The 59,122-nt window shown below is 41.2% G+C and overlaps 5 protein-coding genes across 5 annotated transcripts in view; 2 read left to right on the top strand and 3 right to left on the bottom strand.

Moving 5' to 3' along the window:
* The window catches only part of wu:fc27b11, a 29,083-nt gene extending 26,041 nt beyond the window's left edge, over positions 1-3,042 (top strand). Inside the window, exons 2-6 of the mRNA XM_034558095.1 lie at positions 501-595; positions 1,218-1,341; positions 1,614-1,731; positions 2,451-2,525; positions 2,977-3,042. Of these exons, the coding sequence (XP_034413986.1) occupies positions 501-595; positions 1,218-1,341; positions 1,614-1,731; positions 2,451-2,525; positions 2,977-2,987 (423 nt within the window). The 3' untranslated portion in view covers positions 2,988-3,042. The remainder of the gene's footprint in view (positions 1-500; positions 596-1,217; positions 1,342-1,613; positions 1,732-2,450; positions 2,526-2,976) is intronic.
* Positions 3,043-39,824: 36,782 nt separating this feature from the next.
* LOC117728598 (protein phosphatase 1 regulatory subunit 3E) lies at positions 39,825-43,717 on the bottom strand. The gene has a single exon (XM_034529301.1). It carries the CDS (start codon positions 43,372-43,374, stop codon positions 42,451-42,453), a length of 924 nt encoding a protein of 307 aa, XP_034385192.1. The 5' UTR covers positions 43,375-43,717; the 3' UTR covers positions 39,825-42,450.
* A 22-nt stretch (positions 43,718-43,739) lies between these two features.
* si:ch73-103b9.2 (uncharacterized protein LOC100150067 homolog) lies at positions 43,740-46,852 on the top strand. The gene is made up of 4 exons (XM_034529300.1): positions 43,740-43,851; positions 44,069-44,235; positions 44,344-44,563; positions 44,919-46,852. Exons 3-4 carry the CDS (start codon positions 44,369-44,371, stop codon positions 45,744-45,746), a joined length of 1,023 nt encoding a protein of 340 aa, XP_034385191.1. The 5' UTR covers positions 43,740-43,851; positions 44,069-44,235; positions 44,344-44,368; the 3' UTR covers positions 45,747-46,852.
* Positions 46,853-47,560: 708 nt separating this feature from the next.
* atmin (ATM interactor) lies at positions 47,561-54,514 on the bottom strand. The gene is made up of 4 exons (XM_034529411.1): positions 54,156-54,514; positions 51,767-51,892; positions 51,398-51,597; positions 47,561-51,292 (listed from the first exon to the last, which is right to left on the bottom strand). Exons 1-4 carry the CDS (start codon positions 54,384-54,386, stop codon positions 49,519-49,521), a joined length of 2,331 nt encoding a protein of 776 aa, XP_034385302.1. The 5' UTR covers positions 54,387-54,514; the 3' UTR covers positions 47,561-49,518.
* A 454-nt stretch (positions 54,515-54,968) lies between these two features.
* cenpn (centromere protein N) lies at positions 54,969-58,284 on the bottom strand. The gene is made up of 10 exons (XM_034563008.1): positions 57,970-58,284; positions 57,654-57,699; positions 57,487-57,546; positions 57,138-57,211; positions 56,839-57,012; positions 56,647-56,748; positions 56,141-56,195; positions 55,911-56,020; positions 55,672-55,795; positions 54,969-55,330 (listed from the first exon to the last, which is right to left on the bottom strand). The coding sequence occupies exons 1-10, from the start codon at positions 58,138-58,140 to the stop codon at positions 55,209-55,211; spliced, it is 1,038 nt and encodes a 345-aa protein (XP_034418899.1). The 5' UTR covers positions 58,141-58,284; the 3' UTR covers positions 54,969-55,208.
* Positions 58,285-59,122: the final 838 nt, after the last annotated feature.

Raw genomic sequence — 59,122 nt, forward strand, 5'->3', positions numbered from 1 at the left:
GAAAATAGAATCCATGTACTGTATTTTTGATTCACAACACAAAAATGTATCTAAATAAATAAGTTGCTGCAAATGAGCTACAGATGGGCACTTCCATCTACATACTTAATCATTTCACAGGTGTCATTCTCTTTGGCGACAGAGAGCATGTTGCCAGGCACTGTTTGTCAAAGGTATTATGAGTTCCTGGCATGTTATTGTGTGTGTGTGTGTGTGTGTGTGTGTGTGTGTGTGTGTGTGTGTGTGTGTGTGTGTGTCATGACATTTTGCAGAAATTCTTATTAATGGACAAGTGTAAATCTATAATTCATATTTATATTCATTCACAGGTGAACTTGGACAATTACCAGGCCATTGTGTCCTTTGTGAATGTAAATAACAACCACTGGAAGTTACTGGTTGGTTACATAGTTATTCCTCTATATAGACTCAATGTCAAGTAATTTTTTTAAGATATTATAAATATTTGTTTCATTAAAATACGTATTAATAATTTTCAGTACGTAAATGAAGTCAACCACACCGTCTATTTGGTGGATCCTGCAAACTGTTCCACAGAGGAGTCAGAATCAAAACTGGCAGCCACAAAAATCAGGTATTTATTCATTCAATGAATAACTGTACACCCTCTGGGGCTTTTCCCTAAAGTGAAAGGTTTGCGTCAGTGAGCAGAACTATGTTGGCACAGCAGTTATGTGGAAGGCATGAACTTGGTTGGCCAATCGTCAGTAGGAGGGTGGTAAAGAAAAGTTTTCAGTGATGCACATGCAGCCTACACCTAAATAGCAACCCAATAACTTAGGTAACAGTCATGGAACTTTGAGATGTAGTTGGTCTGTCACATTTGTAAGTTTCCCCCATGCTGTAATTACAGCTTTAAAAAATCACCCTTTCAGCATTTATTGAAATTTGACAGTTTGTATTGGATTAAAATAAATACTGCATTTGTTTACATTAACAGATGTTCAATAGATTGATACGTGTTTCTTTAAAATTGTTTGATTAGGGAAAAAAAGAATCCAAAGGTATTTCTTTGTCATAGATTTTAAAAATAACTTAATAGTGTGAGAAGATAATTTATGTGCATTTACATGTCAATCATTATTTAAAATCTAATAAGAATATGTTGTTGATGCAGTTACAATTTGGATCATATGTAGCAAGGTGTATCTGCTTTGTTCCCACTTTAAATAACTTACATCATAAATCAAATACAGAGAGTACCTGAAGATGAGGAGAAGCCGTGGGAAAACTGAGTGGATGGACAAAAAATGGACCAGAGGAGTTCTCACACATCCAACTCAGAAGGATGGCAATAACTGTGGTGTTGTGGTCATCATGGTAAGTGCTTTGTAAAGTGGACTTAATTCATAAGATATATCATGTATTTCTATCGTAGGTTAGTTCACAGTTATCACCTTTAAATTAAGTCCATGTCTTCGTTAAACTCAGTTTTACCTGTGCAATTGTATTTTGCTATATAATAATAAGATACAAGAATGGTTGTAAATGACTGAATAAGATTGGTTTTAAGTAATGCAGTTTTGGCTTAGAACAGCTGTGCTGTGAAAGAGTAAGGTACACATGATTTTTAAAATATTTTTGATTTTTAGATGGCAAGAGCATTGATGGAGGCCTTTCCAACGGTTCCAACAATCACGTTTGGGACATCCAAAAAGGACATGAAGAATGAGAGAAAAACACTGGCTCTCAAAATACTGAAAGCATCAGGTTTGTAAGGATAGTGTTTGTCTGTGGTGTGGGGGAGGGATACGAAACTAACTTCAGGTTTGTCAGGAATCAAACAAACAACACGGCAGGGAAGTACGGTCAAAAAGTGTTCACTATGCCAAAAATGCAAAAGCCAGTTTGCATTATACAATTTGTGAAATCCATAGAAAACAAACAATCATTGAAAATGTATCCAAAACAAGTAAAAATAAAAATACACAGGGCAGACAAGGAATACAAAACAGAAGTGTTAATTCATGTAAAATATATATATTTATCAACTCGATGACCTATGAGGTATTTGTGGCAGTTTAGCAGGTGAATAGAGAAGACTAATGGATATGTATCAGCACCGAGATATACAGAGCGACCTCACATAAATACTGAGAGATAGAGAGATGAAGGGGACCTGAACAATGTAGGGGATCTGAACAGACCCCGATTGATATTTAGACATAGTTTATCAATATTTTGTATTGTCACAGCACATAATGCCTTGTTTTAATGACATGTGTGCCACACAACTCAACATTCTGTCTTTACATTTTCTTTTATGCTAAATCTTTTTTCTATGAGAATAAACTGCAATAATGCAGTTTTTCCAGTAATACTAAAAATATTGGAAGATATTTGTTCAGTTAATGCCTGACCCCTGTGTATTTGAATAAAAAGATGATTTTGGTGTTAATAATAATTTTTTATTATACTTTTGTATTCAGTGTTTGAGTTTGAAAGCAACTGCCATGTGCTCCATGGCAAAGCCTCCTGGATCTGGGCCTCCACTGACAAATTGGGTGAGTACTCCTTTGTTTGTAAATATCAAAGCTGAATATTCCAATAACAGCCCACTCCTCTGTATACTGTCTTTATAGCGCTGTGAATTTCAATCTTCAGCACTCACTTGCACAGAATCGTTGTGGCTCTGTGCAACTGAACAAAAACTTTAAAGATAAGTTTTAGTTTTTCGATATTAATCATTTCATCTTAAAAAGACTTAACACCTGGTAGGGTAAACTTTTGACACGACAATAGAAAGAAAAAGGTGTAGAACTTCGAACTTGTGAAGTTGTGTATTTTGACACATCGACAGATTGACAGTGAACTAGATATCTTCTTTTTTAGTATGGTTAAAATAAATACATAATGTCTAGTTTAATAGTGGGAAACATTTGTTAAAAACAATGACAGGTCTAATTGTGCAAAAACTCACGGAAACTTTCTGATTTCTACCTTTTCATTTTCTAGATCCAATGTGACACATGACAGAAATGGTTCCATGCACAATGCTTGAACATGGACACTGAAAGCCTGAAGAGAACCAGGGCAGGCAGCTGGAGCTGCAGTTTGTGCCCTGAATTCACAATCTATCTTCACTGAATTACTTCATTGCCTGCAATAGAAGTATTTTTGCACTTTGTTATGTAAAAGTTATTATGTTGTTTTACTATTTAATTTACATATGTTCTCATTATTGAATAATTTATTTGAAACTCCAACATATATATCATAGTATTAAGATATGCAATTAATATATTTTCTCTTTTATTTATGAATCTATTTGAAACTCAAATATGTATGTGTATATATATATATATATATATATATATTTATATATATATATATATATATATATATTTGTTTTTTTCTTAGAATTTTCTTTATATATTTTTTCATTTATTTAATATTCGATTAAATAGTAATATTTATATTCAATTCAATTATTTTTATTTTGACTGCTTAAAGACATTGTATTATACCATCCAACACTGTTTTTAATTAAATTATTTTTTATTAAGAAATGGAAAGTCCCTCTATGAAACTATACATTCAAAATGTACTAAATAATTAATTTTGTGTGATTCTGTAGTGTTTTAGGAAAACACAAAGCAGAACATTGTAAGAATGCTAGAAAACATAACAATTAAATACCACTAAAACATTTCAGGTTTCCAAAAGAAATTATCACATTAAGATACTCTAATTCTTATTTGGGTCATTGTAGTACAACAGATTAATGTGAAAATTAAACAAAAAGAATGAAGCATCCTATTAAAAAACCTGAGTTAAATGTCCTGGAAAAGGTAATAGTTTGTGACTATGCTTTTTTCTTTCTAATCTAATCTGAAATTCGACATACATTGCCTTGTGAATTTATGAGGTCAGCTCAGGATGGAGATTTTGACGGGCTCTCGTCTTGAAATCAAACATCAGAATGTCCTGATTGTCTCTGAGGGACATCCTGAGATGGTCTACTATGCATCAGAAGTGGAATGATTTCATAACTATGGGTCATTAGTTTTTAACTATGCACCATTTCCTTCTAAATCTAGTCTGAAATTAGAGACATGTTTGCTCATGAATGTGATTTTCTATCTTTTATTTTGAAATTCAAAATAAAAATGTCCCAATATTGGAAGAGTTACCTTCCTATTGTATTCTATTCATCATTCATAACATTCATGATTAGTTTAATTTATTACTGTATCTGTATTTAAAGGCGTATTTCATCATATCACGTTCACCGGAAGTTTGCTCTTATTTTGAAGTCAATTTGTACAGCTCGTACCGTAATGTCTAGTATATACGTGTCGTGAAAAAAACCGTGCGGGCTGACTTGACTGTGTTTTTGACTGAACCGGACATGCGCGAATTCAGCGATTTTGATTATAAAAAGTATTGAAATCATAGAAACTTAATTTATAGCACAGATCAGTAGAGGAATATTAATATTTATTTGTATCATTATTTGTTTTTTATTTAGTCAACGCCATACCAGGATGACACACAGCCGAGTCCTCACAAATACAAAGACAAAGGGGAGAAAAGCAGAACCAATGAAAACTGTATAATGGCGAACACAATGACAAAAGACATCACAAAAAGTCACACCAACACAGTACGCCCAGTCCCGTGCTGTGGTTCTCACAAGAGGCCAGCTTACTCGTTCACACATAGTTTACTAGAGTGTGTCCCCAGCCTGGGCCATTGCATACACACGTTTAGATGCCAAATGGGCACCCATAAAAAAAACTAGTGAAAACAGTTCACAGCAGGATCCATGGTTTCAGGGGTTGAGAGGGACACTGTCCGCTCTGTTATCCTTCACTCTGTCCACTGTGGATTTAGGCATTTTTTTAATGAAGGAAATATTTTCAAACTTTCCAATTTGGTCAGTAACACAAAACTAAATGCCTCTGTATCAATTTACTCCTTCCATCAACTGGCAGACAATTGTTTTCTCTTCTTTCCTGTACCTCTTACAAGCCTGGTGGATGTGTATTACACATTGGTTATATATAGCGCTGTACAATTAAACAAAATTCTATCAAAAACTATAATGAGGTAGAGGCGCAATATTTGTTTCAGGCGAAATGTGTGTCAAAATACCAATTTAAATGAAATATTGTCATGCTGCAGATGTCCTGACCTACGCATCATATTCTACAGACTCATGGCATCTTGTTTGTTACAGATCCCCATAACAATCAATCATAAAGGACGGCATTTTTGACTTTGTGTTAAATCACTGCCAGCTATTTTATTTTCTATTACAGATTGTTTTTAACTATCTACTGGCTCTGTAGCACTCTGTGATTCTTTTGGATGTCAAAATATCTTTTCAAAAATCATTCTGCCCTATTGTTATATACAATATTCAAATCGAGAGAATTCAAGTCAGCAAAAATGATTCCATCATTTTTTTTTACAGATGACATTGTTTATTTCACCTCCCAATCTGATGCCAAAGTCAAAGTGCATCCATATGAGACAGAGGTCCCAGTGGGAGAAATGCAAAAATATGAGGGAAAGGCTCAGGCTGCCACCGTAGCTAAGTAAACCCTGTACACCCTCACAGGTGTTTTCAGTTAATTGAGCTGATTAGAGCTTTTCTCAGGTTCAAGCTGGGTGGAGGTATGCTGAGAGGTTGCTGAGGTCACTGAACTCCCTCTACTAATAGAGATCATGAAGTTGTAACTTGTCCTGCAAAAACAGGTACAACAAAACTGACAGGAGAGTGAGGGATACATCAATCAAGCACAGTCTGTTTATGTCAACACAGTCCAAAGAGGAGGTCCAATCAGCAAAACTAAGTGAAACACCAGTTTGGGTAGAGCATGTGTGTGTAGGGGTTTAAACCTCTCGGGACCAAACTGCAAATCAGTTGTCATCCAATGCCATCAGAGGTTTTAAGTGTCACTGTGAAGTGTATTTGTTGGAATATGATCTGACATAAAGATAAACTGTGGGAAAACCAGAATACAAGAATAATAATAATAATCCTTGACAATTCAGTATGCATTTTGCTAGCCTACCATTGAATATAAAAATAACACCAATCAATTGCAGTCAAGGCTGCGTTCAGACCGATTTTAGCCCTGTGTGAAAGAATGCAGCCTTGTCATTCATTTGAATGAGACCCAGGGATACCAACACAGAAGGTTCCAGCAAAAAAAGTTGAATCTGGATGAACTCTCGCAACACGCTGTCATTCTGCAAGGTGCAATGTTGGTCAATCAAATATGTGAAAGCGCACTTTCCTGGCAGATGACTTTGCAATATGAATTCTGTATTTCTACCATTCCAGAGTTGTACGGTTGCAGTGTTTTGGCATATGAGCAGCTGTCAAATTCACAGCTGTCACTTAAACTTCATTTCCTGGATTGCATTTCATTATCTCACTCATTATGAATGTTAAGATCATAAGGGCAGACTAATAAACTAATATTAGTAACAAATGAGCATAAAAAAAGATACATAATACTAAAGTGACTTCATCTAAACACAGATCCTTTCCCTCCAAAAGGACATTTGCTGACCCCGTCCCTTAGTGCTGAGCAAATATCATTATCCCCTCTCTATTTAGAGGATTAAAGGGTCAGTTTGCCTTCATCCGTCAGCTACAAACTAGCTTGGAAGTATGCACCCAGAACAAGCCCCATAACCCCAACTTTCCTCTCAACCCCTCATGCTGCATGGAGACCTCGCTCTAGATTCTCACCTCCAGCCATTTGAAAAAAGAAATTATTATCAACTTCTTCTGTCACAAATAGAAGGAATAGCTAACGTTAACAGCTAACAGCTGTTGAATGTTTCTCTGCTAACTTTTATAACAACCATGAGGGAAATAATTTGCATTTAAAATGTAGTTTACTAAAACTGTAAATAATGTAGGTCTAAATGTCCACAAAGTGTGTATCTGTTAAATTAAAAGATATGTTATGCTTATAGCAGAAAGCCCTGTTAGCTAGCTAAGCTAGCAATGTAAATGTACTGGTGTTTACACATTCAACACCATCAAACACTCCTTTCATAAAACAAATGTACACACAAAAATGATATTATTATTAATATATATATATATAAATTGCTGGGGAGGCTGGATGACTCACCGATGCTTGACATCACTTGTTAAATGTGCAGGTTAAGAGAAACTTAAAAATAGATTAAAGTGGAGTAGGCAGCACAACACAGAAGCATGTAGAGAGATAACCTTTAGGCATTATGCTCTATATGAGCAACTTTCATTCGAATGAATGGACGCCATCTTGGAGGCCCGTATATAATAATAATACAACTATAACACATATGCATATGGAATGCATGGGTACATGGCACACATGTGCTGGATGCCCTCAATGAAAGGGGATAACTGTATCAAAGATCAAAGGACTTTATGTTCCAATATGTAGAGGGCTGTTACATGGAGCTCAACCACCACCTTTGACATTACAAAGATAAGAGGGTTACACCACCCGGCTGGCCAGGTACACCAGAGAGCTACGGGATAAGTCTCACCTGTTGTGATGTCCCTCAAACTAGTACTGTGGGAGGATGGTACAAAGGTAAGTTTTTGCAGAGTTGTGACCAAAAAGGGGAGACAAATGAAAAGCTGGTACACCCCCATCTCATCTACTCCATACAGGATTTGATCTTTCCATTCAGATATGGGCAAGAATGCAGTGCTGAAGGATGCTAGCGGAAACAGGGTGATTAAAGCTTCGAGCGCCAAATCAAAACCCACCTCCAGCAGCTTTGAAATTAAGCCCCTCAAATACCAGAGGATTCCCTGTGAAACGCAAGGCGGTGTTTTCAGACTGCTCTGCTGGGAGAAGAGAGAGGCACAGCTGCAGGAACTTTACAGGAAATGTGCAATACCAATGGTTTTGACTAAACACACCACACACAGGCACGCATAACAACAATTCACACCATATTCTATAAGACCACACCACCTCGAATGCGTCAAATTAACACAGTTTTAATAGAATCCCTGTTCTGCGTAAAACAGCTCTGTGGCCCGCATGCTGTAATATTTCCTCCTATGATTAATGAGAAAGTGAGTTATTTTTCGTCTGTCTCCTCTGGCTGTAATTTAAATCCCATTAACCTCCTCACCTTTTCTCAGCCTCCCACTCTCCTCTTCTTCTTCTTCTTCCAATAATTCACTCAGGATAATCTTTCTCCCTCTTTTCAACTTCACATCCAGATTTGATGTGTACATTTTGACCTCACTCCTTCTTTCACTACACTATAAATCTTCCTTGGCGACACTGTCAAGATGCCGGCATGTTTTTCCCGTGACAGCAAATACCTCCACTACAGGATATGGGCCGTGCAGTGAGAACACAGTCGATCTTTTACACCAAACACACCTCAACACACAATTTGCACACACGCACACACACACACACACACACACACACACACAAGCAACATTTTAACATAGAACATATGAGACATCGCACACACACATACTGAATGAATGATGAACTCAGTCACAGAAACCTGTCTCCACTCTTCAAACGCGTCAAGAATAATCATCCACTCGAAACAGTCACTCAGCAGACCACCATACAAAAATAAACATCCATGCGTGGATACAGACACACACATGAATTAATCTGAGTGTGTATAAGTAAGAGAGGCGTAATATGTTTGTGTGCTTTATATCTACGTACAATCATGTAGTATTTATCTTTGCCAGGCTTGACTAATGATTGATGTATTTGCTGTTTTAGTCCCTGATGTTCTTGTACAAGCAGAAGACACACTGTTGACTAAAGGGAGACTGTGGATTTAGCTATACACTTCAATTATATGCATCTATAGCAAAGCCATGCAATCAATTCCAATCCTTACAACAACAAATGTATGCAGCGCTGGTATCAGTTTACTTAAGGCATAAGCATTGGACCATTCCATAATTTCTTCACTATGTTTTTGTTCATGTTTTCTCATTTATATCATGTACTTTTGTTTGCATTAAAGCTTTGCAAAAGTCACAAAAGTGATATCCGGAGTAAATTTCTCCTGGAAATATTTGAATGCAAGCCCACTCCTGGCATCAACTTTGTGCTCTGCCATCTACGCATTTTGCACTTCCAACTTAAGCAATTTGTGTTCGATGAAAGAAAAGTAAAAGATATCGGCTTCTGAGAATGCCTTCCTGGCACATTTTATCAGCGAAGGCGAGCTCACGATGCACAGTTGAAAGATGGAATTGTGTTACACCAGCAGGCAGGAAAAAAAACAGCATCGGCAATAACATTTTAAGGAAATCGTTTCGATAGACAGGTTTGAAAAAGTGCCACTTCATTAACCTAAAAGCTGCGTTTCTTGCTACTAATACAGTGCCGAGCAAGATAGAGATTAATTGAATATTTCGTCCTCCACACAACCATCCCTTACTGTACCTGCACACATTTATCTTCAGATGCAGTTTTCTGACAGTAATATTTCCCTTTGAAATTGTGTGAACTATTCAATAGGAACCAACTAATTATATTATATTTGCACTAATTAATGGATAAATGGCAAAAAGGTATTCCACAATTCACCTGAAGCTAAAATGAAGCTCAGGCAGTCCGAGTTTAATCAAGAAAGTATTTTTTAAATTGGTGTGTTTTTTAATAAAAAATGTCCCTCTTTTTCCACATAGTGTTTCAGCATTGCTCTACAGCAGGGCGATGGCAAAACAAAGAGAGAAGCTGTGTTGAAAAGACAGTAACTTTGGACGTGCACATCTCTGTTGAGACACAGGGTTAGGGTTACGCACTTTGAGTGAGGGTAAAACTACTTCTACATCATTGCAGATGTTTGATATATAACACACCTATTTAAGTGCAGAATACATCAGAAATAATGCACAAAGTGCTTAGTAAATACATATTTCCCTCATTGTGTCAGGACGAGAAAATACATGATGGCACTTTCTTTGTCTCTTTCCATGTCTCTTTTCTAAGTATGCCATCCTGCTGCCATCTCATGAAGCACAAATATCATTAAAACCATCTTTTAAACAACACATAAACATGCTAACAGCTGTTTTTAACAACCACAAAACGGTAGACATCTGAAAGTGCAAGTGAAAGATCTGCTGACCAGCAGCCCCTCGCCAGATGCCGGCTGGTGGTCTATAATTACACACCTGTCAAAGGTCATGTCCAACATACTAATTAAACATTAGTGTGCATGTGAGTGTGTGTTACAGTTAACAGCTAGTACCCTGTAGCAGATCTCATTTCATGCGCTAATTCATATCTTATCAAGCCAGAGAGACAGACAGCACCATCCACCCTTTCACACTTCACAGGATACATATTCATACCTTCACAATAATGTTTACATCATAGCGAGCAGTATGATGACAAAAAAAGCTGTCTGTAAGTGTCTGTCTGTCTTTGTGCAGCCCCCTCCACCAGGCAGATACAGTGCTAGGGGGAACCAGATGGACACTCCCTCCTGACAGCGTTGACAGACCCTCTCAAGTGAATAGCATGACACTAGAGGACAAAGCACCTGTTCCCTCGCAGATATTTCACACCTCCCCTTACCCACAGAAACACACACGGGCACTTATTCAGCCATGAGGTCATTTTCTCACTCAGGCCAAAACCGTCAGTCCCACCTGCAATCCTCCCAAGCCCCAAATGATCACCCTAACCAGCCTGCCCCGACAGCCCTCTCATCCCACCCTCTTTATGACACTCCAACTTTGGCTGGCAGAAAAGCTGGTCCCAAAATATATACTCTATATCACGAGTAGATACTCGTGATAATGAGCTGATAGTAATCATTTGTGAGGAGATCCTCACAAATGATTACTATCAGCTCATTGGTGACTTGCTCACATGTGAGAGCTGAGTCAAATATAAAAGACACACATTTGGAGACCATAAGAGTAACCGCCAGTCAAACACTTCTTTGAAGGACAGAGAGAAAATAAGGTGGACAACCCCAGACAGCTGGTGTGTTGTGTGTGACATACTGAGGTTGCTGAGTGTGAATGGCATTCACAGATGTTCTTCACGTGTCCTGCATGGCTGGACAGTTAGTGTCTGTTTGCATGAGAGAGCTGTTCACAGAGCCAACTGGCTGTCTAAATGCTCCTCGGCTCTTCATCAACACATTATCATCCTCCTCCTTTGCCCTGCACTGCTCCCTGATACCACCCCACACCCTCCAACCTCTATTCTATGCAATTGGAAAAGCAAGGTTCTGCTATCAACTTCTTAAGAGCATGTCAAGGGTTTTATAGTTGTTGTGGTTGTTGTTGTTGTTGTTGTTGTTGTTGTTGTTGTTGTTGCGCGAGAGGAGTGGAAAGAAACCAAACTAGACAGAAAAAGGCAGGAAAGCAAACAATGACAGAATGATCTCTCTTCAGAGGAAGTGTATACATCTGGACCACTTATGAGTGCATCGTCACTCATCAGAAACCCTTGTTACAATGTTAACATGCAGTATTTTGTCTGAATAAAAAATGGAGGCCATTACAATAATAAAACACATCCCAGAAAATGTAATATACAAAGTCTTTAAAACACATTATACTGCCAAATTAGCCAAATTACAGGCAGATCTGGAGCCAAATTGAGTATGGAGATGGGTCACATTGTGTTCTTGCTACTCACTTTAGGGGAGATCAGTGTATCATGCCAACAACAGGGTTATCAGTTATACTGTTTAACAAAATATATATCAATATATCAATAATAATCTGATATGTGATTTTGGCTGATAAAATACAACAGATTTCTATCGACAGGAGAATATACCCATGAATGTTGGGATTATTCTGATTATATTAGGAGGGTATTCAATGAATTGCCTGACTATACATTAGGTGTTTGTACCAAGCGCATCTGAGCATATACTGTATATGAAAAGCTTGAGCAATTCAATGCAAGTCATGTTTATTATTGTGATTGAGTCTCTATCCTTGTGCTCTATAGGTCATCAAGGTAAGTTCACAGGCGCCAACCTTCGGTTCTGAGAAGTAAAGCCAATGCAGAACTGTCTTTATAGAAAAATAGATAAACTCAAATTGACTATGTGTTGGTCTGTTTTTTCTATTTCCATTAGAAGAAACTGTCCATATATAACTTGAGAATAATATAATATTGAGATTATTATTCTACATATAGAGACTTAAACAAACGCTTACAATCAGTTCAAATTCTTGCCTCATAGGCAGAATGCTAATGTATTTGGAGGACATGAGCTCTAAACGTCAAGTAAAACAGGTCTAATTAGCAATGTAGGTACTTCTTTTTGCACTTGTGTTATTGTTATTGTGAATTGTGTTAACTTTAGACTTGCTTTAAACTAACTTCCTCGAAAAATACTCTCTAAAATCCTCAACATGCTCAAAGCAAAACAAACTGCTCAGCACCGGGTGAGACATACTTAGTCATGCTTGCTCAAATAAACACACTCACACACACACATGGACAGAGCAAACACCAGTCAGATCCCCATAGTTTTTCTCTGGTGTTTATGGAAGTAAGTTTTGATGAAAATGTTTGTCTCATCATTGTTCCTCCAGGCTGTGTCAGCGGCCCCAAGTAAGATTTTTTCTGTCTCCAGTCACACGCACAAACACACACACACACACTACTGTATGAGAACTATTCTGCATAAAAAAAGAATACAGTGCTCCACCACATGGTGAGCAGTTTCAAGGATATTAATGTATTCAACTGAAGCACAGCACAAAAACAATAATCTAAATCACCATGATTCCCCTTTTTTTAAAACAGCAGATTCCTCTATGCAAAATGTCAAAAGCATCCCTTGTCACGTGACTCAGACGTCGAATCAGGGCAAACACAGTCTGTGCTGCACTGTGAGAATGTAGGGGTGGTTAAAAGCTGTCATTTTAACCAAGTTTATGAATGCATTGAGAGAAAGTTGAAGCAAAGGGGGAGACATCTTTGGCTGTGTGTCCTATCAGGCAGTTTTCTTACCTTGTGTCTAGACTGCGGCGAGGCTGATTCTGGTTCTTTTCTCTCCCCGCCTGAGGCTACTTGTCCAAGCCTTTCCTTGTCCTGCTGCATGCTCTGTCCCACCTGTACCATGGCCTTACAATCCAAACATGAGCCAATCACCAACCTCCTCCCATCATCCACCAGGAGTGTGCGTGTGCTGCGAGGTGCATACAGGAACACAGGAAGCCTGGCCACGGTAACAGCGCACAGCCTACCTTGCCTGTGCAGCTCCTTCCTGCAGAAGAAACACACAAAAGCCTCACAGCTGTACTGGCGGGCCCAAGGGGAGCTGGGGGGCTGGGGGCTGGCAATGGATAAACTAGAGTTAGAAGGGGTGGAGGGACCCAATCCCTCATGTTGGGCCCACTGGGTGTGTAGGTCATGGTAGCAGAGATTACAAGCTGACACCAGGCCTGTGGCGTCTACTGGCTTGGCACGGGGAGCAGGAGGGTGGATGGTGAGAAAGGGGAAGAACGGCTCCCTCTCTCCACAACGTCCAGGCGGGTTGACATGCAGCTGGTACTCTCCACCTGCACACAGCTCAGCTCCACACAGGTAACACACCGACATGGAGCTGCTGGGGCGAGAGGCCACGATTGTCTGGGAATGGGCTGGTCCATACCCCTCAATGGCCATGGCAGCGTGGTACCTGACCAGAAAGGAGCTGACCGAGGTGATGAGGTCTTCACTAAGGCTGAGTCGATATGCACCCCAGATCTGCTCCAGGATAAAATGGCACTGTGGGCAGCAGTGTACACAGCCATTCCTCACCCCTTGGGCGTTAGGGGGACAAGGTAACATGTTGATGAAAGGAAAGTACATCGCACCACGGGATTTGCCAACACCAGCCTGTGCATATGCTACTCTCATATCTCCTCCACACTCCTGACCACAGAGAAAACAGGCCTCGTGGGAAGCTCTGGGTTCAGCTAAGCACTCCATGGACTCTGAGGGAGTTAGCTGGGAGGGATGGATCGTGGGCTGGTTGAGGGGGACGACATACAAGCGCTGGAGGACAGGCACATCTGCCAGCTGGAAGCTCTGCCACTGCTGCATGAGGGAGGTGTGGCAGCTGCCACACACCAGGGTTGTACCCGCTGGACTGATAGGTAGTGCCCCCCGAGGAGGGGAGTGGAGCCACAGGAATGGAAAGAAGGGTTCGCCCTGTGCCCTCTCCTGTTTCTGAACACTGACTTTAAAACGGCCATCGTGTCTGAGACCAGCGCCACATATATAGCAAACGCACTCTTCTGAACAGGTGTCCACAGCATGGTGCGACTTTCTCGCTGAAAGGTCTCCGACAGGTCTAAACTGAATTATTTGGCCTGTCTTGCTTTCATACAGGTCTGTGTCATCATCACTTGTAATGTTAATCTCATCTTCATCAGAGCTGTCAGAGTTATTCTCCCTGGGAACAGCCATGTTACATTTAGTGGTGACAGCGGCGGTGCCAACAGATGACAGCGCAGTGTTGGGGTGATCCTCGCCCCTTATTCGGTACAGCAGAGATGGATGTCTGGACGAAGCGCAGCTGCTGTCGGCAACACGCTGAATCGGACGAGGCTGCGCATGTCTGACATTCCCCTCCTCCAGCCATCGCCTGTTGCGCATAATGACCCCGTTGTCTTGCACAGGTGTGTCATCGAAAGGACTGTCATAGCACCGCTGAGGGAATCTTTCCTGGGACTTTGCCAGAGATTCTGATGATTGACAGACATTATTCATAATGTTAGCGCCGCGCCTCGCCAGCAGAACGCTCTCGGCTTTTGGCGATCCCTGCGCCCCATAAACACCCACCGGGTAGCGCATTGCCCGCTGTGAATCTGGGCTGTTTTTAACACTGATGACATTGTTCTTCCTGCTACTGTCTCTTGGCGATTTGCCAGATGCTCTCAGGCACTTGTCTTTGCTCATGCCGGCTCTGTCGACTAAATCCATCTCCTGGTCTGACATGTTCTCGTTTTCAGAAAAAGACGAGAAATCGGACTCTGCGCCTCCGTCGTAGTTCTGGCTGCTGACACTGATTCCCCTCTCCAGATCATACGAGATGTTCCACTCCTGTGGGACCCGCCGAGAGTCGCACTGGTAGGGTCGTTTCAACCAGTACATGCGCTTCTCAATGGTCGTCCTGCTCCGCTCGAAGGAGTTCCACTGCTCCGTCAAAAAGCAGTGGCACACGGCGCACACCAGCGCATGTCCATCCGGGCTCAATTCACACGCACCCGGGGCTGGCTCCTGATTTTGTAGAAACGGGAAAAAAGAAACCCTCTCTTTTTGGTATGCCACTTGTAACCTCAATTCCTTCCCTGGTGTTACTCCGCTTCCACATATGAAACAGTGAACCAGTCCCCCTAATCCGTTGCGATCTATCCTGGAAGTGTTGCCGGGCAATGGGCTGTCTTCGCCGGGCATTGCTGCAGCCATGGGTCGGTGTTTCCGAGATTAGGGTTCCAGTTCCTCGTCACAGGGGAAGTTCATTGTTTTCAAACACCCAATACACTAGGCTACATGGCATCATGTCAACAGCTAAGTTATGCTCATGATCACTGTGTAGGCTATCTGCAGGTTAATAAACCATACAACCAATTTTAGTCTATATTACTCACTGGATGGTAAGATACGAGATAGTCCATTGAAACAACGGCGGGCAGCGGACGTAGCAACCCGTTAACTTGTTATATTTCAAAGACGGGGAGAAGTGAACAAAAACACCTACGAAACAGCGCAGAAGTCCTTGCTAATTGAAGTCTGTAGTCCGCATGTCTGCGCTGGGAATCCGTGGGCAACAGCCCGTGACAGAAGAACTTCAACTCACGGCGTCCAGCGAACTTTTTCTGCCTGCGCTCTTCAAACTTTGGCTGCTAACTCGCTCGCACTGTACACAGCGCCATCCCCGATTCACGGGACCCGCTCCGACACCCCAAGGACAACCTCCACCCCCTGCCAGCTCCCAGTAATACTTTGACAGAGATTATGAGCACACACTCCTGCTGCAGCTGCCCATATGTCAACGCATCACCCTCAGGACAGCCACAGTTTGAACATGCACAGGGGCGCGCATTTGATACACAGACTCCCAGCGTGCAGCTACGGGTTAGGGCGACACTTCAGATCTTCTTTATATCAATTAATAGATCCTGTTCGGGCGATTACATGTGAGTAATTGCACAGTTATTAACTATGTAAATAGGCTACATTATCAGATGTCTCCCACATATTTCTAGCATTTTTTATTTGAATCTGTTCTCAGTACATAAGAGGACTTGTGCTTAATCAGTGCCAAACTTTACACACTGATAGCATGATTTAGCTTTCTTTTGTATTATGACAGGAAATTATATCATTATTTTTTTGTTGGACAACTAAGAAAATCACTTTGTGCTACAGTGCATAAGGTGTTTTAGCAATATGAAATCATTATATTCAAGCCTCAGACGACAACTCATTAAAGATACAGGTTAGTCAGACTCCTGCCAAAAATATTTCAAAAAAGTTAAAGTTTACTGAAAATTCCAATCAGCGAAAGGATACAAGTAGCTTCATTTACAAGGCACCGAATATCCAACTAAGTGATGTCAGATCAATCAGGGAAAAAGGGGTCTAACAATATGGCAGAGCTGCACATCTGAGCCGGCTGTACTGAACTGAGTCTTATGAAAAGGGAACAAATGAGGGAAACCACCAAGAAGCAGGAGGAGATACTTCATGATTCAGATGGGAGATACAGTGCAACAGCTTCAGGTGCTTCATAAGCTGCAGCCTATAAAGGAGAGAGACACTTTTGAAGAAAACTCACATGACATCTGGGCTAGCATGGCATGCGCATCAGCAGAATCAATTAATGCAGCAAATCCAGAGAAATCTTGTCAGAAATTTAAAAGACAGTTTGCATTACTGTGACTTGGGATATTTATTTTCCAGTGTGATAATGACCCCAAACATATAGCTAGAAGTGGGTTCAAAACAGCAATGTCAATAGTCCAGAACCTGATCTAACATAATGTGTGGCCAGACTGGTCCTTAAGAAAGATGAGAAAAAGAGGGATGTAAAGGACGCCGTACATACCATTTACAACCCCTCTGTCCCCTCCCATTGCTCCAGTATCTTAGACGAAGACAAGATAGCAAATCGAGTAATCAACCCCTAAACACTGATGTCATCTAACAATGACACACATAAACAGTTATGTCTGTCCGTTCCACTGTGGGCTGCCCCTGGCCTCGTCTACTGTCTATAGTGACTCACTGATGTTAGAGAGTCAGGGACCAACTTCTACCTTAAAACCTCTACACCTCCCCATGTTCTTTTCCCCTTCATACATTACCCTCCAAATCATCACTGTGCCCCCTGAAGACAAATTACACTTCCTCCTCAGCCTTCCAACCTGGAAGTCCAGGAAGGTTTTTAACGACACCGCTCAGCATCACCGTAACTCTTTCTCTACAGCATGGCAAAGATCGCAGAAGAAAAGTCATTGCTGAGAGTTGCTGACCTGTTTCAACTGACAATTCCCACAGAGAGCGACAGAGAAAAAGTATAGCCGAACAGTAGTGACAGTAAGAAGTAACAATAGAGTTTATAAGTGCATTTTTTTTAAACAAGTTCTATTAATTCATTCACAAATTGACATATTTGCATTCATCGCCCAATACTCTGTCCTCACCCAAAGTCATACTGAAACAATAATGGTGTGTTACAACACTGCCTTGTTGTGTCAAATCTTGGTACTGCATCATCAGGGAAATCCCCCCCATGTGCAGCCAGTCAGACTGAGGCTCATGTGGGCAAAGAGCAAGACTAACAGGGAGCAAGTAAGCAGAGCATGTTGCTTTCTTGGTGCAGTGGTTCCCAAGGGTTGAGACTAATCTGACGGGTCACAAGATGATAAAGTGTATTCTAATGAAAACAGACAACATATTTGTGTTACACAAAATGTATGAAAAACAATATTTACTTATTTTCTCTTGTTGTCAATTACTGGCTATTTGTTTTAATCTCTTTTGGCCTTTACTCATGTCCAAATGATCATAAACTGTGATTATGTCAAGAAACAGGGTCTTGACTTAATGGCTCATACATCGTAATATTTGGAAACCACTATGCCTGCTCATGTAGTGTACATTATACTTGTCAATATAACCTTTATATCTGGTTTCTTATGAGCTTATAATTCAGTATCTGTATCATTTGAGTCCAGGTCAGACAGTGTTCATTTTTGTTTGATAGAGACAAACATAACATTTATATACTCACATACACATGATGCAGCACCAACACATTCATAATCTACATATGAAAAACTCTGATAATATGAATTTGGAGACTTTGATGTCATTTCTGTAAGTGTACTTCATACTTGTCCAGATTGTTTAAGCTGTGTGCACATTGTCAGCGACTGAAATGGTGCCGTATGTAAATATCATGTTAGTTGAGATATCTTTCGTATTGCTCTTCATACTCTGTATGGAAATTGCTCTGCTCTGACTGTCCCTCCGGGCTGAGGAGAGTGGAAGGGGAGACAGGATTGAAGGGGGCGAGGAGGGATGTGTGTGTGTTGTGGTGGGGTTATCGAGGGAGAAGGGGAGTACAGTGGGAGAGTGATCTGAATAAAATCCTCTTGTTAAGTAGTGTAGGGCCTCCAGGAGGTTTGTTAGAGGGAGGTGATGACAGGGGCAGGAGGAGGGCATGGGCACTACGCTGTGGGTGTCTTGTAAAATTGAGTGACGCCCATCCCACTGTATCCCACTGTGTGACGCCCATTGGCTGTCCTGGCCAACCTCAATAGACAATTGGTTAACAGTGGAGGGTCATCAGTTGATTATGCTTCACCTGGGCGGTGGGATTATACCAACTGGCCCGTATGCTTCCTCCTGTCTCTCCTCTCCCAAAGCTGGCGTCCACCCTGCATCAACATCTCCACCGCAGTACACATGCCGCACATCTATGCATTGCTGACACTGCTGACTTTCTCACCCTCATTGTTCAACTTGTGTTAACTTTAGCAACTTTGTCACTTTCCCTGAGCCCGTTTGTGACAATAGCACCTATAGAGACGTGTTCAACTTAAAAAAATACAAAGCCTGCCATGCTTTGAGCGCACATAAAACTCACACACAGACACAATGAATGTATGTGCATATAAAAGTGCTCAAAGGTTTGGCCATGTGGTCCTTGTTTGTTCTTGATATGTTAGGATTGTGACAGATACAGCAGGTCATAAATACAGCTGATTCCTCCACAAGTTATATACTACCACTGGACTCTCTGTAGTCAAAAATCACTCGCTGCATGTGCAGTACAAGCATACAGTATGTCATCCTGTATGTGTCTGGGCTTTCGGGCCATCTGGGAGGCATTATTTTACACCACAGGACTCCAACTTCACCAGAGATCTCCTGGGAATTGAACATGTCAGTGAAGTGAGAGAGAGTATAACTAGAAGAAAAAAAAAATGTTTTTTTCAAGAAGTGTGACAGTAGTTCCAAAGTTTTAACCAAAGTAAACACATTATATGAACAGACATGGTATCATATAAAAAAATGAAGAAATTGTGCTCAAACTGGAAAATTATTTACAAAACATAATCATTTGAGCAATGCTCAACAGCTGAGATGGTTTCCTTCAATGTAAGTGTCTTGGTTAGGTGTGCCAGTGATGTAGTGTATTAATCAGACGCGTCAATGCTAAAACCGTCACTGCACTAACTAAGATACTAAGACTAATCGTGTGTGCTTAACGCGGGAAACCAACGTAAAGATTTAAGATTCTAAACGATTCCATAAAGATGGAGCTTTATCCAAAAGCAGTCAGTATTTACAGAAGTTAAAGCTTAATCCAGTCTGCAGATCATGTTTGATAAGGTCTAGTGTTTCAAGAGCTGACATTCTTCGATCAATTGATTGTTATGACTGATTTCTTCATAGAGACAGGTGCAGTAGTGCCTCACAACACTGTGTCCATCCAATGGCCCTCTGACCTATAATTCATTAAAGTCCTTCCATTGAGGTCCATCCTCTGTTAAATGTGCTGTTCTCTCAGCTTCATCTCCATAAGAAGTTCAAGTACACCTAACACAGAGGTTTTCTCTCATTTTACCTGATAAGCCCTCGCCTCCGAACTGTGTGACCTCATACAAACAGTAGAGATGTGAGAGCAGGAACACTGACAAGTCCTCTTTGTATCAGTTAATGTTTTAATGTCTATTGTTTTTTTAGAGGTTTAAAAACGGCTGATATCTTTTGATGCCAGAAATAACACCCTTGCATAGCTGCCAGCCACAGCTCTACATCCTGCAAGGCAGGAAGTACATGGCCATTTCAGGGAGGTGACACAGGAAGTAAACCAAGCCAAAGTGTCAGAAGTTCAGGGAGTCATTACTGTGGATGAGAAACACATTTGCAAACAATAAACAATGTTGAAATAAAAAATAACCAAGCTTTTCCAGGTTGGGAGGTACATCAAGGATGATTCATCTAAAATGTGACACTAGTTACCTGTAACAAGATGCACCTCAAAATCTTTGTCTAAAAAATAAATGGGATTATCCAGCAGTGGACGCATGTCACATGCACAGAAGAGAAGAGAAAGAGAGAAAGCACAATCTCTGGAGAGAAGCCTAGACTTTCTCTGTGTTGTTTATTTATTCATTTTATTTCTGCAGGATCCCTTCCCTCTCTCCAAGGTCAGAGGTGCACCTAAGGAATGTGTTTCCTCCGAACAAGGAAAAACTAACATGTCCAGTTCAAATAGTGTCGACTGGGCCACAGTTCATCCGGTTTACTGGACCTTATTCCCCCGCTTAACGAGAAATTACAGGTGACTCCAAGCTGTGAGCTCAATTGGATACATTTTAAGGCAGAAACATGAATGCTTTCAGAATGGCAATCATTTATGTTCTTTATCTGACTCTATCTTCAGTAAACATTGAATCCGTTTTTTAAAAAAAACACTCTCCAAGTCACAGAAAATGCAAAATAGAAAATACTGTAGGCCCCATTTTAGGTTGAATATAGTCATGTGACGTGTGGGTCAGGGAGCTTCTACTTTCTCTTTCTCATCATCACAGCTTTAGTTGACCTCTAAACTCTTTCCCAGAGATGCATAGCCTGGCTGGAGCCTGTGAGTGTGTGTGTCCTCACTGACACTAGGCTGACCTGAACCTTCACCTGTACTTGTCAGTCAGTCACAAGGCCCCTCCCAGTTGTGAGGGTCCAGGCCCCTTCCATCAGAGACCTTGAAAAGTCTTGACATATTTCTGATGAACATTCCTCCCTTCTCAGGTCACAGAGACCCAACGGAAGAAGCCGCCAGTGGGAAAGAGAACAACATAGAGGAGGCGACGAGGAGACCATGAAGAGAGAGACATAAAGAGTGAATGTGTGGAGAAGGAAGCGATAAGAGGCCCCGATGATGTGTTTCCCTGCTGAGTCATCAGTGATCCACAAGGAACCGGAGTGACACCTGTTCTCTGGAGCAGATGTTAACTAGCTGTCTCTCACTTTGTCATCCATAGGTTACAGTATCCTGCTTGAAATTAATGGAGCAACTTTAGCAAAAACAATTTGGATAACTGTTTGAATTTGTCCAGATGTAGTTTTAAGACGAGATGGACATTAAAAATCACACACACACGCACACGCACACACACACACTCCTGCCCCTCCCTCCCCTTGTTCTCCGACACACCACCATCTTTCACTACAGCAGCGGCAGCTAATAACCAAAAAGTAATGACGAGGATGAAAACACAGGACATCAGGGGCGAGAGGAAAGGCCAACCGAATCCGGGGATGGTGCTGCTCGTAAAAAGACGCCTGGAATAATGGGAAAGGAATGCGGTGTAACGACTCCCCTGGGACTGGCACAGTCAAAGGCCCACTGGCTCAAGAACAACAAACGGGAACGCTTGAGGAGAGCAGTGTGCACACATAAGGGCTTTAACAGCACCCCCCCATCCCTTCCTCCTCACCCCCCTCCCCCATCCACACGCACTCATACACACACAGATCCACACAAACACACACAAACACACACTCCCCCCCCCCCCTTCCTGTGCCGACCTACTGGAGTCGGCTGTTGTTGTTGGCTGCTTGCCACCTTCGGAAGAAGCGCGCCCTCAGCTTCTCCCCCCTTCCCCTCTCTTCACTCCCTCTCGTGCTACGAACGAGCTGCCAGGGAAATGCTGATGACATGACATCTTCAGAGAGGTCCCTGGAAAAAGTGATTACCGCCCACCCTCGTCCCTATCAAATAATCCAATTCCTTGTCCACCAACCCTCCTTCTAGTCTATGCAGCACACAATCTCCACTCCATCTCCCTCAATCACCTTTCTGTCTTTGTATATGTGTGTGTGTGTGTGTGTGTGTGTGTGTGTGTGTGTGTGTGGCTGTGCACGTGTTCATACGTGGGTGTGTGGTTGTGTATTTCTCTTGGTATAGCAGCAAATGCATTTATGCTGAACCCCTGGCAGACACATTTACGCACATGCAGTTGCAGCTGTCAAGAGCCGTTTTCTTCTCAGGTTCTGACCTTTAACCCGTGTAATCCCATGTGTGTGTGTTGTGTGTGTCTGTGAGTGAAGTATTCAAGCCAGGTAGAAAAGCCCCTTGTCTCCTGTTAATTTTGCTCCAGTGAACAAAGGTGTTGTCTGATACATTAGGTGCCTGACATACACACAACTTGCATAAGAATTCTTTAATTCCATGCACACACACACACACACACACAGAATCTCCTGGATTCCTGGGTTCTGTTGCTCACGCGATGAGCAGTGTGAGAGCTGAGTGTGAGCCAGTAGTCAGATGAAGGGAAAAAGTTCAGAAGGGAGGAAGGATGGAGACATGCTGGGCCGCTGCGTTTGGGTGGGAGCCATCTTTACATTCAGTCCTTTGACTCACTTCTTGGTCCCTGTTGCCTGAGCAATAAACCACTATGAACTCTGAAATTCCAGATGACAGCGTGCACACATTCATTTTTGAATATACATGTGATAAATTATGTGCTGACTCTTCCATATGTAGTATGGAATAGTGTTTCTCTTTAATGTGGTAAATGTCAAAATAATTTTTGTGTCTGCAATGTGCAATTCCCAGAGATTACTTCATAGTTCTGGTGTTGTACTTTGTATTTCCAGTGGCGTGCTCTAGGAGTGTCAGCCGAACAGTCCACAGACCTGAAATATCTCACCAACTATGGATGAATTGCCATGACATTTAGTAAAGACATTCATTATGCCCTGACGAAGAATCCCAACAACCATGGTGATCCCCTGACTTTTTATCTTGCACCGTCAGCAGGTTCAAAGCTTTTCATTTATTCAGGGAAATATATCAATATATACTAGCGGAATTAACGCAAAATTGTGTACAGATATTTATGGTTTCTGAAGACAACAATCTTCATTTCTTTGTGATTTTCTGACTTTTCCATCAATGCCAGCTTGAGGTTTACATTAGTGGTTTTAAGAGAAAGGTCCTTACATCTATTGGATGAATATCCGTGAGATTGGGTTTATACTGCAAAACTAATGACATTCCTCTCAGACCCCGATGTCCTTGTGTGAACAAATGTCAACATCCTAACACAGTATATATATATAACTAACATGGGGAACTTGGTAAACATTATAACTGCAAAACAACTGTATGTTACAATTGTCATTGTGAGCATGTTACAATGCTGATTGTGAGCATTTAGCTTAAAGAGGCACACTGCCTGTTTGCAGCTCATATATGCAACTTGGCTATAAACGTGTACTCTTGCGACCAGTTATCATGGTTTCTGTTGCTCATCTGAATTATCTGTATCTGAAAATGCCACACAACCCTTTGCTGCTGCTGCTGCAAAGTGCATCACCTAAAAACAGGGGTGCAAAACATAATATTTATTTGTTTGAGAATGACATGTTACAGCTTTCTAATTTGGAAGAAGTCACTTCTCCCCTTTCCTTCAAGTTCTTACAAAAAATGCTAAGTCTATAAAATAGAACATCAAGTGACCAGTACTATGCCTGCTTAGAGAGCAAGTATTTTCCTCTCTTATACTTTTGTCCTATTCTCCTGCTCTCCTCCATGACAACCGCTTTCACAATCCCCCTTCCCGAGCCATACTGGGCGAATGGCCAGAGTTGTGCTTGAGAGCCTGTCTTCTTCTTTCTTACTCTCAGACAACACTATTCCATCACATTGAGACGACAGCTTTCACTAGGTCTTCTTTCTCCTTCCGGCACTCTTTGCAGGCAAGATCATACAATATACATTAGACAGTGTATCAAAGGTTATCTCTGGAAGTAGAGTAACATAAGGATAAAAGCTTGTTGATCAAAATCATTTTCAGAAAGATAAGAGCCAACCAGAACATAATTTTACAGATTTGATGTTGAATTTCCATGAGACCGTTCTACAGTGCGTTTAGGGATTTTCGATTTTTTCTAATTTGATTTATTTTTTTTTGCTGCTGGAGTATGGGGTGCCAGACTCGTTGCAACAGGCTATCCGGTCATCTGCAGTAAAAGCAGTGTTAAGTCAGACATGTTCCCTGTGGGTGTTGGCCTCTACCAGGACTGCCCTATATCACCGGTCCTGTTCGTGATTTACATGGACAGGATATCTAGGGGTGGAGGCCGTCAGGTTCTAGGGTCTCGGGATGACCTCTCTGCTGTTTGCAGATGATGTGGTCCTGCTGGCCTCCTCGGACCGTGACCTCTAGCATTCCCTGGGGCGTTTTGCAGCAGAGTGTGAAGCGGCGGGGATGAGAGTCATCACCTCCAAATCTGAGGCCATGGTGCTCTGCCGGAAACCAGTGGATTGCTCCCTCAAGGCGGGGACGGAGTGCCTGCCCCAAGCAAAGGAGTATCTCGGGGTCTTGTTCATGAGTGAGGGTAAGATGGAGCGGGAGGTGGTCTCAACAGTCTTGGTGAAAGAATGAGGTTGCGGATACAAGCGGACAAAATGCGTTTCTTCCGTAGGGTGGCCGGACTCCTTATAGATAGGGTAAGGAGCTCGGACATCAGGAGGGAGCTTGGGGTTGAGCCGCTACTCCTTTGTGTCAAAAGGAGTCAGCTGAGGCGGTTCGGGCATCAAATTTGGATGCCTCCCATTAGAGGTTTTCCTGGCAAGTCCAACTCAGAGGAGACCCTGGATGGAGGGATTGATGAATTGAATTGAGAAAGAGAGATGATAGATGAATATTCTATTGCAACATTTCAGCTTTGTTATCGTTAAAAGAGCTGAGATTCTCAATAGGACACAGAATATGTGTTGGGAGGTCAACCAGATCATATCCCCAAACTGGTAATAATGTGTGTGTGTGTGTGTGTGTGTGTGTGTGTGTGTGTGCGCGCATTGCTCATCTGCAGATGTGCCGAGCAGGTGGCCATATTGCTCTCATGTGAGCTGAACGGCAGGCCAGGGAGGCCACTCACCGCAGAGCATGTACTAATTCTCATGTATCACCATTTACCTGATGACAGAATGAGCACAGAATCAAAAAGCACCCTCTGCGCATTTAATCAAGTTTTGCCTTGTTTGTACGTACAAGTCTGTGAGTTCTGGTGTGCGCATGATTGAGCACATGTGTGTTTATCATGATGCCTCACCTCAGCTCTCCCACAGGTTCCCAGCAGTTTCCCGAGGATGAAAGCGAGTGAAACCCCAGACTAGTGGGGCTCCACAGCCAATTAGGATTGTTTATTTAGCCAGCCACGGCCGCCTAGCAGAACAGGAGCACACAGCCAGCCACACAGCCCTGCATTGGAAACCTCTCCCTCTCTCATTCTCTCTCCCTCTTTTTCCACTCCTTTAAACTCCTTTGGCTCCAATCGGCCCTCTTGCTTCTCTCCCCCCTTTGCCCTTTTTCTCCAACTTGTATTACCCTCCAGTCAGATGCAACCTTTCCAGGATGTTCCAGAGGTTCTAAGATGATAATAGGTATCAGTAACTTTGAGATTATTTGGTTTGTTTTCTTTATTTGTTTAAATATGCAATTGTTGATGCTAGGATTTGCCCTCATAATCAAGTCCTCACACAGTACTTAAAACACACACATACATGAACACACTGGATAAGTTATTTTATCTCTCCGACTCTCTGATATTCCTCCTCTGGTAACATAACAGGCTAGTTGTGGTTAGACCTGTCATACATTGTTGCATTTCCAACAGTCCAGCATCTGCATTTGTCCAATCTTCCATTGTTGGGCTCAGATCATGACAGTACTGTGGTTTCTCAGTGTCTGAGTTTTACTGATTTCTGAGCAGCATAAATCCTCCAGCCTTTTGTCTGATGTTGTCACGATACCAGACATCCCTCATGATCACGCACAAACACATATACACTTATCACAACCTCACCCCTCACCCTCTACATCTCCCTCCAGGTTTCCTATGTCCCTTCACACCAGCCATCAGCCAGCATCCTCTCCCTCATCCAACACCATAATCAAGGCTCTACATCTTCTCCCCTTCCACTCTCCTCCCTCTTTCACCCCACGTCTGTTACTCTCTTTCTCCTCCTGCTGCTCTTTTTTTCCCTTTTCTTCTCATCAGCGCAAACTTCCCATGATGGATTGGTTCACTGACTGATGCCTGAGGGTTTTTTTAATGTTGTGTGTGCATTCGGGTGCGCATTTAGGGGTATTGGACAGAGGCGAGAGGAGAGAGACGGGGTGAGCAGGCAACATGATATCCCACTAAGATACATTAAGCTTGCATTGGATACCTTCACACTGGAAAGTAAAGTATTGAATGAATGAACTACTCCAATCAAACATCTAACGCACACATACACTCAAACTGAGTTTGAGGTGTTTTTCATGAAAAATATCAGCTGTTTGCCCTTAGTCCTCTTCAACTTCCCCTCTACTGAAAACACCCAGAGAGTTCCAAGTGTTTTTGTACACACAAACATACACACAGTGACACCTACATGTATGCTTGCATACATTTGCGTAGACACAGGCCGCCTGGGTGCTTGTGCTTCCGGGAAAGTGGAAAATGTAAAAGGATCTTTGTGTGCCTGTGCAGATGCCTGCTGTGCCAGGGCTCCAGGGTAGGTGGGGAAGTACCTGTTTTCTACGACACACAGTCAGTAGCCTATTCAGAGTGTTGGACAGGTAGTGCTAAGGGGCCAAATTGGCTGCACATCCTTCACTGGGTAGCAGGCCAATTTGAAAGAGTTCACTCCAAGGTCACAGAGCAGAATAACAACACCCTCCAGGTAAAAGGGTCAGCATGCAAACTGAACATAAGCGTGAGCCACTTTCAGTGCATTGACTAACTTTTGGTAGTAATAGAGTTGTTAACGCACATGTAACTAAAGTAAAGAGAATGGACACACAGTTTGACAGTTTGACATAGTTAGTTTACTCAAAGAGTCGGTCAGTGCAGGCATAAAGGTCTGTTCACTGACTCGCTCTACATGGGTGCCTGAGGTTTGGGCCCGTCGTGACCACAGTGCATGTTTGTGTGTGTGTCGTCTATCCCTTCCTCCACCATCATTCAACAATGTGGGTATGACTGTGGAGAGCCAAAGATCATGGGAACCACATCATTTGACAAGACCTGACAGCTCTTTGATGACTAAACCTGGGCGGCATGATAATTAGTAAGGGGGGGGGGGGGGTTTGCTGTCCTGGCTCCTCAATGGTGAGCTCCCCGCTGACATCAGGACAGCAGGAAGTCTCTACAGCTTCCATCGGAAACTAAAAACACATCTTTTCAGACTATACCTTGAATAAAAAATTATTAGCACTTCAGTGGCACTTGAATGGAACTTGCTTACGGTATTTCTGTAGTTTGGCTTTCTTGAAGAAATGTTACTTTCTTGATTCTTATTGTTCTGAGTTTGTACTCATGGTTTAATGCACTTATTGTAAGTCGCTTTGGATAAAAGCGTCAGCTAAATGACATGTAATGTAATGTATTTGAACTGCTATATTTCAGTGGCAAATACTTGTCTAGATTTAATTTGCAAACTACTCCCTCCCAAGACCCTAAATAAACCTAGGAACGTTTGAGTATGTAAGTCTGTAAAATAATAGATTAAAAGAAAAAAGCTTCCGTATTTAATTTGTAAATCAAATTCAGTCATATTACTGTAATACCACTTCCCCTTGTTTTGTTGTGAGTGAAATCACAGCAGCATTTCCAAAATCTTTGTCTTTTTGTCAGGGTGGTCAGAGGTCAGAGAATCCAGAAAGAAATATCTGTTTCTCTATTGGGAAAACTATACCAAAATAGACTAAAGGAAATGTAATAAGTGTGACCTCTGTTACCCTTCTAGAAATAAAAAAGTTGCTTTCCATCCAACATGTTGACAAACAGAGGGCCTGCTCGCTCTGTTCTCTGGGTTGGCTGGATACATAATATAGATGGTCATGCACAATCAATCTGCTCAATTCACTGCCGATGTGAAACACCTTTAAAGAAAAGCTCGTCTGGGCCCTGTTTTGGTACTCTCACAGTATCTGTCTCACTGACTTACTGTCAGGTTGGCAGAGCTGGTGCTGGCCTGCAGACTGGCAGGGCTATTGTTTTCATTTCCCTTGCATTAAATGCCGCCTTGGGATAAATGAGAGGGAAAGCAGGGGAGGAGAGAGGAGAGGAGGGGTGGTTAACCATCTTGGGAGGATCTGTTGCTACTAGACAGTGTGTTTATCATAACAGCTGCTGTCCACAGGGGAAACTTGGCAGGCTACATCAAAGGCTCATTCACAGCCCACCTCTACCATCTGACACACATACACAATCATGCATACAGGCATACACAAAGTCTTCCTCTTCATTGTGCACAATATATATATATTTTAAAAAGGACCCTATAAAAGGCTCATTTTCAGGTTAAAGGAAGTTGTGTTCCAGCCTTTATTACCTAAACTGTTAGCTCTCCGCAGTGAGGGCTTTTTACGATTGTTCTGGTTTTTGTGTAAATGAATTAAAGTTCCATTTGAGTGGCGCCCCTTGTATATGCCAACACATTCTTCGGATTGAGAGCTGAGCTGGCCTCGCTTCAACACATCTCTCTCACAGACTCTTGTTAATAGGGAGCAGTCCTTACAATCCCTCCCCACAAGAGAGGGAGAGAGAGAGAGAGAGAGAGAGAGAGAGAGAGAGGGAGAAGGAGAGGGAGAGGGAGAGGGAGAAGGAGAGAGAGAGAGAGAGAGAGAGAGAGGGAGAGGGAGAGGGAGAGGGGTAGCCAATGAGAGTATTTTTATGCAGACTTTTTTACCAGAACCCTCAAAGGCTTAGAGGATGAGGTTACAATTTATTTCCTTGTTAAGTCTCCCCCTGCTCTGTGAGATGAACACACGCATGCCACTCTGCTGCCATCATGGGGCTGAAAAAATCCACTTCAGTCAATTCTTAAATAGATATCAGTTATATTTCTTGAAGGACATTTTTGATTTTGGGAAGGTTTGGCATTTTTTCCCATTTTAGTCGGAGTCAGATACACATGGATGCCTTTTTTATATATCTGAATCCAGTTTGATGATGAGATTAGTGTGTAGCTTAATTAATTAATGGTGAAGTACATGAGCTCTGCACGCCAACCTTTCTACCTAGGACTATTTACCTCTTTGATTAAGAGTATATTGAGAGTGGACACACTGAGGAAAATAGCATGTGCTTACTTCATCGATACATATTTAAATGCCACAGACTTGATCCCGCCCACAGTGATATTGTTTTAGACAAGTAGACAAACAGCAAAGAGAGAAAAGGAGAAGAAAAACATTAGTAATGGTTTGGGCATATACATGCTGGTCTCTGATTACATAAAGCCACTGCAGCAAGCATCAAGCTGCCTGTTGTTCAGTCAACACAACGACGCTGAGATGAGACAGAGCAGCAGCAACTCACCTTCTGGATGTTTTAGACAATGTTCATCAGAAGCAGGTTTCAGTAAAGTGAAAGGAATTACCGTTGTGTTAGATGAGAATAACCATAAAGTAAAGGCAGTGGGTCATGGAAACAGACCTTTTTGAAATTGTGGGTGTCTGTAATTTATGTTTAAGTTAAGTTAACCATTCACTGTTTCTATAAGTATCTTTTCAACTTGTGCACTGCCCAACATTATAAGTTACTTTAAAATAAAATATTTAGTTTTCTTTACAGTGTATTTCTACATTATTAATTATTATTAACATATTCATTTAGCCATAAACACATTTTCTTTTGAGATGCGGTAATTGATTTTCGCTACTTTGGTGCACAATAACTCCTCAATAAAATCTGACATAAACATTATAAAGTTGATATTGTCAATAGCCTTTTTACATTAATAGTGAGGTTTGAATAACCACACATCCTCCAGATGTAGTTTTGATTTTGCAGATTTACCCTATTAATAGGAATATGTTTGGCTGGAACACACTGTACACCAATATCCATGCTATCAAAGACTGTCTTGTTAATGAGGTCAGAATGATAATGTGTCTTTATTTAATCATACTGTAGCTACACAAGCTATACACACACACACACACACACACACACACACACACACACACACACACACGCACACACACACACACACTCTTCTGTGTTTGTTTCAAACAGAATGCAGAATTCCAACACAATCCTACTTCAAACCACCTCCATGGGTATACCCATCAAGGCAATGTTTCTGTCCATAACTATACATCTGGCGATCTTACAAGAGGTAAATATGTGTCCACAATGTTGTATACAAATGTTCATATCCTCGCAAGGAACTTTATGAAATGTACATGTATAGTACAATTCTAGTCTCAGTTTCAAGACCTCAGGCACATCCTGGATTATTTGCAAGATGCAAGAGACATTTCTAAGGAAATTAGATCGTTTTGAAATAAGGCAATAGTGAAATACAGGTTAGAGAAGCTTGTGACTGAAAAGGTGCCAATTCAATCCCTTGGTGCATGAATTGAAAGAGCAGTACCCACCTTGAGCAAGGCACAAGGTGGGTACAAGGTCACACTGCGCGTACTCGTCAGCATTGCTCTAAGTGAAACTGGACAAGTAACATTTAAAACACATTCAGACCACTGACCACATTTCATGAAAATAAAGTCACAATTTATACTCTTGAACTAATTTAGTTGAAGAGAGCAGTCCATTCAGAGAACGTATAATGTAGTCCAAAGAAAAATCCCAAAGAAAACACAAAGGCATGAGAAGACATCTATCAGTATGTTCGGCTAAGTAAATAAAGGTATTATTCTAAGATGATAAGCGATATTTCTGTATTTGCAGTTAACAATTTCTCTGTCTTCTCCATATTATGTTTAATGCAATTCAGATCTGTGCCATGATTAGAGAAAACGATTATTGTTTTTACTAAAGCTCTTTTGGATGTTGCATGTAGTTTGTTTTGCTTGTTTTTACCTGGTAGACCCTTAAACCCTCATTCCTCTGAGCCGCTACAAAGTGAAACAACAATAACTGATGTGTTTCTATTTCTAGTGACGGGCATGCCTAACAAACAAGGTTCAGGAGACGAATCATGATGTCTGACACACACACACACACTCTCACACACACACACACACACACACACACACACACACACACACACACACACACATATACAATATAAAGGGTAATGTTATGCAGTCACCCACTGTGGATAAATATGTATTACATAGTTTCCACTGTGTTGTATTCAATCTTTCATGACTGTGGAGCGGTTTTTGCCCATAGCACACACAAATTACCCAACATCAGTTTACTCAATTGATTTGTCACGACAGGAAGGAGCAACCTTTCAAAAGCTGGTATACGGTACAATGAAAAAATAACCATAATTTGTTACTTTTTAAATGACTAAATAAGCTCTGCTGCGAGGGAAACTGGAATCATAGACAGCTAGACACCACATTTACAAATGTAAAATTATATGAAATGAATGCTACGAACTCTCATCTTCATTTTCTTTCCATTGAATGAATATATAAATAATAAGCAGCCCAGTTGTGACCACTGAATATAATAACATATTGGCAAGCTGCTACTTAATGACCTGAGACTGCACTTATACCAAGTCGCAACCTCGGTTTGTTCCTCATGTGTATGTGTTACAATTAAACATGAATGCAAATGATCCTGTTACCACATGTTAAAACCCCAAATACTGTATAACTCTCATCCAACCCTTTGGGGATTGTTATCAACACATAAACATACAAACACACACACACACACACACACTTACTAAGCCAAGTCTGGAGTACATCAAGACGAAGACAGAGCACACTGACGTCAGTGCAGCAGTGCTTTTCAACTTGCTGCCACATGTCATCTTTTTTCAGTCTGTCAAGTTTGAATGAGGTAATTAATACCTCATAAAATCATAAGCTCTTTCACTCATCTCCTGCCAAAAACCTCTTCCTCGTGGCACGGAAGTTAGCAGAGATTTCTCAACTTTTTTGTTTGTATTAACCTTTCTACTGCTATCTGTAATTACAAGAAGAGAGGTCCGCCAGTGTGATGATTCTGCCAATATGACCACGTAATATATATTCACCTGACACAGGATTTGGAAGTCTGGGCTCTCCCCTACAATGTTGTAGTAGCTCACAATGGAAACAGTCAAGTCTTTGGAGAAATAAAAGCCAATGAGTGAGATGGAGAGGAGCACACCTGGTGAATAACAAGAGCAGTGAACTTGCTGTTGCTGATGGGCACATACACATGTGTGCATGTCTGTGAAATTTGTTTTCTGTGTGTTTCTGTGTGTGCATGTAGTTTGAAATACAGGAGCCTGCAAAGAAGGTAATCATTTATAAAACATACACAAGATCAAAGTTCTGAAAGTATGAGTTTTATTTGGCCTGCACTTGATGGTGAAAGTGATTATGGTGACACACTGACAGTAGAAAATAGTCCAGATGGAGGGTGAGAGGGTGAGAGGGTGAGAGGGTGAGAGGGTGAGAGAGTGCTGTCCTTCAGGCAGATGGAGGCAGTGATGCTGTTTCTGAAGACTGGGCCCCAGAGACAGGGTTGCATATTCTGGGCTTTGTTTGAAGTCTGAACCTTGATGTTTCTCTGCAGCGCATGAAGATTAGACAGACAATATTGCTTTAACACGTTTGCACAGAAGAGGGCAGCAGAGAGTGAGCTCCAAACCTTAGGAGTAAAAGTCACCATGTGCAGAGTCTCAGTGCACACATGCATGACGCACATTGGGTAGTTCATCACACAGAAACACTTTCTCTTACACGTGTGCATGTGCTTAAATAACCCCATCTTTAGCACACGTCAGGACTGTGAAGTATGTGAGTGTGTGTGTGTGTGTGTGTGTATGTGTGTATATATATATATATATATATATATATATATATATATATATATATATATATATATATATATATATATATATATATATATATTACATTACATTACATGTCATTTAGCTGATATATATATATATATTTATATATATATATATAAAGACCTATGCTATATATATATACATATAAATATATATATGTATATGTATATATATATATATATATATATATATATATAATGCCGAAGTCTTTTCAGAATACAAGTGTATAATGAGGCTGTAACAGGACAAACTGCAAAAACAGCATGCTAAGAGAGAAAGACATGATAAAATAAAATGAAAAAATAGAATGTTAAATCAAAATGTTAAGTTCCTTTTTATTTAAACAATCACATTTACTGTAAAATATGTAAAGTTATTAAAATGTTTGATTTTGTTACCTGCAAAAAGTAAGGTGCCATAATTCGTAGTAGACACATGCACCTACAGTATGCCCAGGCACACTCCTGCACCCATGGGTGGATGTTCATGAGTGTGGAGTGTGCGTCAGCGCCTGAGCAAAGGAAGAACACGTCCAGTCACACATTCGCTCCATGTGACCTGCACGGTCTGTCGGAGAGTCAGTGACACCAGAGAGTGCTTGGGGATAGAAGCTAGCCACACAGAGAGGTGTGTGAGAGTGCAACAACATCATTATTTTATGAGACCTGTTGTGAGTGATCTCCACCCAAAGGCAACTTATAGAGATACAGCCACCAGGGTGAACATTATACGATTCAGGTTACCAGAGGGCAACCTAAATATACACACAGTGCAACCCCCCCCCCAACACACACAGAGATGTGTATGCATAAATAAACTGCCAGTAATTTCATGTTCATGCATGACCGCTTCTTTGTGCCTGATACATCGCCGCTCATCTGCAGGAAGAGACATCCCCTAACAAGCTAACAAATATTTGAACTGACAGCAGTCACGTTTTGCTGAATCACTCACACGCCCTGTCCTGCTCCTTAACAGCAGACAGGGTTTTTTTGTGGAAATGAAGGCGGGGCCGAGAGTCAGTGATGTCATTCCTGGTGACAAATGGCCCATGGCACCTCACCAGGGGAGACAACAGTGAGAAGGGAGGATTGGGGCGCTAAAGTCAACCCATTGAGCATATTCAGGGACACACAGTTAGCGTCTGGCATCTTTGGCTCCTGTTGCAGACACACCAGACTAATTGATCCTGTCTTTGTATTGATGAATATCCTTACGGGTGACCTCCATTTGCTGCTGAGGGTTTTCTCTCTTTCTCTTTCTCTGGTGGGCCCCTATCACTCACAGGCAGCAGTGTTGCTTGTTTATACCTGCATGGTAGACCATATCACTGTGCACCAGGTCCATAAATAACCAGTTATATGTGTTTGGTTTGAAAGACCTTGACTGGCCTACACAGAGCCCTGTCCTTAACCCCATCCAACACCTTCAGAATGAGCACTGAATGTGAGCCAGACCGTATCGCTCAACATCACTGATGCTCCATGCAGCCAGGTTCTTGTCGAAGGCCTTCCCAGGACGTTGCTATGGTAGCATATTAATTGAAAAGAGATGTTCAACAATTTTGGTTCTGTGCTTACAGGTATTTCATTGTTCTGGCCATGTACTTGTATCTGTAACCTGGCCACTGTGTCAAATCTGCATCTGTCACCAGCATTTCCCAGAACTATTGGCTGAAGCCTAAATCCTTCCCATGTCCTCAATAAGTCACCTCTCTCTGAGTGCCATTTTTAGTGCTAGTGGCAGACCTGTCAGCTGGGAACTGATGCTAAATGTTCTGCTGATGATCTCCTCCCACCACATGGTCCTCCAGTATACATTCACTTGAATGTTTGCATTCATATAAATGCCTACCAAGTTGGTCTTTCCACCTGTGTGTGCAGAGTGACATGATGCAGAGCTGATGAGGTGTGGAAACAGTCCGGTTCAATAGATTATTTATGAGCCTCTGGCCAAGAGTTATTCTGCCAGTTGCAATAATGTACTGTGTCTACAGTGGTCTGAATGCTCATTTTGTTATTGGAATACCAGATACAGTCCAGAAGGACATTGAGATAGAGGAGGGACAGTAAAGAGAAGAGAGAAATAGACATTTTATTAGCATCAGCAAATGAAAGTTGAAAACCGATAAGAAACTGAATTGCATTCAAAATCACTTTAGTGTCGCGTTAATATGAACATTTAAAAATGAGGAGTAATGCTGATGTAATCCTATAGTTTCATTCAGAGTAGCAATAACTAATGCAGTAACTACTGCGGAGGCCTGGTATAATAGGTTTAGAAGGAGACACTTAACAGTCATTGATGAGTGGATTCACAGTTCTTACAATCGACAGGAATACTTCTTCAGGATATGTATAAATTAATTTAAGTTCTTCAATGTCAGACGTGTTCCCTTTGCTGCATGTAAAGTGTCTATTTTGTAAACCTTGCAATAACTGTTTTGTTTTGTCTTCACAGCAGAAACAAGTTGTGAAGACATCATCACTTTTCAAATTATATGGCAAACTTGTTAGCAGAGAGTAACTTGTTTATACATCCAGCTGTTACAGAGCAACATTATCATTCATACCTGATGAATGTAGGTCCAATATTCAATGCTTCAGTGTTGGTCTCTCAACTCTTGAGGTAAATATCTGGGTCTTTAGCTACTAAATGCTCCACTATGTTCATCAGCTAGTCGTTAACTGTGCCTCTCTGCTGTTTGGTGCTGAGCAGGTTGTGCACAGTGGGGCTTCAGAGCATTTCCACTGCCTGCTACAGCTGAAAAACCAAAACAATAAGGTTGTAAGGCTGTAAATAAGAAAGGCTGGACAGCAAAACAATGAGCCAAAGTTTGCTATGAGGCACATTCTCTTTGATTCTGATTCTCTTATTGTCTCTTCGAGAAGTAGGACCCACCTATTCTGTGCAATTTTCAAACATTGCCGGAACATTAAGAAAATGTCTATAGCGTGAGCATAGAACAGCAGTAACTACACATGGGTCAATTCTTTGTTTTTAAGTAGTCAGTCTTGTTATAAATGACAACGCTTATCAGACTTAAGTGTAGTATGCAGATTTGGCACATTGCCATTGTTTTGCTGCGATTTCCTTTACCAGGTCTAAATATAGTGTGTGGGAAACAAATCCTCTTACTGGCTCACAAACAGGCCTCTTCAAGATAGGGAAAGGTTCCCACGCATACAGGGTATATACACTGTAGTAGGATTTTTGTTTTTTGGGTTGTTTTTTGTGTGTGTGAGTGTGCTCATGTTAGTTTATTTGTCTATCTTTACCCAAAAAAGCAGATATGTAGTACAACTGACTGTTTATGGTTGACCTAATAATATGGTTTCACATGAATGGGACAAAAGTTAAACCTGCATCTGCTTCAGTCTCCTGGCCACCTCCATCAATATTTCACAATGTACACTGAATGTCTTTGTGAACTGTTCGACAACTCTAAAAACAGCATATTAAATCACAACGTGCACAAATGTATTTTGGACATTTCACGTTTTGGCTCACCTGGGCCTTCATAAAGAATTCACACAATTTCAGCAAAAGACATGAAAGTGCATTACTGTTTGGTTGAGGCAACACAATTATGAATACGTACATACAAAATCCAACCTTGAATAAAGCGATACACACTCAGGATCCAATTAGTTAAGACAATAAAAAAAGATTATACTGATAACAAAAAACCTTATGAGAAAGGAATAATCAGTGGGCATAAAAAGATAAGATAATAAATGTGCCGTATAGAGGGAAGAGGATGAGAAAGGTAGGCGGGCAGTTTGACATGGATTCATACTGACTCCTGCCACATCTGATTTTCACCTCTTTGTGAATAAGTGAATGTACATGTATTTAGGAATGAATATGGTTTGAGACAAGGGAGGAAGCTATTTTAACAAGTTCAAGGTTTTGGGGAAAGCAACATGAGTTATGATGATTTACACATTACACATAGATTTGATTTACACATTACACATAGATTTGATTTACACATTACACATAGGAGAACAAAAAGGAAGAATGCACAAGAAACGGTTGCAATCAACGGAACGAGGAAGCCATCTTGGTGCGAGTAGACACACATTTTAAAAGACCATTTATCCAATTAATTATTCAAGTCCAGTGCTCACTGAGACAAGGTTATGGCTGAACTGACTCAGCAGCCCTCCGTGGTGGCTGAGTCAGTGTGCCATGGCCGTATCAATGTCATGGCACATGAATTTTATAAACTAGAAATCATGAAACCTGTGTGCGTCGACTCAACCACATTATTAGAGCCGCAGGACGCAATTCGGATAAGGCGGGAGCAGATGTGATGAAAATGACCCTGTGGTTGCAGTCTAATAAAGCCAGACGCCCAAGGGAGAGAACAATCAGAACGTCATCATCACATGGCTGTTATATAAGCAGCTGTTGGTACACAGACAGTGATAACACAATGTTTCCGGATTACCACAGTGTGGTAATTACACGGACAAGCATACCACATGTGCACTTTGCTGTGTGTATGTATATCCAGTGATTGGAAACACACTCACTGTAAAATGATTAGTTGATGTTCATACAGAATAATTCATGTATTTTACAAGACAATTGTTCTGTCTAATCAAACGGTGCATGTCTTAATTTCCGGTTTCACCACTCAATAACATTGGATATTGTATTCCCTCTGTGTCTGTATTCTGGGTGATTATGTGACTTTCCACTTTGAGCAGCTGAGTAGCTCTAATTATGGAATTAAATTCTAATCTCACAGCAGGTTTTTATTGACCGGCCATATGGATTCACATCGACTGGTGAAAGCATTGAGCTGGCAAGCGGAGCAGCTACAAACTGCCAGGATGCCTTCAACATGACTATAAGTAAACAAGGTTGAACTCAACTTCCTCTGAATGGGGGTCAACACAGCTCTATCCTCACTGACATGAAGATTAAGCAGGATCATATTGCTAATCTGACACAGAAGCGCCCCAATACTACACTGTACACCCACACATGCGCAGACAAAGCTTTAAATGCAGCACACATTCATTGTTAGTTTTGTCTAAATAAAACAACTCTAGTAGCAGGTTTTGTTTTCCATCAGTTAAGACCGCATTATATTACAGTGCCATTATCCGTCATTTAATTTCTATAATTAAGTGTTGAAGGCTTTGTCGGTGGACTCTAGACTGTAGCTTTATTTAATTACATGCCAGGCTTATTATTTCTAATACGTTAATATGCTATTTAAGAAAGAAAGCTGGTATGCTTGTTAGAAGTAGAGATTGTCGATAGATTGTATTTTGACATGTGTTAACCAAAATACTTTAAGCTGATTTGAAGAACAAGCAGCTGCATTATTAAGTCTGTTTACAGTTAAATAGCTGAACAAACTATTAGGGCTTTGAAGACATACTTGCAAAGGTGAAAAAGATAAAACATACTATGTTAAGATCAGCTTTTTAATAAGATATTGTATATGCTGCTTCCCCTGCATTTCTTCCTGCTTCAGACTCCAACCCCTCCCTTCCTTTCCATAAACAGAAGGGGGCGTGTACTTAGACTGTAATCGATTCAAGGACATGGCTATTATGAATGGGGACCAGCAGCAGCCCTTTGAAAATGAAATGCTTTATATATATATATATCATTTCTTATATATATTATTATTATATATATAATATCTTATTTTCTATTATAATAACAGAAACTGGAGTATTGCTAGATTGGATGTAGAGGTAGAGATAACGCTTTGGGAAATAGTGGAGTATTTAGTTTCCATCACAAATTCCTTTATTAACTATTGTTTTTCCAAAATATAGGTTACATAAAAAAACTAAATGGAATAAATAAAGGTATGTTAGACATGCAGACATGGTTCACTGCAAAAGAGAAAATAAAAGACAGCACACAATATAGATTACCACAGTCAAATGACTGCAGATGTTACAACAGAGGGTTGCATAGGATTTACAAAACCAAAAAACTTATTGTGTGGCACTCAATGCAGTGCCATAGAATGGTTATTAATAAGACAAACGTGATTTAGGCTTTTCACAGTGACAGAACAATAAAACAGGACACAGAATGGAAAACATCTTGTTAAGTAGCTATTAACAGAATAGGTCATATATATGGTGACTTTCAACACTGCCCCTTTCCTTGTTCTCACTAAAAGTGCATTAGACCTGCTTTGGCTGAGTCTGCTCAGTATCAGCTACAATCATTAGTCGCTCATAAGCGCATCTGGCATTACCTGTCTTGCCCAGATATGTCCCCCTGTCATTATCCAGAGTCCACGTTTTCATCCATCCGCAATCACAACTTCTTCACAAACAAGCACTGCTCACATTCTGTTACATGTTTCAAGGGGAGATTCTGTGATAAACATCACTTTTGAGAATGATTAGTGGTATTACCAATTTAACAAGCAGATAGTATGATATTGAAGATATATATATATATATATATATATATATATATATATATATATATATATATATATATATATATATATATATGTGTGTGTGTGCTTTAGACTTTTGTTAAATTTGGACTGATACGTTACATTCCAACTTTCCAGGATCATCTGAAGAAAACTTTTCCAATTTATCTCTCAATTTTGCTTTGAAAATGCTTCACAATACACACACCATAGAACAGTAACAGGAAGACATTCAATATGAAACATTAAGACATTTATATACATAGCTATATATCAGTGAGTTATGATGCAAAATGTCATGTATTCATTGAGGTGAAAATCTAATTAGACCAGAAGCCCTTAATTTTCTTCATGGTAGGGATGCACCAATAACAACAGCAGTGTGGGACATACCAGGCTAAAACCTAGCACTGGTATCTTAGTTTCCACATCACGACAAGTTCAATGTTATTTATGTCAAGTAATCTAAGCAATCTCAAACGGTACATTGTTGTCTTAACAGAGTAAATATTGTCAGGACGTGCTAAAATCCCCCAAAAACTATTCTGTGTTGGCAGTGGTGAATTGGTATTGATGCATCTCGTGTCCCCATCAGAAGTCTCAGCCTGGATAGTTCATGTTTTCTGGTATTGCACAGCATGAATGTTTGAAAAAAGTTTAGACAGACCAAGCAGACAATATGCAAATACCCACTGATTTAACAACATAACACACAGTAAGCTCTGTTGTGGCCAGACCTTATATATCCACAGTAACAGGTGAACAAAATGCAGGTATGTGTGTGATAAATGTAGAGAAAGCAAATATAAACTCAATGCTGGCCATCTATCACTTCAGCAAAACTATTCGAACAACATGTCAGATTTAGAGACCAACATTACTGATGGATTCACAGTGGAAGTGCTCCAAAACTAAGTGGTTCCAGGAATCATCACAACCTGATGGCCTCATTAAATGGAGAGCCTCCCTCCGAGGCCAGGATGATGTAAACAAAAGGACAACGTGATGTTCAGATTACAGTTAGAGCACTAGAATTAAAAACATCCTGTTTGTTGTTCATCTTCTTCTGAACTGGAGTCTCAACTTTCTAGATGGCCAAAACAATGTATTATATCATACACTTACAAAAAGCATAATGAATATTTGCATTTCAATTTAAACACAATTTCCTATGACATGCAAGCCTGTTTGCCACAAAGTACATGATCACATATGGTCTGAAGCAGGTTTGGAAGACTGGCCGCCATTGGATTAATTACAAATGTATGGTTAAGCTGTTGTCTAGAAATGGTAGACTGGTTAATAATTATCAATCAAGGGTTATGGTTTGAAAATTAAGTATGAAACATTTCAGTCAGGTGTAAGGAGCAGCACTATTCTTGCACAATGGGACTGAGGATATTATCATGTACTTTTACAGCCAGTTAAACACATTCATCTGTGTAATAGCTACTTTGTCAGAAACACTGCATGAAAAACAGTTACACGGTGCAATCGACACTATAAATGAATACACATTGCGTTTTGAATGTATCCGTTAGAAAATAATTACTGTGAAAATAACATCTGTTTCATGATAATCAACCTGAAGAAGAAGAGTCTGCATGTAATCTGAGGTAAATTGAACCTGTCAAACATTGCTACTAAATGTATTTTCCTTGGTGGGACAGCAACCCTGCTCAAGTGGTTGCTTCCTATCACAGTGCTATGAGAGTGTGGAAGCCCATGAGTTATACACTTTATGATTTGATGAATGATGCAGTTACAAATAAGCTGTTGATTTTCCTCGAGAAAATGTTTCCATTGCCTTTGACCTTTGGTTGGGGACCCTTGACTTTTGAATTTGGCAAAGTATTAAAATATTTTTTGCAATAATTCAGCAAAGAAATATACAATGTGTGTTGAATAGGTGCAAATATATGACTGGTTTATGACAAACTATTGTGTTGAGACACTAATTCACAGTGCCTGTATGCTTTATTTTTAAAGTTTAAGGATGATAGCCATCAAATGCATTTAGTCTAGTCAAGCCTAATGAAGAACAAACTGTATTCAAAATATTCACTGCACAACGTTCAAAATCAAGGCTTTAAATAAGGCATTTTCAATGGCATGACTGGGACTTACTTTTTTTAATATAATATAAAATAACCTGCCAAATATTTCTGTACGTCAACTCAATAAGACAATGTGTGTATGTTACTCCCAGCCTGCAGGAGACTATTATGAATATGATACTGGGTTCGATGCGTTCTGCTTCCCTTCAAGACAATATATTTGCACGCATGCAAAACAAACTGATAAATTAAACATCTCCGTCTCACCAAATCATTGTACAGCATCTCCTGAAAGGAACAGTGATGCCCAAAGTCGGCATTGGTCGGCAAGTTTCCCGTGACACGTGTTTCTACATTACATAACGGGACCGTGCCCTCCCAAAGGGCACCACGCTGCACAGAGAGCCCTGACATCAAGGCAAATTATCCAACAGGATCCCTCTCCAGGCACCCACTGTAGTCTTCGACCCTACATCTGTTTCAACAGCGGGGCAAATATTTGAATTATTATGGCAAATTATGTTCACTGTCACAGCTCTGTGTGTAGCTGGCAATGGCAGAAAATGAAAATACAGACATACTTTTAGATACCCGGGAATCAGTTACGCACAAATTACGCACGCAGCGTGTCACAGCAGACGACAAGCACGACGAAGCTCAGATAAAGTGAATCCATCCATTCTCCCATTCCCGCGGGGGCGACATCTTGAACCGGTTACGCCGCACTTTGTAGTTGTTCCCTTTATTATTGTCCCAGAACTCTTTCCCACCGACACAGTATTTAATTGCAAACTGAAATGTTCCTCCGTTGTCGAGGTAAGTGGGCATGACTATCTTGAAAGAGAACTTATCAGTGTCACCAGCACTTGAGTCAGGAACATAGGACGCCAGGCTGTCCATAAATGTTATCCAGTTGTTCAGAGAATACCGCAAAGAAACGCTCTTTTCGAAAGCCAGATTCAACACACGCACGAACCCGGAGAGGCAGAATTCGTCCACCACAACGGTCTCTAACATGACTTTCACCTCCCTCACTTTCTGCTCGAAGCCGGGTAGCGTGCCTGGGTTGGTGAACTGCAACTCCATGAACACAGACTGCGCAGGGGCACGTGGAAACTTTGTGTCCAAATGATTAAGGTGGAGGTGTCCTTTGGGTAGTTTGGCCAATATGCGCTCCGGCACCTCTGGCTCATCTGCATCATTGAAGTGCTTCACTGAAATGAGCTCCAGGCCCAGAGAGTCGGCGAAACGGACCTTTTTCTGACTGCTTGGACTTCTGCTGCGAGATATCTCTAACTGTGCTCGCTCTGTTGGTGTGGGCAGCGACTTGCACCTACGACGCAGATTTGGACTCTGTGGCGGCTTCAGGAAGATCTCTCTGCCCCGTGGTCTCTCCTCCACCACGGGGCTCTCGGTGTTTTCACAGGGACTGCTAATCATATCGAAATCGTCCCCATCCTCAAGCCGCGGGTTTGCCGCTGCCAGGCTTCCGAACAGTCCGGCTATGCAGCTGTAGTTCCTCGGCAGGCAATTCTTTGGAGGCAACATGACCACGACTGGATGCACAGGCTCAGCTTCCATAAAATGCAGCACTGCAGAGCCGAGGTGGTCGTGATGGGAAAGACCAGCGCGTCGTCAGGTGCCAGTGTCTTCCTCGCGGATAGGTGCTGCGGCTGCGTCAGAGGTTGACACGGTGCAGCTCTGGACCAATACACCAAGCCGTTGTTTTCTCCTGTAGATCGTGTAGGTCGCTTTAAATTTCGGTGTGTGAAAAATATATCACACTGTCTAAAAATAAAAAGAGAAAAAAACTGTCCTATCGGTAGCGACCATTGCTGGTTTTCATTTCCATGTGATGAACACGCACTGTTCTCTCACAGCTGACGAGTGTGACGCGTACTGATGCTCTACGTGCAGCACTGAACGTTGCAACACACCAAAATGGTGTCCTCCTTCACAAGTGACACACCGGTTAACTTCCTCTATTTCACATTGTGGCATGGCCCTCGGTCTGTTGTCACCAGGAAATAAATGACTGACTGTATTGTCTGTAATGTGGTAAAACAACTCGATTTATTGAAGTCTCTCATGTATTCTGTTGTACTGTATTATATTCTACTGATATATGCACTACAGGATTACCAGGGGGTACCGTGTCAATTAAGACGCATTGCATAATACAGAGATGTAATAATTCAGTTGGAGCAGACTGAGCTCGAGCAGCAGCGCATTCGGCCCTCCCTCTTTTCACACACGTCACATCTTCCCCGTGCAGCCTCTACGGGTTGCTGTGGCGACGGCGTTGCAGTCTCTCAAGGCATTCTTCTATACTTCGGTTTGGGGAAACTGCCGACCGGAAAGACAACTCAGCACGATGGGTCGTTGTTTGTGAATGGTGCTTTCAGATGTGGGAATGGAGACCAAACCCATTTCTAACCTTTGGTGAGTAAAGATTGGTGGTTTCTAACGTTTAAAACAACACAATGTGACTTAACAATGTATATGTCTTACAGGTTAGTGCGGTATATTATGTTTCTCTTCTTCTTCTAGATATCACCATGGAGCTAATTACATAATGGCGACATTGAAAGAAGTGGATCATACAGCTGTGGATGGATCAGAAGAGCAGCTGCCAACACAGGAGGAAGCAGTTTGGGAGCAGACACCAGAGAGGAGACATGTTGATGTCCTTCTAGATTTGAGTGAGGAGGACTTCATGAAAGAGCTGGAGCCACACAAGTATCACTGTTACTCTGGTTGGGAAGAAGCTGTAAGTGAATAAATATCTTCTTACAGCAAACCTTGCCTTAATCTGATGAAGGGAAGTAGGTTGTACCAACAATGCATGTTCAATTCAATTCAATTCAGTTTATTTTGTATAGCCCAATGTTCATTATAGTGTCTTCCATCACTGTTTGGAGTCAGCGGCAAAATCATTTAAAAATAAGAACAAATCTAAAACATATGTCTGAATAATTATATTTCCACACTTAAAGTATTTTGCCCTGATATCGGTCTGACCTACCAATATTAGCATAATTTTAACATCCATCCGGCTCAATAAGTAATTATGTGGATGCATTTTCTCTTTAAACATATTAACATCATATTTGTTTTGAAAACAGGTTCATGGTTGGGCCAGAGTTTCTCCACTGAGCTGCATACTTTTGACTCAGAAGGGGGACAAGAAATCAAAGCCGGCTGACAACCCGACTGCCTTGCCTGCTGACCCAACACTCCCCGATGCGAACGGCTCGACCAGCATGGCAGAGCACCGCTGTGAGTCTCGTGTGGGCCTACAGAACAACTTGAAGAAATCCATCCCATTAAACCAGCATACACGATCGGTGGCAGCTATGCAGAAAGATGGTTCAGAATGGTCTGTCCTGAATTCAATGCAGAAAACCACTTCAAAACCTCTACTCAGAGAAAAGCTAGAGAAGGAAGGGACGTGTTTGCAGCCTCACCATCTCCCCTCAAGATACTCGGCCAACAGAGCCACTCAGACTCAGAAACACAGGTGTACGGTGGTTCCTATTCAAAACTTCACCTTTTTACCACCAATTATATCGCCATCCCTGAATCCTCAGAGAGTCGGTGGCCAGCTCTGCAGTGGCAAGAAGGCTCAAGAAGGAGAAACCACAGAGGAAAACAATTTCATCTTCGATGCGAAGAGCGGGACCAGAGGATCTAGAGTGGACCATATTGCCAACCCAGAGCTGCCCACTTACTCTGCAGTCCTGACCTCCAAGTACTGGACGTGTCCGCACAACCCCCACTTGTTCTCTGCTGTGAGTGTTTCTATACCCGAGAGGTATCATGTACCTGTGTCTTCCAAACCTGACACAGTGCACCGCACAAGCTACTCAGCGGCCAGGAGCCTCACGCAGGCCCTCCTCTCCAGCACTGCCTCAGGCGCCCATTTGTACCCAAGCAAGACTGTGTGTTTGTAGTATGCAATCATTTGAACTTCTCCGGTTCAACAAAGTAAAAACAACCTGTTTTATCTTTGTTTTTAATCGCGAATGCCTCAGACTCACCACATTTTACAATGTATCCATTAAATTAGTTGAAGGAATAAATCAAGGCATGAGACATGTTCAGAGTAACTAACCGCTAAAGAGGTCATTTCTTTAGTTTGGCATATTTCAGAACATACTAACCATAACAGTTAAGTGAACAGATCATTGCATGTGAAGCTATAGTGTCCTTTGCGCCTTTGTTTTTTCTGACCAGTTCCCACAAGTGCTTTTTCAACTGTTCTAGTTACCTAGCAACAGGGCAGCTACCTCATAAGAAACATGACAGTGCGCCTGCCTCACACTTTCTACCATTTAAACCACAGCCCCGAGCTACAGAGCTGCAAGAACGTACGTGTTGCATTGTAGCCTGTGACTCTACGTGATAATGGCATAAACTGTTGCCAAACTACTGCTTCTGCTCTGTCAAATGTTATTGTATCCAACTTAATAAAGTAGGTGATTCCTGATGATTGTGAGGGTTCTCTGATATCCAATGTACAAGGCTATCAGAGCAACATTATGCCGAGATCCTGAATACTGTTTGTCATGTTGGTCTCTAAAGGCCAGCTAACATTATTTACAACTGGTACATTGCTTTGTTTACATTAGGATGATCTTGTTACATTGCTTTATTTTTTATTTTTTTATACCTCTGTTGTTGAGCTGCCCTTATTAAATGATCTGTTTAGTGGGATTGTTCTATATTTAAAAGAGCTGTGTGACGGTAAAAATATGTGTTGTTTTGTGAACTGGTTCAAGGGCAGAGCAATAGGGAGGATGGGGAGGAGGACAGATGGCCATATGCCTTATCGAAAACCAATACACTCTGTTCTTTGTTCTTCTCAATTCTTATCCAAGACATTCACACGGTTTCTTCGTTTGTCGTCATAGTGGGCCCTGGAGGGGGGTGCATGTGCTTGTATAAATCACGATGTAATACAATGTATGAATCAAGAGATTTCGGCAGCTCACTGAGATACGTGGCTGTTGAACCCTTTTCCCAGCTTGCAAGCTTGAATAAACGGAAAGACAACTTTGATTCCTTCGGAGACTCTGTTTGTTGCAATTGAATATTTTAACCACAACTCTCCACCTGATCAAACATAGAAATCTTCCACCACAGCTGTCACCTAAACCTAATTAGACAAAACCTTTGTCTTACCTGAATGTGCATGTAGAATAAAATGGTCCCTTAAAACATATATGTAAAGAGTTGCAATATCCAACACAAGCCAGGATTCAAGATGTCTATATTCAGTAAAACGTCACTGCATCAAGCTGAAAAGATGAAAGACACGAAAAGATAGTTGTATGTTGTTCCATCATAAAAAGGCACCAGAAATAGGGTCTGCACACCCAAATCAAATTTAGTTCCGTTTAGAAGTTTAGTACAGGCGAACAGAATGTAACAGGTTGAATAACGCCTCACCAACACATCTGTGCATTTTATTCACTATGCTGAATTAAAGAGTCAAGCATACTGATTTAGATGTGAGAACCCTTTCTGTATTCAGTAGACACCAATTGTGATAAATATAAAACACACACACAAAACATATGCAGTGTCCACTGAATGGCTCTATATCACTCGTCAAGGTCTGCTTATACTTCAGTTGAAATGGTATATGTGTGTCACTGTTATTCTCTTGCTGTTCTCACACACACACACACTTTTTGTATTGTTTGAACGCAAAGGTTGTTTTCTTCCACCCTTGTTCAACAATAAGTGACAATGAGCACAATATACACTTTCCAGCGGTTTATTAAGAACATTTGTAGTGTAGCTTCAACAATGAATCAAGGCAACCATCAACTCTACAGGCAACACACTCATTTTGCTAAAACATATATTTTGTGCTGGGAAAACATCTGCATGCACTCCCTACAAAGAGAAAATAAAGCACTGTAACTGATAAGGCTTCTACATAGTCATGTTTAAAGCAAATCAAATCCCTGTGCCACTCAGCAGGAAGAAGCTATGGAGATAGCAAAGTTATTATTAACACAGGTAAATGATCCTTAAACTGTTTGGACATGGTGCAGACAAATATAGCATGTTAAACTTGGGCAGTGCTGTGTTCTGTACATTCTTCAGTTTCTACAAACATCTAAACGTTTACAACATTACCAACCCTTTGATGAAAACCATCATACTAATTTCCTTCAATAAAATACTGCAAAGCATTATTTATGTAACAGAACAAACAGATTATGGAGGATGATTAGGGGACAGTCCAATAATGATGAAAAATGCCAACGTTGTAAATTTGTTTTTCTATAATCTTGAGTAGTATTAAGTATTATTATTGAGGATAAGTATTAGTTATTTTAAAGCAGCACATAACTAAAGCTAATGCTTGAGTTAAGGCACCAGCATAACAAAATTAACAAGTAATCAAGGCCTTTAGCTCTCGGTTCCCGAGTAGAACACGGTCTGAGTGTGGTGCCTGTGTTTAACGAAGTAACTCAGTGCAATATAATCGAATCAAAAACATTAAGATTAGCTACTTGGAGAGGAGATTTAACAAATTAAAATACGGCGTTCCGGTAAGGTTGGAACATCTGATGATTTCAGCGAAAGATACTGGACAGGACTCCTTTCAGTCAAAATAAGGTGTTGAATGCATACGATGGCTCTGTGCTAATCCTTGCTCTAATCCAAGATGTGTTTCAGTACAGTAACGTTACTGGACTGAGACTGGCTACACTTACACTAATGAATAACTCAAACACAATGACAGCGTAGTCGACTTACTTACTTGAACTGACTGCTTAGCGATAGAGACACAACAAATGTGTTTTACGCGACATCAAACTTCACTATCACATTTCAATGAAAGGTGCGCAACAATTTACAAGACGATTAATTCATTTTTACTTGTGCCACATCTGTATGAGTAACGCTGTGTTTCAGAGACGCATCCCAACAGCTTTGAGCAAAGCCGTGGTCACTGTTAAAGGCTGTATGGGGTTTTATTTTGGAAAGCATAAAGCCAATATGTTTCCACAGGCTGCAATGCTTGCAGGAAGTTATTAGACTTTATTGACTTGCTGCCGCTGACAAGGCAACATCAATGAGGCAGCCATTAGAAGCACAAGCTGAGAGTAGATATATTATGTTTCTGTTCTGCTGACCAAGTAAATGCTTCATGCACATTTCCAAACATATACGTAAACTAAATGTACAATACTAGCTGAGATGACATTGTTTTCATGCAGAATATGCATATCTGAGAGCTGGCATACAGACCAACACACGGATAAGCCTCTTCTTGACAAACCACACACAGTTCAACATGTCAGTCCTTGATGAAATGTTGAGTCATTTATAAACGGCTAGTAAGACCAAACAGTGAACACCATTCATAGTGGTTATACACTGAACTATTAAAGTAAACTGACATTTCAGACAAGATACACATACAATATGTTACTTTATGTGCAAATAAATATGTAAACTGTCACAGGAGCTGATGAATCATGCCTGTTGAGCAAATAAAGTGCAGCCGAGCTGTCAGGATATGTACCTGGAAAGGCTCTGGACATGACGTCTCCAGTGGAATGTTCAAAGACATTTTCGCAGACTTCTTACTGCTAAGACTGTGGTCCGCTGGAGGACAGCGTTGACTGATTCCTCTTACAGAACCAGGCAGACATGAGAAACCTGTACTGCAAAAGCTTAGGCAGATTCACTAAGAGGACCTCAGCTGTTGGGTTTCTCCGGATGCTGAAAGAGAGCACAGAGCTCCTCACATGTCTGGGTTTCCACAGAGCTGAAATGGGACTCCATATTCCACGCCAGGTCTGCTGACAAGAAGTCATCCATGACAGTTTGTGTTTCGTTGCTCGTTAGGAAGAGGTGACCCAGGCCCTCTGCCTGGCTGGTCACAGTCTGTGTCTCTGTGCTGTTCAGCAGTCTGGCATGCTCACCCTGACTCACAGGAGTCTGAGCAGGGAGACCTGTGGCAAATATAGGAATATCTGTCTGTGTTTCTGTATCCGAAGACTCTGTGCTCATAGAAAAGCTTGAATGTCGTAGAATGCTACTCAGGGGCATGTGGCTTCCGGCGTTGAGCAGAAAATTGAGGTCTGTCTGAGTTTGAGTATCAAATAGCTCCAGGACGCTGGCTTGGGTTCGACTTGGTCCCTCACTTTGGTCCAGTTCATCCATCAGAAGGAAGTCTGTCTGGGTCTGGATGTCCAGGGACTCCAGCGGCGTGTCCCCACCCAGTCCTCCCAGCTCACTCTCCTCTGTCTGTGTCTGGATGTGCACAGCATTGAGAAACTCTTCGAAGTCAAAGTCAATGCCATTGTGTTGCTCCTGAACAGATCCTAGCACTGACCCGCAGCCCTCAGATGCCACTGTGAGCACCTGGTGGCCTGACATGCTGTCAGACAGAATGTTTTCTAGGTCATTTAACAAGGTCATTGTTTGGGTCTGATTGTCTGCCATGTTGTTTGAGTTGAGCTCATCCGTCTGCACCCCAAAACACATACCACCACCTGTGGACTTTGAGTCCTCATATATATTGCTTCCGGTGAGAGCGTCATTTATGTCCAGAGCGGTCTGAGTGGAGACACTGAGGGAGTCACTGCCGAACAGCTCAGAGCACAGGATAGCCTGTTGCTGAGCCTTATCATCTGATTGTGGCAGGGCAAAATATGTCTGTGTCTGCCTGGTTTTGTATGGGGGTACAGACGAAGAGAAACAAGGAATTTGACCCATGCAGTGGCTGTCTGTCTGAGCTCCAATAGAGGATGTGGCTTTTGTCCGGGAGGAGAACGTCTGGGTTTCAACACTGACTGGCAGGAGGACTTGGGCACTCACGCTTATGTCTGTTTGGGAGCAAGACGACACGGAGGACTCGCCCACTGAGCACAACCCCATTCCCTCCCCAACCCCCACTCCTGGGGGCATTTCTGACAAGTACGATTTGCCTGTCTGAATGTTGGTGGAGGTGCTTCTTCCCCGTTGTTCTACCAGACTGGCTAAGTCATTTGTGCTGGCAAGGTCCAGACTGACCTGCACCCCAGTGCTAATGGACCCCAGGATAGAGCGTGACGTAGGCATGCTGTCCTTGAAACACAAACTCTTAGCATCAAGTTGGGGTACTACAGCTCCATGTGGCAGGAGGTGAAGGGTGCTGACGGACCCATGACTGTTCACAGCCAGCACTACCGACCTCAGAGCCCCGCTTTCTGTAGATGGAAGAAGGACAGGCAAGTGGGACAGCTGCATCACAGGAACACTGACCAAAGCCATCTTTGGTTTTGGTAGGAGCAACTTCTGGAGGCTCTTACGGGGGTTGGAGTTCTGATTCACTGAGTTGAGGATATGAACACTTGTGTCAGAAGGGAGCACAGTCTCCGTCAGCTCTTTACTAGCAGGCATGATCTGAAAGGTTGACTCATTGGTCTTGACCTTTTCAGGACCACTTAACAACTTTTCCATCTTTCGCTTTTTTACAGGAGGAATTCTGAAAAAGAAACAACAGATACAGAGAAAGCAAGACAAATTAATGTTTAGCCAAACCTAAAGCCAAGTTGTAATACAAATCACTCGAGGCTATGCAGGTACATGCCTGTGTTCTGTAGGAATCTCATGACCTGTCCTGTAGATATGTGAGAGTAGAGCAGCCCTACTAGCATAGGGGCAGCCACATGTACAGTGGTAGGTCTTCCCACAGTCTTCTATGTGCCTCTTTAGGTCCCACTCTGTGCTGTAGCCATTGTTGCACTTGAAGCACTTGTGCTTTTTCTCTGCATGCATCTTCATGAAGTGCTACAATGAAACAGATCAAAGACTCAACAATATATTTGAATATAATACAAAACAAAACATATTTGGTGCCAAGTTATTCATTAGGAGTTATTCCACAGAAATGAGACCTCATACTTATATTTCATTGATCACGTGAATAGGATTACATATCATTGGAGGAAAGGCTTACTTGTTTAACCAATGAGAACTGGGAGAAGGGTCTGTGAGGCCCCCTGGGACAACCCTCAATGGGACAGCAGTAAAGCTTCTGGGAGCCCTTCATGTCCTTTCTGACCGTAGGATTCACAATACCATCCTGAGGGTGACAATACCAGCGTAAGACAAGAGAGGACAAAGCAGAGAAATATTTGCATTTTGGTTGTTTTTATCATACCCTTACTCGGCGGCAATGGCTTACAGTAAGTGTTAAAGAATACTTCAAATTCCTTGATCACAATGTCAAGAAAGGCCTGTCAGACTTTCCAAGATTTAGGCTGAACTGAGGTTTTACTTGACCCACAACTTTTTTACAGTAACTGCTGTGAAAGGCACTCAATGTCAACTATGCTGACCAACTACAAAATGTTGTCTTTTTATCCCAATTTAAATATATTTAAATGTGTCACTATGACTGTTGAAAATAAATTGATGGTTGTACATTACCTTGCTTTCTTTAGTCAGTGGATACATGTGATGTGTATTTAAAATAACAGCTAGTAGTTAACGGCTACATTAATGCTCTGAATCCCATATAGAACCTTTAAAGTCAATCGATAGCATACTTAATAATACTTGTTGTAGTAACAGCCCCTGCGCTGAATGCATGTTGAATAGTGAAAACAGACAAACCATCACCCTCCATAACAGTCATTACTACTGTAGCCTTCCAGTGGCCAAGGTCACCTCCATCTGCTGGAGCACCAGAGGGAGCTGAGCAGCTAAAGATGACAAACACCCTCTGGTTTATCATAAGGGGTTAGCATAAACAGGCAATTTGCTAAGAATAAATGTTCTTGCAGTTGGCTTTAGTGACATCATCTGGTCGTAGGCTGAAGCCTGAGTCATGTCAAGACATTATTTGTTACCAGTAAGTAGCTGGCTGTGGCCCAAAAGAAGGAGCAACTAAAGATTCACGGTCTTCGCCACTCCAGGTTCAGTCCACAGACTCCTAAGTGGCCATTGACAAGGTTATTTCCTTTTTCTGGGAGCCCTAAGCCAAGCTCTGAACAGTTATTTTAAACTTAGGAGTCTGAACTGGGATGAGTAAACAAGTTCAAATTGAATGCCTAAGTCTTCCCAACCAATAAGAACCAAGTTGTGAGTGATACAATACATTATGTAGGTGCATTGATACATTGAAGGTAAGCAGGTGAAATAAAAACACCTATGGTGCCCAACAATATCATGCGTCATGCTTGCAGTCAGACTTTATGAATAATGGAACGCCGCATACAGAGTGAGTTTGTTCAGCCTTTAAGAACTCTGTCATCATGTCAAACAGGATATCATTACTGCAGCGGACATCATTTTTACATAGCTGTAAATTAAAAAGAATTTGCTGCTGCCTTCATTTTCTGTCATTACACAATCTGTGACGCAAGTGTGGATGGGCAAAGACAAATCTAAATACAGGACTGGAATGTGCCATTACTCTTGAAGTAATGGACACGTCTTTTAGTAGGCCCGCAAGGATTAATGGAAATGAACAGCAACTAAACAGACCATCAAAGTTACATTTAGATTATGACCGATTGCATAACAAACTTTAAAATATACCCGATTGTACCCATAGTTTACATAGTAGAACCCCTGATTGGGCCTTTAAACATTCTTCTAGCTGTGCTACATGAACTACTTCGAAGACCTAATTCAAATTCTCACATTCACCTATTTTAAACAAAGAGCACTACTGTTGCAGGACAAAAGGCAAAGGACTCCATTCATGGAGGGACAACAGTAAATTCCTGCCTCCCACTAAAAGCCCAGTCCCAGTGAGGACAGAAGAGCCAGGGTCAAAAGTAAACTTTGGTCCAAACGTTTTGACTGCCTCCACGTTGCTGACTGTTCAGTATTGGTAGGAGACAGACAGTCCTATTTCAAAAAGGTGAAGAGGCCCCTACCATTACTTTAGAGCCATAAACAGAATTAACTCAGAACATTTGCACAGCTAAAATCAGAAACTGCACGCATTCCTGTCCTCAGATACAAACAGTTCACGAGGTGAATTTTAAGAGCGGAGCTCGCGCAGAGAAAATAAAAAAGGCACTGACGTTCATACCAATCATCACGTGCGATGCGAATCATTGGCGTTCATTGATTACGTTAACTAGCTAGTCACGATGCAGCTAGCTCGATCACGTCACGGAGCTTTTACTCGCAGAGAAACTAACTTTTAATCAAACGTTAAACATAACAACGCGTGTGTTCAGCACCACCCGCGCGTGAGACGTTACACGAAGTTGTTATGGATGACTTGCGTTTTCATGATAATTAATTAGTTAGCCAAGTTAGCATTGCAGTTACGCGAGAAGCCCGAACTAACGTTATGTGAGCATACACCGGGTTTAGTAGACGTTTACCTTTATTCTGTGTGATTTAACAAGATGCATGTTCAACGCAGGTGTGTTGGGGAGAATCTTGCCACATCCTTCCACGGTGCAGAGGATGTTCGTCCTCACTTCTTTGGTCAGCTCCGTGATGGTAGGTTTGATTATGTCGCGTGACTGCGACAGAGACTCTTCGTGACATCTTGGACTGTGAGTAGTTGCGCTGTCTCTGTTGTGTGCCTTGCTCGTCGCAGAGGCAGCCATATTTCTATGTTGACAGTCCCGATTTGTGTTTGCCGGAGAACCCCTGTAGCAGCATAGAAGGGTATAATCTGTCCCTCAACTTTGACTGAAAGGCTGCTTCACCAAGAGGGCTGGGAAGTTGGGACAGCTGAGTCGCGTCATATCCGGTATCATTTTATATTGTTATTGAACTTATGTAACGTGCCTTTGAGTACCGTTTAAAGCGCTATAAAAATAATATGTATTACAATAATAATAATAACGTTGTACTTCCGTTTAGTCTCGAATGTAGCTGCTTTCATAATAAATATGTACCCGTGTCTGTGTAGTATTTTTATTTTATTTTTTTACGTTACGTTATATACAATATTATATAATATATAAATATTTCTCCGTAGTCCAACCATGAGTGTTGGTGAAGAGTTTCATCTCACACAGACAACCTAGGCTTTAATTGTGCAAACTGATACACAGGGTATTATGGGCTGTAGCTGCTGACAAAACAAATGTGTGTACCACTATAGCTGATGAAAAATAAAGAACAATCAAAAATGGTCAGATGACTTGTGTGGGGGTTGAAATTACATGGAGAAAACACAAGAATATTTTAAAAAATCCTGTTTTTATATTCAATTTGTACAAATACAACATTTCATGGCAGTAATATTCTGCCACTTAAACACCAAAAACAAATAATACAATGACAATTATCCATTGCCAACTACTGACAAGACATGGTCTTGAACAAGGAATGGAATGAAATCGAAATTATAAAAGCAAACCACGGGTGGACTAGAGATGGCGGGCCACACTGAATCCTTTAAATCAAGAGCCTGTCGGCCATCAGTTCTGTGGTTGGCGCATTTGTGAGGAGGGACCCGGGCCATTGTCTGTGATGACAAAATAATTTCTTCCTTTTAGGGGGATACATGAGAGCAGAGGTGTGACTGGGGTGGAGGCAATTCCTGTAAAATACATTGAAAAAAGCACATTCAAATTAGTTGAACGTACTTAAAAAAAAAATTACAATTGTTTGTGATTTAGTTGGCATGGTTAAACATGTCAAATAATCCAGGGACAGCGGGGTAAAACACTTTATATACACATACTGACATATTCATGATGGATAATGTTGTAGGAGCATTACAGTGGGGATATTTCCTCTTGTGTAGAGTGAGAGTGTGTGTGTGCGCCCTCCTGTGGCCATGTATGGAAATGCCAAGATCATAAAACATTGCTTCCCTGTTTGTAACAGTTACAACCCAAGTATTGTTTCCTTGCTCAAAACACATATGATTATTGATACCTGAAGATGCACAGTGTCTGAATGACTCCAGAAGGTTAGTGCTAGCAAATTTGACAACACATTTGAAGGGTTCCTCCCGCTCTGACATGGTCTTGTTGGAGTTGTCTCTGAATTTTGTCTCCAACTGAGGAAAGAACATAACACATTCAATCTTTGAGACAGCAACTTATGCTCTTTGTTTCATTAGCTTTGATACCCAACTGAAAGTATTATCCAAACACAAGCATGCCTCTGAATACCTTGTAAACTGCAGACTGAAGCTGAGGTAACATCCCACCACCAAAGGCCTCACAGGCCATCTGAAGTCTGTTGGCTGCAGGCTCAGCTTGTTCTTTTTCTATCTGCGGGTCTGTAAATAGGACAAAATACAAAATACATTAGGGCAAAACAAAAAATGTTTCACTATGTGTGATCATATAAAAAAATATGAAAGCAGCTTTGCGTCAATCAAATGATTTGATTAACATACTTGATATAGTTGGATTATTTTCTGGAAGAGGACTTGGATACTTGGTCGGAAACACCTGGAAACAATAATCAAAAACAAAATTCAAAGTATAAATTATCAGATCAATCTTTTTGTAAACTATCTTCCACAGTTGGGCTTTTTTTAATTAGAAAACTCAACATTATATATATATATATTTTTTTATTATTATAATATATAATTATTTTAATTTATTTTAAACTTTTTGTGAACAAATCAAGCTTCTACACAAACGTAAATATTTAAGTGTACCGGTAGTTAAGGTTCATAAAGGGTGAACATGGCAACTTACATTTTTCAAGGATGGACATTGAAGTCAATAAGATTATAACGATAACTTTACTTCAAAATCCGAAACTATTTGGTAAATGATGGCAGAGCTCAATAACAGGACAATAATAAAGAATGCCTATCAGCTATATTTGATTAAGTGGGTGAGACAGGGCATACAGAGCTGTGTATGATGGTTGTAGTTAGAAACAGCCTACCTGTTGATATTTCCTCATCAGAAGATCCCTAATGGCGGTGAGTTTCCGTCCACTAAGGTTAGCATCCTTGATAGCTTGATATCTGGTGGACAGAACCAAGGCCTGCAAAGTACATCACACACTTAAGAAAAAACTGCAACCTGGCAACTGTACGAAAAATGTAATGGATTGAACATGAAACCCAATCTTCACCTGGGATAACAGGGGCTTTTGCTTTAAAGTCAGGCTGGTCACAAAGACATACGGGCTTTGAAGATAGTGAACGACATATGTTGGTTTCAGGTGGTTGGGTCGAGCGAAGGTGTCTCCCCATGCAATACGAATCCATACAGCTTCATCTGTGTGCTTCTTTATTTTGATAGACACCTTGAATGCAATGTCAAAAGTATACTTTTAATATAGGATGTTAAACACAGAGAAGCCCAAACAATGTGTATCAATGATGCAACTATATAATTAATAACTTGTGTGGGGGAGAATGTCTGGCTTACATGTCTCACAAGCTCTTTGAGGTGAGATTTAAATTGTTCCTTGAACTGCATCAGCTCTACAGAGTGAGCGTCATCTGGAATAAAGAGACATTAAATAAGGGACAATAAGTAATAAGCTAAAGTAACTGAAACGTCATCATAACAGTTTGCAATTACCTGGAACAAACAGATAAAGAATATATTTGTGGCAAGTCCATACAAAGTGAAAAAAATGTTAACCGATGATCAGACACCAGCAGGATATTTGACTGACTGAAGTTACTAAACCTTCAACCAGAAAGAAAGAAAACCCTGATCCCACCACCAGCTGCGGGTTTCAGCACTCCATGGTCCAAGGATTTTAACATACCTTGAGGGTCCATGAGCTGGAAGGCATACCACATCCCCTTGTTTGGATTGTCAATGATATCTGAGAGACAATGGGACACGCGGAGCGTTATTGGATTGGCATGATTCCAGTTCGGTTGCCTTGGCGTTACTCTTGCCCAAACGAGTACTACATTTCACATGACTTACATATCATCTCGAGCTCTGTGAGGTGTTTCACTGACAGCTCGTTTTCCTGAAACGTTACAAATAACAATGTTTAAAAGGAGAAGACAGACAGACGCCATCTAAATAAACATTGATTCATATTGCAAAGTATGGAGGAGCGTGTGTTAATCTCTAGTGAAGTGACATTAAACGTTGTGTACAACAATGGATTTCACGGCCTACTTCAGCAAGCATTTTAAATAAGTAACATGCAGTTATTTATTGTTAGGTTATTTTACAATGTCTTTACACTATTTTTATTGACTACAACTCATACTTCAGGAAGAGCGCCGTTTACCTCGCAAAGGTCCAGCATCTTTTCCGTTAACGCCCATTTTGACTGAGTAAAATCCATGGACTTCTTCTGTTCCCCAGTCAAGCGGTCCCACTTGTCCAGCGTTGTTCTGAGCATTTGAGCCGGTATCCGTTTCACGAGTCGCTGCACTAAACGCTTGGTAGTGTCGTCCATTCCGACCCAGGGAATTAGGATATTTAGCTACGCAGTTGTATTGGAAGATTTAAATTAAACCGCGTCCAGTTTGCACGGAAGCAGCAGGGGCAAACAGACCGCCGTCAGAAGAGCACACGGATTGACCAATCAGATGTTGACATACACTATTGATGCTATTCCTGCTCCCTTGAGCGCCCTCTGTCGCGTTGGAGTGGTAGTACCTCTTGCACTGTCGCTGCTGATACTACAATAATATAACTTACAGAGCAACTGCACAATGGCGGAAGAAGTATTTAAGACCATTTACAAAAAAGCCCCAATACAACAATTACAAAAAAGTATTTACTACTATAAAATGCCTGCATTTCAAATCCTTCTTAACGAAAAGTAGACAAGTATTGTCATTAAATCTAGGCTGTTTCTTCAGCAACATTTCCCCTGGGTCATACGATTGTTAAAAGTAATGTATGAAAGCATTGTACTGCTGTAGCTGGTCGAGATGGAGCTAATTTGTACTACTTTATATAGAGTTAGGTAGTTCCACAACTTGGGGCTGGGTCCCCTCCAAAAGGTGACAAGATGAATCTGTGGGATTGTGAGATAATTAATGGGACAGGAAAGGAGAACAAACACATTCATGGGACACACATCTGTTTTCACTTTTTGGATATTTCAGTAACCCTTCTTGTAAGACATTTGGATAATTTGCACCTGTATTTTCAATTAAACCATGTAAGAAGTCTAGAGGGGACATTACTTTTCTTTGTCAATTTTAATAAAAAGAAATTAGGAACTATATATTAAAACAGAATATACATTTCCCTTTATATGTAACCATTGTCAAGATACAATTTAGATATTACATTACTCCTCTCTGTCTCTGCTGTCCACATGATCAACACACTCCAGTCACCATGAAACCCATTGAAACAATGGTGCTGCATCATATCCGAAAAGCTCTTGAGACCCAAAAGCAACGTATGAATAATGCAAATCAAGC

Source organism: Cyclopterus lumpus, chromosome 3 (genome assembly GCF_009769545.1).
Source record: "Cyclopterus lumpus isolate fCycLum1 chromosome 3, fCycLum1.pri, whole genome shotgun sequence".
NCBI lineage: Eukaryota > Metazoa > Chordata > Actinopteri > Perciformes > Cyclopteridae > Cyclopterus > Cyclopterus lumpus.

Bases quoted from the DNA above. Each gene is read 5' to 3' on its own strand.
- LOC117728598 (XM_034529301.1), bottom strand. From the start codon at position 43,374: ATGGAAGCTGAGCCTGTGCATCCAGTCGTGGTCATGTTGCCTCCAAAG.
- si:ch73-103b9.2 (XM_034529300.1), top strand. From the start codon at position 44,369: ATGGCGACATTGAAAGAAGTGGATCATACAGCTGTGGATGGATCAGAA. The intron at 44,564-44,918 runs GTAAGTGAATAA...TTTTGAAAACAG, and splicing joins ACTCTGGTTGGGAAGAAGCT to GTTCATGGTTGGGCCAGAGT.
- atmin (XM_034529411.1), bottom strand. From the start codon at position 54,386: ATGGCTGCCTCTGCGACGAGCAAGGCACACAACAGAGACAGCGCAACT. The intron at 51,893-54,155 runs GTAAACGTCTAC...TGTCACCCTCAG, and splicing joins TTAAATCACACAGAATAAAG to GATGGTATTGTGAATCCTAC. The intron at 51,293-51,397 runs GCATGTACCTGC...TTTCTTTTTCAG, and splicing joins GAGATTCCTACAGAACACAG to AATTCCTCCTGTAAAAAAGC.
- cenpn (XM_034563008.1), bottom strand. From the start codon at position 58,140: ATGGACGACACTACCAAGCGTTTAGTGCAGCGACTCGTGAAACGGATA. The intron at 57,212-57,486 runs GTATGTTAAAAT...TCTTTATTCCAG, and splicing joins CCAGCTCATGGACCCTCAAG to ATGACGCTCACTCTGTAGAG. The intron at 55,796-55,910 runs GTATTCAGAGGC...TTCTTTCCTCAG, and splicing joins TTCAGTCTGCAGTTTACAAG to TTGGAGACAAAATTCAGAGA.